General features: G+C 44.2%; 2 protein-coding genes across 2 annotated transcripts; both read left to right on the forward strand.

The window, feature by feature from the left end:
• The first annotated feature begins 4,842 nt into the window (after positions 1–4,842).
• On the forward strand, positions 4,843–56,141 carry LOC147623661 (SEC12-like protein 2). The gene is made up of 10 exons (XM_086820250.1): positions 4,843–5,422; positions 18,865–18,959; positions 19,041–19,185; positions 19,293–19,384; positions 19,475–19,574; positions 19,670–19,742; positions 49,764–49,884; positions 50,116–50,232; positions 50,759–50,826; positions 55,727–56,141. Exons 1-10 carry the CDS (start codon positions 5,156–5,158, stop codon positions 55,861–55,863), a joined length of 1,215 nt encoding a protein of 404 aa, XP_086676376.1. The 5' UTR covers positions 4,843–5,155; the 3' UTR covers positions 55,864–56,141.
• Positions 56,142–60,239: 4,098 nt separating this feature from the next.
• LOC147623662 (F-box/kelch-repeat protein At1g22040-like) lies at positions 60,240–70,983 on the forward strand. The gene is made up of 3 exons (XM_086820785.1): positions 60,240–60,247; positions 60,381–60,417; positions 69,775–70,983. Exons 1-3 carry the CDS (start codon positions 60,240–60,242, stop codon positions 70,864–70,866), a joined length of 1,137 nt encoding a protein of 378 aa, XP_086676911.1. The 3' UTR covers positions 70,867–70,983.
• The last annotated feature ends 1,106 nt before the right edge of the window (positions 70,984–72,089 follow it).

Raw genomic sequence — 72,089 nt, forward strand, 5'->3', positions numbered from 1 at the left:
CATATTCCAACTCGGATACCTAGTTGCTTATATATCTAGGTGAGTTATTTTTCTACCCTAACTTTATTGTGTTTTTGGTAGTTATCATTAGAAAGGCACCAATAATTCAATTTCTTTTCTAATGATGTACTCGGAAGGAGTTATTCCTTGATGTAGTCTCAGGTATATAGAGACAGGTTTTTAGTATGTGAAAGTCTGGATAAGGCCATCTTATTCCTTTTATACTATTCATATTTTCTAGACGGCATATTAGGGAGTTTCAAATTGTTAAGGTATGTATAGGTGGTATCATGGTGGTATGGGACGCTAGTGATCCCTCACATATATTATCTTATGGGATAATTTGGGCTCAAGATTGTTGCTTTGCTTACATCACTTAGTATGTTGACCTCAACATTCAAAGACAATCTTATTTTCTAAATTCACTAGAAGTTATAGTGTGGGCATTCTCTAGATAAACATCTTTTATCTATAGCCTACATGTTTTGATGAGGGTAATCTCATCGGCATTTTCACTTGTTGTCTCTTTCTTTAGAGTTCAAACAAGTTTATCTTGTTGTGTTCGGATAAGGAAATTTGGATTCTTCCTTTGTTGGCATTTCTTTCTCTAGTTCCGTACTTTAGGTGATTTATATAGTTAACCTGATAGGTTTACGGATGGACATATGTAACTCATCGAGACGTTGATGACTCTCTATGTTGATATGGGTAACTCGAGACGTCGATTATTTCATATGCAGATGTGGATATGTCGGGGCGCCGATGAATCCCTGGTTTCTGCTATTATAATGCCATGTTTTCCTACTTTATTCCGAATGGTTTACAACGAGGAAGTTACAATGAAGGCAGTGCAATGGTTCCAATCCTTGGACCCTCGGTAGTACAAAGACGCTTTCAAAGCAGTAAGAGAGGCCTTCATTCTTGGCTTTGCACCCTACGAGCCCAAATGGAGCCCCTCTGGAAAAATATAGGTTTGCAATGCCATAAGATAAGTTTAGTGGAATTCAAAATTATCATATTTTGAGGCCCTATAAAATTAGGAAAAATTAGAAAAAAATCATGATAATTATTTTTCTCAAGAATTTAATATTTTCGAGAGTTATTTAATGTTGAAGTACATTTTCTCGTGCTGACATTAGATAGATGCGGGTTATTCGCATATTATTAATACGATTATACCTCGTATTAATGGATATTTATGTTTCGATTGATTCTAAACGATGTATTCATGATTTTTTACCATTGTTTAGCCATTCTTTTTGGACATGTTTCTTAATTTCTTTTGATGGCTATAATTTACGTTCAAAGTGTGTTTCACCTTTGACACTTTTCCATGATAATTTATTTTGCACTTATTTAAGTGTGGACTGTGCTTAATTTCTTAAGCCTAAGACAAATTCTATCATGGGTTAGTTGATCAGTTTGTTTTGGTGGATTTTTATTGGATGTTTTCCAAGTTTTATATGGACTCATCAGGTTCTGCCTAGATCACTTATGGCTAGGGTTTTTTTTATTGAGTGCTACACACATGTGTTTCACTTTCTTACTTTGGAGTTTTGTTTGAACAACACAATGTTCATATACTCTGGATTGATGAGTTGGCCACCAATTTTAATGCTTCTTTTGGCATGATTAATGTGACCATTAGATGGTATGCATTGATTTTTATGATCAACTATGGTCTTTATGGATTCGAGGAGCTTCTATGCTTTTATCCATGGTTTTATAAGGATCTTTTGATCTTTTGAATAATTACATGTGCTTTGAAGGTAGCATTTGCCTTCGTTTTTTGCACGTAATTTTGGAGTATATTTCATGTACTCTTGTACATATTCCAACTCGGATACCTAGTTGCTTATATATCTAGGTGAGTTATTTTTCTACCCTAACTTTATTGTGTTTTTGGTAGTTATCATTAGAAAGGCACCAATAATTCAATTTCTTTTCTAATGATGTACTCGGAAGGAGTTATTCCTTGATGTAGTCTCAGGTATATAGAGACAGGTTTTTAGTATGTGAAAGTCTGGATAAGGCCATCTTATTCCTTTTATACTATTCATATTTTCTAGACGGCATATTAGGGAGTTGCAAATTGTTAAGGTATGTATAGGTGGTATCATGGTGGTATGGGACGCTAGTGATCCCTCACATATATTATCTTATGGGATAATTTGGGCTCAAGATTGTTGCTTTGCTTACATCACTTAGTATGTTGACCTCAACATTCAAAGACAATCTTATTTTCTAAATTCACTAGAAGTTATAGTGTGGGCATTCTCTAGATAAACATCTTTTATCTATAGCCTACATGTTTTGATGAGGGTAATCTCATCGGCATTTTCACTTGTTGTCTCTTTCTTTAGAGTTCAAACAAGTTTATCTTGTTGTGTTCGGATAAGGAAATTTGGATTCTTCCTTTGTTGGCATTTCTTTCTCTAGTTCCGTACTTTAGGTGATTTATATAGTTAACCTGATAGGTTTACGGATGGACATATGTAACTCATCGAGACGTTGATGACTCTCTATGTTGATATGGGTAACTCGAGACGTCGATTATTTCATATGCAGATGTGGATATGTCGGGGCGCCGATGAATCCCTGGTTTCTGCTATTATAATGCCATGTTTTCCTACTTTATTCCGAATGGTTTACAACGAGGAAGTTACTTTGAATGTGAATTGCTGTGATCATCTGCAGTCGGATGGGTAAACAGAGTGTATGAATCAGATTGTAGAGTATATGCTTCGTGCATATGTCTATAGAAAATCATCATATTGGAAAAAATATCTTCCAATGATGGAATTTGCTTATAACAGTTTTAAATATACGGCTATTGGTTTTAGTCTGTGCATACTTATGTATGGGTATCAACCCAGGGCACCTATTGATGTCGGTCTTAAGGACATCGAGCTTGATGCATCGAGGGATTTCTTGTAAGATATGTAGGAAATGCTGACCGAAGCTCGGGATTCTATCAGGAGTGCTCAAGATAGGGCACGATTTTATGCTGATAGGGGACGCTCATCTCGGTCTTTTGAACCAGGAACGTTGGTTTATTTTAATGTTTCTAAAGATTCTCAGACTTTTTCAATAGAAAAATGCTCGAATTTATCTTTTAGATATTGTGGTCCATTTTCGAGTTATACATCGGATTGGCACGGTTGCATTTGAACTTAAAACTACCTCCACATGTTAGAGTTCATCCAGTCTTTCATATCAATAGATTGAAAGGGAAATTGGGAGGTGCAGATAACACAGCTACTCCTCAAGAACTCGTTGAAGTCGATTATTTATCCTATGTTCCACATGAACCTGATAAGGTTCTTGAATTCAGGGAAAGGAAACTTTCTAGTTGACTAATCCCTGAGGTTAAAATTAGGTGGAAAGATAGGGAAATTGAGGATTTGACTTGGGAGTCGGTTGAGATTGTTCAGTGCAGTTCTCCTTCTTTTCATTACAAGAGTGCAATGTTTTGAGAGAGGGGAAGTATGTTATATGTACATTATGTGTGCTATGTTATATACACATTATGTGTGCATATACTAGGAGGCTAACCCACATTAGGCTTGTGAGCATGGGAGCATGGGAACAAGCTCTAGTGGAGCATGGGTTAGGACTAACCTTAAGGATTAAGGTTAGGGTCAGGCTTCCAAGGGTCACACATGGGTAATGGAAAGTCAAGAGTCACTTGAGGGCCCTCCTATATAATAGGGGCATGGGGCACACTCAAGGGGGCTTGGAGACTTGGAGGCTTATGCTATGGTCTCTTGTGTAGAGGTCCATATCTACTCACCTACCATTTCACACTATAGCTACATGCTATTGGATTGGAGTTATACCTTTTGATGGTATGGGACATCAAGGTAGAGGTATGATGTATTTCATTTATGATTCATGTGTGCATCCCTTGGGCTTGGGGGTGGTTGGGTGGTTGAGTTTATGCCTGATTTATGCATGTTTATGCATAACAATTATCTAGAGAGATCTTAGGGTTTTAACAAATATGTGCAGGTTCTCATCATGCATCTTATTCTTTTGTGGATCATGCTCTTGTTGCCAATATATGCAATGAAGAAGAACCTATTTCCTTTGAGGAAGCACATGAAAATAACCATTGGATGCAGACCATGCAGGATGAGTACGACTCAATCCTTAAAAATGACTAAAGCTAATGGTAGTAATCCCTACAAGACAAGCCTTGTTGCAAAGGGTCATGCTCAGGAGAAGGGTATAGATTATGATGAGACCTTTGCACCCACGTCTCATATTACTACAGTCAGGTGTATTATTACATTGACAATGCATCATGTTTGAAATGTACAGTTGGATATCAATACTACCTTCTTGAATGGTGATTTGCATGAGGAGGCTTATGTATCTCGGCCTTATGGTTTTGTTGAGAAGGAACATGAGTTTAACATGAGCTTCATGCACATTCTTAGGTGATACGAGGATTGGTGGGGTGTTTTTTCATTCCTTGAGGACGAATTGGGGATTTAGCCGATGTCATGATGGGCCACGAGCCATGGTTATCTCACTATGAGATGATGTACCGAATATATACACACACACATATACATATATATAATATGTGTGTGTGCATACATACATACATACACACACACATATAAATATACATGTGTGTGTATATTTATAAATAAATAAATAATAAGTATAAAATATAAATAAATAAATAAATAAGTACACATACACACATATATATGTATATATGCATATACATACATACGCACACATATATATAGCTTGTGTGAGTGTGTATGCACTCTTTGCTCTCTCCCCCCCCACCTCCCCACAAAACACATATGCATGGCTGATGTGTACACACACCTCCATATCATTTATTACGGGATGGGAAGGCTTCTCTCTCTCTCTCTCTCTCTCTCTCTCTCATACTTTCACACACACATACGTGCACTCATATCTCCTCTCTACTCCCACTTCACACATACGCACGTGCATGTACACATTTATTACAACAATTGAACTTTCCACTATATATAGTAAGCTTTTGTAGGCGTAAGTACTAAGAGTCTACCTTCTAAGAGTCTAGAGAGCCTCCACCTTCAACAGTTCTCGTGCAGTGTGTAAGCAAAGGAATTGGAGCTGGAATTGGATCAAGTAAAAGGACAACGCGATGGGCAGCCGGCAGCCCTTGACCTGCGCCAGGAAGTACGATCTGCCGCTCTTCTGCTCCGCCTGGGCAACCACAACCCCTTCCACTACACAGAAAGAGGAGAAAGGCGAAGAAGACACAGAGGGCAAAGAAGGCAAGGCCCATGAGCCTGCTGCCGACACAAGCTTTGTGATCCTGGGAGGTGGAGGCGGGGTCGGTGAAACCGGCATAACTAACAGCCTTGTGCTTGCCCGTTTCGATCACAGCACAGATACCCTCTCTGAAGCTGTAAGTCTGCTAATCATCTTTTATTATGTGTTCTTCAGGATCCATGGCACGCTTTGTGTTCAATGGACCTATGTATTAAATCCAATGCTGCTCAATAATTCATGCCTTGATTTGTGTAGAATTGATCCATGCGTTCTGCTGAATGATCCATGGCGTAGTCTTTGTTAATGACAAGTTTGCTCAATATTTCATGGCATGATTTGTTTTAAGGTTAAGCTTTCTCGGCATCATCTTTGCATCCATAGCATAGCATTGTCACAACTTCAATTTGATCACTGATCTATTTCTATAACGTGTTGGATGTTTTAGTTTTAGGGTGCCCTTGATGGCCTTCATGCAAGAGGCCCGCCATATATGCCATGCAGAAATGCTGTTGATGATCTCCCATCTCTCACACGTGCCTGAGACCAGGCCTCAGACGACAGGTTGGGAGTGGGAACTGTATCAATCTTGCAGTGTGGTAGTAGAAGAGCCTGGCCTTCTCATAGTGGAGGGTGCCTGTCACCCAGACAACAACTCCCTATGTGATGATACTTGGTGAGGATCTCCTGATCATGTAGAGATCAAGAATCCTCTGCCATACCTGTTGCGCTTTGAAGTTTGGGGCAATCCCAAAGGCAATGCCTTTGTGACTGTAGGGGGTGGTTGCACTGCGCCCATTGTGCCAGCCTACCACACTGATAGCCAACCAAGTGCCGACAACAAGGCTGTGGTGGGCTAACTGTGAGAGGAAGAGTGTGATCTTTCTTGGCCGAAAGTTGTCCCACAGCCGCTTCTAGGAAACAGGGTGAGATGCCCTGGGAGGCCAAATGGTCTGCTGCCCTGTTAGGGTGCCGTCTATCTCATGCATTTGAATCTTGTGACCCATCCTTGCTGTGCAATGGAAGAAAGGTGGGGGTGGTTGGGCTTTCCGCGCTGAAGCGGTCTTGTCACTCCCACTTGCTTAACACGGCTCAATGATTGGCTTTCTCAAATCCAAAGCCGCCAAGAGCTGTCGTGGGCCACCTTGGCCGGATGCGGGTCGATGTGCCACTGCTGAGCATGGAAATCAAGAATCCTGATTCCTCACCCGTTGAAGTGAGCCATCATTGAAATCATGTACAGGGGAATGGGTTAGTCGGCCCTGAGGACCAATTGAAAAGATGAGCGCTGGTCCCCCATTTGAACCAAGGACCATTAGGGGGATATCATGGCGAGTGAAGGCTGTAAACCACAAAGGGGGGGTGGGATCTTGAAGGGGGGTTTGCTAGTCAAGTTAGGGGGGATGGCTGAATCGATGTGGAGGGTAATCTAGTCTCTGCCCTAGATCCCCACGAGGGGTTTGTCCTTTGTCTATGGGGGAGCCTCCTAAAGCTAGCCTACTCTCCCAAAGACTGAGCTGGACCTGTGCAGAGGGGTTCTCAAGAAATGTGAGATCGAGCGCCTAGGGGGTGGCCAATGGGCAACCTGAAAAGGGAGTTCCATATCAAGGATTGGGAGAGTCTCTTCTCATCTATAGTTGGGGGAAACTAGGAGAGGGTAGGCTTGAGGTGGCCCCAAGCTTTGATCAAACTGGCTGCAAAGTGGTCCTCGAAAGACCACGGGGGAACGGGCCTCCGTGAAGATTCATTGCACACTGAGGGTCCAAGGGCCATCGAGAGAGGGAATGTTGGCCGAAATCTCTGCAAGAAGGATCCTTCCAAGGCTCCCCGCTTGGCTGAAGGCCTCTTACAACCAGCTTGCCCGATAGATGGATCAGTTATGCCAAGACCGCCCCGTGACGAGGCCTGATAGTTTCAAAAACGTTTCATACAAAAAGAGGGGGTACAGGCCTCAAAATTTGTATACAGGTTTATAATATGTTAAAAATATGTTGCCTTCCGTGCAAAACAATATTAAACATGCATCATTTACACATTAAAACATGTTTACAAGCTAAAACTAAAGAATCTGGGTGACCCAGTTACAGTGGGCACCCAACTGAGCCACTGACCAATTGGCATAAATAAACTGGCAACATCAAGAATCAAGATTTGGATTTCATCATCAATAATGGCAACTACTCCATAATGGCACTCAAAGTGATCACAAAAAGTTTGAATCCTGAGCTTATACAAAAAAAGTAAACTGAAGTCTGAAATACACAAAGTAAAGCATGCTGAAGCTTGATAGATGCAATCATGCATGAATGATGACAAATAGTAAATTAGAGAAGCTTGATAGCCCCAAAGACTAGAGTCCTCAATATGGAGTGTGGGCACTGCCAATTGGGCACTCAATCCTCAACATCCTCGATGTCCTTCAGTAGTCTCCTCGGTAGACTCAATGTCACTCTCTAAGAGCATGAGCAGGTGCCATCAACTCCTCATACAACATGGCATATATGTCGTGCTCCTCGTGAGGAATCTCTGGGATATCTTTTATCTTCTCAATGTCGATTTTATCAACATTGACCTGACGAGGCTCTATCGGATTGCCCGACTGCTCAATTAGGCAGAGATTGCAATGGCAATACACCAACCGCTCCAACTGAGCAGTAGACAACCTGTTCCTCTTCTTTGTATGGAAGAGGGCCCATGTGCTCCAGTTCCTCTCAGCAGGACCTGAACTGCAATCTTGTGAAAGGACTCAAATGGCGAGGCATTTTTGCCATTAAAATTCAGAAACTTTGTAAGTACAGGGTACTAAAGTCTAAGTATAATCATCATTGATCAATGTATCATGTAAATAACAGATTTGTCTTTTAGAGTCGTACTCACCAAGTGAGGGCTACTAATCCCATACTTCTCCCACCATGAGACTGGCTGAAGCTGTGTCTCTCGCATGCATGCAGTCTGTCTACCAAATGCGTGGCTGGCATTCCGATACACTAGCCGCTCATCCTCCAAGCGTGTCATGAGCTCCACGTCTCCTCCTGTCCATTTCTGAATGTAATCTTGCCATCCATCTTCCAACTCTTCATTAATATACTGGGCCTCACTATGCCCCAGAGGGTGCAATATGTGGGCAACCGCGTGGATTGGTCTATGGAACCAATCCCACTGGTCATGCATGCTTGCTTGAATGCTTGCTCTCTTTAGAGAGGCTTTGGGTGCTGCGGGCAAAGGGGTTCGTGTTGCGCGGGAGTGGAACTACCAGCACCCCAAATCCTGCTTGGCTCTATGCATCTTTCTCTGAACCCAACCGTGTTCTCTTTACCCAACCGTGTTCTCTTTGATGCCTCACATGTATCCTCACTAGCCCCAATATCCCCAAAAGTAGGTTTTCCCGGGTAGCATGAAAGAAATGCGTTTCATTCCAATGAAACGTTTCCTTACATTCAGATGGAATGAAATGCGTTTCATTGTAACTATGACACACACACACATATGTACACGCGCGCGCGCACACATTTGTCACACCTATATATACACACACACATATACCTACCTACCTACCTATCTACATACATACATGCATGCATGCATACATACATACATAGAGAGAGAGAGAGAGAGAGAGAGAGAGAGAGAGAGAGAGAGAGAGAGATCTTTTAGAAACCACTAGAATATGATGTTATCCCACAACACATTCCAGGAATTGTCATTTTTTTTGTGGGTCATTTTTGTTGCGGCTAGGAATTGTAGAATGTGGGATTGTAATCATGGGGTTAAGGAGACGAAGAAGATAGGAATTGGGATTAGGAAATAATAGAGATGGGAGAAGCAGAGGTGAAAAGAAAAGAAGAAGAGGAGGAAGAGAAGACTAAGAAAAAGAAGGGGAGGAAGTGGAAGAAGAGAGGAAGGAAAAGAATGGGGGAAGGAAGGAGAGGAAGAGGAAGTAAAGGAGAGGGCCCATGGGCGCTCAAGTATCTATTACAAAAGGATCTACTCAAGGAAAAAAAACTAAAAAAAGGGTTTAAAAAATGTGATTTTTTAAAAACTTCCTTGGCCAAGAGGTTTCAAGGTAAGTCACTTGTAGGTCCAAACCACCCATGTCGTGTGGAACATATTCCAAGTAATACGTCGGTTGATACACCAAAGTCAAAACCTAGGTTGTTGTTGGTAAGTCTCCAAGAAATCTGTGTACTATGAAGATACACCAATTGGCCTATCCTCCCATGACGAAGATAAATATGATGACATGTCCTCCTGTGGTGCCTCCATGACATGAGACACTGAAGATACTCCACCCAATGCAAATGGTAGGTGAGAAGAGTCCTCTTGATGACCCCAAAAATTGAAGCGACCGCCATTGAAGCCAAAGATTCTGCCCACTTAGTGCAAACAGCAATTGTGAAGACTCTTCCTCAGAGACCTGGCCTCTGTTCGTACATGTGGCCTCATGCAATGAAGCACCTTGGGTGTGTGTTCAACCTGAGAAATGAAAAAAGCTGAGATGCGCATACATGCATCTCATCCTCCGGTTCTAAAGAAGTCTCCTCCTTAGATTGCTCCTCCAAGGTCTTTGGACAATCCTTGGCGATGTGCTCGGTGGAGTCACAATAAAAGCATTGTCCAGTAGCCATCTTGGCGCGATGCTCTTCTGGGGTGAGGCAAATCACTGAGGCTCCCCCACTTGCCTTGTCCTTACTATCCTTGGCCTATGACTTGCCACCCTTGTCTTTGACTTTCTGCTGCCCTTGTTGTTGAGTCCCAGACGTGGAACTCTCTTGCATCTTGAGGGTTGTAGTAAGACGAACCGCATCTGAAGGATCACACTGGGCCAATGTGCACGAACGTCTGCGTGCAAAGACCGTTTCAAACCATCCACAAATCGCTCAACTTGCTTCAACTGTTGGAGGGTCCTTGGGACCATGAGCAAAAGCTTCTAGAAACGAGTTAGATAGTCGGTTATTGATTCGCCATGTTTCTGCATGAAGCGCTCCCATTGTTTGTTCAATTCATGCTCATAATCTAGGGGAATAAACTACTTCAAGATGGCCTTGCGGGCAGTCGGCAAGTCACAAAGTGGTGCCTAAGGTGGTTATCCCATCACAAGAGTGCACCCGTCAAAGCCGTACGCACCAAATGGAGCTGAAAAATATCTGAACCACCTAACACTGCCAACATGGTAGCCATCTCGTGGGTCCAACTGGTTATGACTTCACTGTCCATCTTCTCGTTGAACTTGGAAGGCTTCTGAAGCTTCATTAATTGAGCTCGTTCCTCATGAGGCATGGAGGAAAAACTCAGCAAACCAGCAGTCTCCTGACGTCGAGTCGGTGAAGCCGAGTGGGAACTGTGCGGAGAATCCGTGGAGAGTGTAAGTCGGCTGCTATCTGATGTCTGGCTGTGCCTTGCATACTTGTAGGTGTGTCACAGCTGGTGACGCCTAGCAACCCAAATATCTGACTAGGGTGTCCATCGGAAAGACTGGAGTGGGAACCAAGCCAGGTGGGTGCAGATCCAACCCAAAGACCGCACGACTTTTTTTTTTTTTTTTTTTTTCCGAGAAAAGATCCTTTCATTAGTTATGTAAAAACGCCCGTAGGGCTACAAAAGATAGATCTCTCCTGCTCCTAACAGAGAGAAGAGCAGTGAATACATCATGGCAGCCCGGGAGACTCTCCCTAGGTGCTGCAAAATACAAGCATCAGTCTAAAGGACTGAGCGGCTAAATCATACAATGGGGGGGGGGAAGAGCCAAACAGGTGGCCTGTAGTGCCAACGGGGGGATCCCGTGTGTAGGGTGTAGAACGGGCCGCAGCGCCAAGTGGTATGAAAGGCCTGGCGCCGTAAGATCGCCTCATCCGAGTCTCCCCGGATGCGGTCGTACTGTCCTCGCAGGGTGTGGATCAACTCCTGCCAAATCCCCCGAACAGTCTCTGCTGGTGGCTCTAATCTCCCCTCAAAGGCCGTAAAGCACCGGGCCCTCCAGGTGAACCAGATGGTGAGGCTGCTGAGGAGCTCCCATCGTAAATCCCTCTCCTGTGTCCAGCTGGCGGACGAGAAATCCGGTGCCGGAACCAGGCGAGGCTGGCCCCTAATAAATCTGATGGCCTGACTGCCCTGCTCCATCTCATAGCCCATAGCCAGGCCCTGACGAAGTCGACCAAGCAGCGGCACCCCACGTAAACATACCCTCTGGAGAGAGGGGGGCCAGAATACGCAGCATCCGCAGCCAAATCTGCTGTGCCTGAGGGCAGTCCCAAAGGCAATGTCTCTGTGTCTCCATAGGGTGGCCGCATCTGACGCAGGCCGCCGGAAGACCGCTGTAAACAAGCCAAGTGCCAACTGCTGAGCCCCTGTGGGCGACCAGCCACTGAAAAGCCGAGATCCTGCGGGCCTGTCGACTAGCCCAGAGCCGAGCCCAGAAATCCTCCAGGAACTCCTGTGATAGTCCCTGCAATCGCCAATGCCCCGCTGCCGCTGGAGAAACCGTCCTCCTCGCCGTCAAAATATGCCGTCCCAGCCGAACAGTATACTGGAAACATGTGATCTCTGTGGCCTCAAGGGATGCATAAGGATCATGCCACTCGTACTCTCCGGGGTCCCACTGTAGCTGGGCCAAGGGGCGCGCTGCATATGCCCATATGCGCCAATCCGGGAGCACGTCAGCAGGGTCGGGGTCAATATGCCACTTCCGAGAAGCGGCAGCCACTACCCGAATCCTCTGAAAGGTGCACTCTGCAACCAAAGGCGACTCCACCTCCACTCTCTGGAGTCTGCCCTCATCCTGAATCTCATAATAGAGGCATCTGCCATCCTCAGTGCTAGCTCTGACAGCAATCAGGATCTCCAACTGTGTAAAGGCTCCCATCCACCGTGGGGCTACTGGCTCGAGAGGTGTGAACCACTCCTCTGTAAGTGCCTCCTGAATATCATCCCTCATAATCAACCCCCCTCTGAAGTGACTCAGCCTCTCCACCTGGGTCTCCTCTGGTAGACTGCAGAAAGCCTGCCAGTCTCCAAAACTACGAGCTGGGCCTGCCGCTAAAGGTCCCCAGGCTAGATGAGGCCGAGAACCCAGCATATGACCCTGCTCTGTACGAACCGCTGGGCTCCAGATGAGCGGCTGCCTGGCCCGCTCCTCAACACAAGAAGGAGGCCGCTGAGAGAGCCCCGGTCTCAGCAGCTCCCAAGCTCTCAGGATACTCAAAGCAAATCTGTCCTCCCATCCTCTACTGAGGCCTGTCCTCCTCATCTCTATGAAGATCCAGCGAATCTCTGGTGCCCAAGTACCCCCTGCAGGAGGCGCCCGGGCCTGCAGTCGCTGCAAGAGGAGTTCTTTCCAAGGCTCAGCGCCTGGAAGCAACCCCCGAACAATAAGCTTCCCCAATAAGGCTCTACTCTGATCGACTGGATCTATAATGCCCAAACCGCCCTGAGCCAGCGGAAGTGTAATAACTGCCCATGCAACCTTTGCCCGAGCTGGCTGACCGTCCCGCCCAGACCACAGAAAGTTCCTGATCAGCCTCTGTACCTGGCTGATGCAAGAGCTCGAGAAAATCCAACAAGACGTAATGTACCACATAGTCGCTAACAGCACCTGATTTGCCACCACCACCCTCCCAGCCAAGGATAGACGAGCTGTACTCCAATACAATAGCTTCTTCCGAATGCTCAGAAGAAGCGGGGCAATCTGCTGCTCAGGTGACAAATCGAGGCCAATCTGGCATCCCAAATACCGCACTGCTGTGCCGGGAGGAATCCATCTAAAACCGGGGTCCGGACTCCATGCCGGAGTGGGAGCACTACTGATCCAAAAGGCCACTGTCTTGCGCCAATTGATCAATGCTCCCGAAGCTGCACTAAAAACCTGGAGCGACTGCTCTGCCCGAATAAGATTGGCCTCTTGGCCATGCAAAAATAAGCCCGTGTCGTCTGCAAACTCAGCATCAAGCAAATCCTCCCCCCGGACTGGGAGCTGAAGTCCTCTCAAACCAACCTCCTCTGCCGTCAAATACATACTCATAGCCTCCGCAAAGAAGAGAAAAAGGAAAGGGGCGAGAGGACACCCCTGACGGACTGATCTGGTCAGCTCAAAACTCGGCCCCCGACCTCCTGCAATCAGCACCTGGCTGCGAGCTGTGGAATACAAAGCTGCCACCCCTCTGATCCATCCTGGCTCAAAGCCCAGGCGTAGCATAGTGCCCTCTAAGAATCCCCAATCAACTCTATCGTATGCCTTCTCAAAATCGAGAAGCATCACGACCAAGTCCTCGCCAAGAAACCTAGCTCGGGCCGTCGCCTCCCAGAAAGTAAAGATGTTGTCAAGGATACTGCGCTCCTTGACAAATCCTGTCTGAGTAGCATGAATCAACTCCCCCAGGAAGGGCTGGATCCTCAAACTCAAGGCCTTTGCCAAGACCTTGTAGACAGTATTGAGGATCGTAATAGGCCTCCAATGCCGAATATCATCTGATACTCCCTCTCCCTTGGGGATAAGATAGATCAAGCCCTCTGAAAAGCTCTGCGGCATCACCCCAGTGTCCAAAACATGCTGAAAGCCCCTGCGGAGGCCTGGCCCCAAAAGGTCCCAATAGCGCATAAAAAAGGCCGGCGTCAGTCCGTCCTCCCCTGGGCAACTATGTCGCGGCAGGACCCTCAAGGCCTCGGCTAGCTCAATCTCTGACAGAGGCGCACCTAGAACTGTGCGCATATGGTCTGTGACCCTCCTCTGCACATGGGCCCACACAGTCTGTCTGCATACATCTCGATCCTCAGTGGCTGGCTCCGCTGAAAGCAAGTCACTATAAAAAGCAGTGGCAATGGCTCTGATCTCCCCGAGCTCAGTAGCTATCGATCCATCCGGTCTACCAAGCTGGCGAACCCCTGCTCGCGCATGACGGGGTCCAGTGATCTCAAAAAACTCCCCAGTCACTCTATCACCAAGCTGCGTCCACTGAGAGGCCTGACGACGATAGTAAAACTCATGTCTCTGCTCCTCTGCCTCTCTAACCTCCTGGCGTGCCTGGCTCAGCTGGGACGCCACCCACTCACATGCAGGCTGCTGCTCCTGAAGGCGCTGTAGTGAAGCAAGGCTGCGTCTCAGCCGTTGCTCCCGCTCGCGAATCTCTCCCAGTCGTGTCAAAGCTGCAGCGTGTAGAAAAGAGCTAAGATCAATGAGTCCCTGGGCACACTGGCCCGCTGCATCCTGGTCAGAGCACTGACTATCATGCCAGATCCTCTCAATGTCCTCAGCGAGACTGGGGTCTGCAAGTACCCTCTCTGGGATCCTCAACTGCAAGCTGGGCTCCCGTGTCCCCTCCTCCAAAGTCAATATAACTGGCGCATGATCTGAAAATGAGGTGCCAGCAAGAATGCCGACGGAGCCCAAGACCGCACGACTTGTGCTAGTTGAAGCAAGGCAAAAGTCCTCAATGGCTAGCGTGAATCTCTGGAGTTCCCTTCCTGCTCGGAAAGGTATGCTGCTGTGTCATCTGCAAACTCCGAGTTGAGACGCTCCGGGGGACGAAGGCCTTGAAGTTTAGTGCCTTGCGCGGACAAGAAGCTACTCATTGCCTCAACTACGAAGAGGAAGAGGAAAGGGGTGAGAGGGCATCCGTGACAAACCGATCTGGAGATTGGAAACCTCTACCCTCTAGCTCCTTGAATGAGGACTTGCATGTGGGCAGCGGAATAGAATGCACACCTCTAATCCAGTGAGCGGGGAACCCCATTGGAAGCATAGTGCCCTCTAGGAAAGCCCGGTCAATTGTGTCGATAGGATCCAGGAGAAGAACTGCCATGTCCTCTCGGTGAAGACGAGCTGTGGTGGAAGCCTCCCAAAAGGTGAAGAGTTATCGAGGATGCTCCTATCTTGGGTTAAACCAGTCTGGGTGCCATGAATCTAACCAGGGAGGTGGGGCTGCAGGCGGTGACTGATGGCTTTGGCAAGGATTTTGTAGGCACTTCCAAGGAGGGTGATAGGGTGCCATTGACGAATCATCTTGAAGCGATCACCTCCCTCCTTGGGAGCGGCGACTGATGGCTTTGGCAGGAATTTTGTAGGCACTTCCAAGGAGGGTGATGGGGTGCCATTGATGAATCTCCAAACTATCACCTCCCTCCTTCGTAATCAAATGAATAAGACCCTATGACAGCCTCTCTGGCATGTGGCCAGAGGCCGTGATCTCGTTGAAGGCGGCTTGGAAACCATCCTCCATAAGATCCTAGTGAAGAATGGAGAGGGAGACCTGAAGGCCATACTCTATGGGGCACTTCCCACAAGGCAGGGCCCGTAGAACCTCACACAGCTCATCACGCGAGAAGGGAGAGCACAAGAACATCTGCAATCCTGGTGAGAGCACCTCCTGAGTATGCAGCCTCCTGACTCAATGTATCCATCTCTACTCTTCAACCTGCGGATCCCGTCTCTTGGATGGTGGGCGCAAGTATCACGTGCACACCCAGTTGGTGTACAAGTGACATGGCATCGTCTAGGCATTCATAAGCATTAAGAAGGTATTTATGAGCATTAAGCAAAGGCCATCAAGCATTATCCAGGCATTTACAGCATGTCCCCAAGCATGGCATTCAAGCACTAAGGTATTATCATGGCATTCAAGCAATTCAAGCATTAGGCATGCAGTTGTGGGCAGCCGACAGGAGATTCTACAGCACTTAATAGGCAGCCGACAGCATTATCTAAAGCATTTATGTGGTCGTGAAGACATAGAAGGCTGGCCGACTGCAGTATGCTGGCCGACCAGCAGCATAACATCATGTGTAAGCAGCACATCATTCATTCAGTTGAATCATCTCATAGATCTTCATCTTCTCAGTGCTCCCTTCCTAGGGAGCAAAGGGAAGATAGCAGATCAGCATCTTCATTCAGCAGTTCATCATCAGCACATTCAGCAGCATACAGTTCATCTTCCTATCTCCTACATAGAGGAAAGCTGGCATCTAAGGGTGGACCTCAGCATTGGAGAAGGGAACAGTCATTGATCATCAGCATTCAGCGCCTCTCTCTCTTCCCGAGATAGATATTCATCTAGGACAGCATAAATCTATTCATAGATCTTCATTGTAAACGCATTCATTTGATATAGGTGCATTGCATTGCATTGACACCATTGTTTATCTCTTAAGTATCATTAAGTGCAGTTTAGTATAAGCCTAAGTTTGTTTTACAACGATCAATCCCCTGCATGTCACATTGGTATTAGAACTTTACAAGGTAAGCAACCTTAGTTCATGTTCATTCCTTAAGTTATTTAGGTAGCCAACATGTTAGTCGCTTCCGCTCAGTTAAATCCAGTTCTCAAGATCTTGCAGGCTATCCTTAGGGTTTTCCCCTTAGGCATGCATCAGTAACCCGTCCATTGCATTCTTGCACAGCATATAGGGGTTGCATAGGGCTTGCATTAGCATTGTAGTCATCCTAGCAATCAGTCTAAACATCTTGCATTTGTGAGACATCCAGTTGTTGGCCATGAGTTCTCTGGGGAAGAATGACATCCATCATCAAAGGAGTAAATGGAGTTTTGGGCTTCAACTGGCAATTGGGGGTTCACTTCCACAGAAGAAGACAGAAGTTTGTTCCAACATCGCCTCAGGGGGTACAGAGGTTTAGGAACGACGGGGATAATGTGTCAAAAGGTTAGTGGTGACTGAGGTATTTCCAAGTAGATTTAGTAGCATTTGCCATGTAGTTCCCATAGTGGAGAAGTCTTTGGCTCAAAGGATTCAACTTTCGCAGTCCACCTCAGTCTCGGCAGAAGAAGTGGGTCAGTGGTTTCAGTGGAGGGGGATCAACAGAGGAGTCGAAAGGTTGCTAGGTGTACCACCCAGCAACAGTTTAGCAAAGGGGAATGTCACATGCACACCTAGTTGGTGTACAAGTGACATGGCATCATCTAGGCATTCATAAGCATTAAGCAGGCAGTTATGAGCATTAAGAAAAGCATTCTTGAGGCATTTACAGCATGTTCCGAAGCATGGCATTCAAGCATTAGGCATGCAGTTGTGGGCAGCCGGCAAGAGATTCTACAGCACTTAATAGGCAGCCGACAGCATTATCTAAAGCATTTATGTGGTCGTGAAGACATAGAAGGCTGGCCGACCAGCAGCATAACATCATGTGTAAGCAGCACATCATTCATTCAGTTGAATCATCTCATAGATCTTCATCTTCTCATTGTTTCCTTTTTTCCTAGGGAGCAAAGGGAAGACAGCAGATCAGCATCTTTATTCAGCAGTTCATCATCAGCATATTCAGCAGCATACAATTCATCTTCCTACCTCCTACATAGAGGAAAGCTGGCATCTAAGGGTGGACCTCAGCATTGGAGAAGGGAACAGTCATTCATCATTAGCATTCAGCGTCTCTCTCTCTTCCCGAGATAGATATTCATCTAGGACAGCATAGATCTTCATTGTAAACACATTTATTTGATATAGCTGCATTGCATTGCATTGACACCATTGTCTATCTCTTAAGTATCATTAAGTGCAGTTTAGTATAAGCCTAAGGTTGTTTTACGACAATCAATCCCCTGCATGTCACAGCAAGTCATCTCGAAGAACTCCCTAGTAACCCTGACTCTTGCCCGTTTTAGAAAGAGGTGTAAGCATGGCACCTGAACTCCACCCTTCTCTCCTGAATCGTTTGGATCTCTGTGCAAGCTGTCTCCATCTGGGACTTCAATCATGGGTTCTGTGGGATCTGCTCCTAGAGATGCTGAAGGGAAACAAGACTCTTGCGAAGGCTCTGCTCCTGCTCCTGGAACGAGATGAGCCGGTCATGGGCTGCCCTCTGCAGGAAAGAGTTAATCTCTTGAAGGCCAAGGTCGCGGTCTGCTGTGGAGGCTCCCAGGGGTGCAACCAAACTCAGGGAGGTGCCAAGTGTCCTGCCCTCTCACAGTGATAATCAACTCCTCCCTGGTGGAGTACTCTACTCCAGATATAGTGTCCAGCCTTCCTCCCTCTGTCCTCTGGATCCTCTAACATGTTGAAGTCACCACCTAAACTCTGCATGTGGGAGCTCCTGCCACACGTGAGGTAACCTACACGATCTGGCTGCTATAAGACCAACCACTGGCCCATAGACAGTCTTCATTTTGGGGAGAACCAGCTAGCTGTGGGTTCAACTGGAATTTTACCTCTATATATACCATGCAACTGCTGATTTTTTATCATCATTCGGTTGAGGGGGCGTGTCATTGGCAGCACCATCTTTGTGGTCTTAACGACAGTGACCATATGCAATAGTTTTGGGTGGTTCAGGCAGTTGTGTAGTTTTAAATCTTGACAGCTGGTGTGTTTAAAGTCCAATTACAAGCCACTTGAAGCATTAATAATTACTTGTTGGTCTAGGCTGGTGGTTGTGTTCATTTTCGCAGCAAAGAGCAGCCTGCCTAAGGGGTCAGCTAGGGCTGGGTTTTGTGAAAAGCTTATCAAGGGTAAAAAAGGTTTTCTGCCTTCCTAGGGGTCTGGACTGTCATGAAAAACATTAGATGCCAGTTTTAGAAAAAAGGGCACAATACCAGCTTTAGGTTTCTGATCGTAATTTGATCCTAACATATGTGCCTGCAGGTTCATGTACTTTCTACTGACGATGATCCGCCCTATCGAATGGCAGTTCACCCAACAGGGCATGGTATTGCATGCTCTTTCACAAGAAGCTGCAGGTAATGTTGAAGCTCTAAGTCAATAATGGGGCTGCCATCGCTGTGGTGGTGGATAGTTCAATAAGGCCTTTTTTCTGGCAGGCTCTTTGAAATGGTGAGAGAGGGTGGATCCAAACATATGAAGCTGGAACCTGCGAACAAAACCCTGACACAACTGCAAGAAGTTGGGCAACAGAGGTCTTTGGTGTTCAGCGCAGACGGTACTCGTTTTGCAGCAGGCGGCGACGTGAGTTAATTCTACATTTGAAATCTGTGAACGTTTTGTAGTGATTTTTCCCATGGTTTTGGGATGTATTGGAATTTGATATGTTCAGCTGTTTGTGTGGGGTATAGGATGGGCACTTACGGGTCTTTGAGTGGCCAAGCTTAAGTCTTATACTCGATCAACCCGAAGCTCATAAAAGCATCAGAGACATTGACTTCAGGTGTGTGCGGTGTCTTTATGTGGTAATTTTGGATTTTTGTGAACAAATGCATATGTAGATGTCGGTATTGACAGTTAAGAAAAAAAACAGTTTGGATGCTGCTTTTTTGGCATCGACTGGAGGGTCTGGTCCATGTAGGATTTGGGACTTGTCAACATTGGCTACGGTGGCTTCGTTATCACTGGATCAGGCAAGGGCATTTGAATTTTGAAAAGGGGTTTATTTTGGAAGGCTATAAGTTGGTGAAGCTCACAAGTTCAGACTTTTTTGACCTCCTTTGTGCAGGCAGGGGATCTGGGATTTTGTCGATTTTCTAGAGACGGCACGAATCCACTTCTGTTTGTTACTGTAAAGGAAGGTGTGTGCTTAGTTCAATGTGCAATTTCATTCTTCCCAACCCTTTTGCGTTCTTTTGCTTGTAATGGTTATTAGGTTTATGACATAGGAATATCTAGTTATGAAAAGACAGTTTATCAATAGATTGCAACATTTGTTTTTTAGGGATCAAGTATTATATTGCATTATGGTAAGAAATTGAGAAATTACAAGATCAGCATTTAAAGGCTTCCAAGCTTCCAAGTTCCGATGCCTTACTCCAAAAAATAGAGAGTTCAATCAGTATATTATAGATTACTGGGTTCAAACCCCGTACCTGTGTGTTGGCAGGCCAAGGGTGCTACTGCTCGGACTAGAGCCCACTTGCAAAGGCTTCGGATGACTTCTTATGACCCTTCATAAAGAAATTATATAACAACTGATTTCTTGGAAGGCTGCTAGGGGCAGAAAAGGCACCTTCATCCAACACACAACCGTTGCAGCTCCTCAATCAACTTGGCTGGCACACATTGTATTCACCAAAGGCTGGATCCATACCGAGCAATGCTTTGATCTTGATTTTAATGACTATTGATTGGTAGACACGGTTGTGGCCTACGAGGTGGTTGATTGGAAGTGATTGGATATGTCTGGCTGCTTCAGATGGCACTGAAGTCAGGCATGTACATCCATGGGTGTGAGATTTTTTTCAATCACATTTTGATTGACCTTAAAATGATCTTGAGGTCTAAATGTGTTGGCTGAGTGAACCTTGCTCGGATACAATGTAGGAAATGATGGTACAAGGGGAAGAGGAGTGCATTGGGCTATGGAGGCTTGAAGAGATACATAGCTATGGCATTGGACAAAGAGAGAGCGAGAGAGAGAGAAGCGAGAGATGACAAACTAGAGAGAGTGAAGTACATGACTGAATGATGTGATAGTTGCTTAATTGATTCAATGAAGTACAAGTATCTTTATAGGTTACAAATGTTCATCATTGCTTATGTCATAGCACACACAAATATCTAGATATTATTTATACCCCTCCAAGAGGTGGTTCACACACTACCACACTTCCACACTCATAAGAGTGGGTTCACACACAGGTAAGGCCTTGTCAGAATGAACAACGAAAATGAGATTGGGTTCACACACAGGTAAGGCCTTGTCAGAATGAACAGCGGAAATGAGATTGTACACACAGCAGAAAACGCAGAAGTGCTGCACAAGAGATAAGCGCTGGAAACTCTGCTACATACACCTGATAACCGGTATAGAATGTGTGGGGGGGGCAAGTGTGGTATATATATAGGCAAGGGGCAGCAGTCAGCCAGTGCAAAATATGCCGACAGCCCCAACCAAAGGCCCATGGGCTGGTCAGCCAGCCCCAATTTGGCCACCTCCTATAGGCCGACAGGAAAAAAAACAGCCCCCCACGACTGGTAAACTAAGAATAAAATGGACAATGGAGAAAAGTGGAGAAACTCTCACACGGGCGGGAACACCACATCACTGGCCCTCACTCCCTATTGTGTAATATGGTACAGACAGGAGATCACTGCTAACACCCCTCTTAGCGCCTGGATGTGGAACCAAGCTCAGTGAGCTGGAGTGTTGACGGAGCATCTGCTGAGGTAGAAGCTTCGTGAAGAGGTCTGTCACATTGTCCTCTGTCGAATAAAAAACTAGAAGTGTAACTAGCCAAAATCTTCTCGTGAACAAAGTGATATTGTATCTCTATGTGCTTGTTCTGGGCATGGAAGACCGGGTTCCGAGCAATAGCTATACAGCTCTGGTTGTCGCACTGGATGACCTTAGGTTCCTTCTATGGAAACCCAATCTCACTAAGTAACCTCCGCAGCCACACCACCTCGCAAATAGCACCACAAGTAGCCCGATACTCTGCCTCAATGGAAGACAAGGCAATAGTTGGTTGTCTCTTGTTGCTCCAAGAAATCGATCCTGAGCCAAGGGTAAAGCTGTATCTTGAAGTAGATCTCCTCGTGTTTGGATCTCCTCCCCAATCAGAGTCACTCCAACCTTAGAGACTGACTCGGTCCTACGTTCCCCCTCCAGTGTTATAAAAGAGTCCAAGATCCTTCATACCTTGTAGATACTCCAAGATCCGCAAACTTGCGTCCCAATGAGTCTTCAAAGGTGTTTGCATAAATGAGCTCAACAGCCCCTCTGGAAAACTCAAGTCCAATTTGGTTTTCAGCAACCAAATCAATGAACCGACAAGCTTCCGATATAAAGAGGCATCAACTTGCTCACAAGGACCATGTACAGTAAGTTTGGTATTCGGGTCCATCGGAGATGAAATAGGCTTGCAGTTCTCCATCCCAAAGGCCTCCAGCAACTCATGAACATACGACTGCTGAGAAACAAAGAACCCCCTCCGGATCTGCCAAATCTCCAATCATAAAAAGAAATGAAGTAAGCCTAAATCCGTCATCTCTGACAAGGCATCCTTCGTCATAGCTATGTGCTCCACATGACCGCTAGTGAGAATAAGATCATCCACATAGAGGATAATTAATGTGACCATACCGCGTTCCTGAAAGAGATACAAGTTCGGATTTGCTATTGATCTCTAGAAATCCTTTCTCAGAAAGAAAGAATCTATCTTCTGGTCCCAAGCCTTGGGAGCTTGTTTAAGACCAAACAAGGCCTTCCTCAACATGTAAACCATAGCTTTTGATCCCGGAACCTCAAAGCCTGGAGGTTGCTCAACATACACCTCCTCCTGTAAGTCACCGTTTCAGGAACACAGATTTAACATCCATTTGATACACCAGCCATTGCTGAGAAGAGGCAAGGGCAAGAACTGTATGAATCGTGGTCATCCTAGCTGTCGGTGCAAAAGTGTTCTCATAGTTGATGTCTGGCCGCTAAACATAGCTCTTAGCCACAAGTCTGGCCTTGTGCTTATTTACGGACCCATCGGATGTATACTTGGTCTTGTAGACTCACTTGACATGAATGATTGACCGTTTTGACGGCCTCGGAACCAACTCCCAAGTTCCATTCTTCTCTATGGCTTCAAGTTCCACTTGCATGGCTTTCCTCCAAGTCTCCTGTTCCTCCAAGTCTCCTGGGAAAGAGCTTCCTTAACTGAAGTAGGCTCTTTGTCCCGAATGATATGAGACATCAATGCATAGTATACCTATAAAAGCTCCTTTGACTGACTTTTATCACGAATGCAAGAATTGCAATGTCCTTGCTTGCTGCTAAAATCTGGCAAGCCATCCACCATCTAGTCTTGGAAAGCCCGCCGCAACGCGTCCACATTCAAGTGACCAAAACGAAAATGCCACAAATCACCAACCTGAGTACCTGTAAGAGAAGAGAGTGCTGAGAGTCTGTAAATCCCATTCTCCACTCCGCCTTCCCAAACAACCTGGCCTGTTGCTTTGTCCCGAATAGCAACAAAATGCTCATCAAACTCCACCCGCATGCCAGTCTTGTGAACCTTATGCACTGACAAAAGATGAAAGCTAAGAGATGGGACATAAAGAACCCGAGGGGAATGCTTCCCCCCTTTGCTATCGGGAACGATCCCTAACCTGCCCTGATTGTGAATCGCGATAGTGGACTTGTCACCAATAAGGATGTGACCTGTTTGCTCCGAAGATCCTGTAACATCTCTCGGGAAGGAGCCATGTGCTTGGAAGCACCACTGTCTAGAATCGACTCCCAAGTATTCCCAACGGTGAGACCAACCACCTCCCTACTCGAAGAAGATGAAGCTTGGATGTCCATAATCTCTGAGTGCACAAAAGCTGGAATCTTTGCGGCTGCAGTTGAGGAATCTGCACCTTCCTCGGTGCTCTGCTGAGGACATTTCCTCCTGTAGTGACCCTGTCACCACTTCTCTGGCAGACGTCTGAAATGATGTCATGATTGAATACATGTGGAAGGGCTCCATGGAAGGATTGGTATCCTGGTGTGAGTTCCTGGCATGATTTATGAACTCATGGAAGGGTGGTAACTCTGGTGAGTGACTCTGGACTCATGGAAGGGTGGTTACCCTGGTGAGTACTTTTTGGTCCTGTGTGGACGGCGCCTATGAACGGGCTATTTGGATGTACAAGATGTAAGTTGGGAGATTTCATCCACTATGTTTGTGCACCAGCATATGTATGTGAGTTGCACATGCATGGATGACTTGTTTTTGATGCCTGGACATTCTTGGTATTTTGCCTGTGAATGTCCACGGGCACCGGGGACGCCTGGACAGCCCGTGGATACGCGTGTGCACACCTGTTTGGGACTCATATAGTTTCCTTATGTGTTTTGCAGGTGGTAAGTGTGCACACTTAACCCAATTTATTCATTATTTCATGTTACTAAGGTTTATTGGGTGCAGGGTTCACATTCACTTAAAGTGTGGGCAGACACACTTATAATTTTATAAGTGAGTTTACATCAGGGTGGACTATTTTTAATGAACCAAGGCCAAATATGAGAGATGGGCACCCGGGCACTCCCAAAAAGCTCCACGAGTTGCTATTATGGGTGTGGGAGGGCCAAAGTGGGCAAGCCTTGACTTGTAGAGCACTCAACTGGAAATCGTGTGCTGGTAGGCACTGTGTGGACAGGAAAAACAGCAAGTTTACTCATATGCATGAGCTATAGGTGGAATACATGCAAAGTACAAGGGTCCCAAGGCTGGCTGGTTGCTATTTCTCTCTCTATAGGGCAGGTCGACTTCATCTACAGGGGTTGCAGGCTGATCGATTTAGCTCCAGGAGCTTGTGCATGGCTGTTGGGACTGTTTTCGGGCTTCTCTACTGAGAATAGGGCTTGGACGGAGTGAGCAGAGCCTCTATAGGAATTGGCCGACTGTTATAAGGGCCATTATTGGCTGTTTTTACAGGTTTGCAGGAGGTTTCTCGCGACGAAACTTGAGCAAACATGTCCCTAGACAAGTACCAGGCCTGGGGATGTGATCTGGTGGAACTTGTGGGTGGCCAGTGAGCTTTTTTGCAGGTTTGGGAGAGCACTTTGTTAGAGGGTTGGTGACCGCTCTATCAAAGTATAGGAGTGGTTGGTGATCACTCTACCTTGGTTGGTGACCGAGGGTGTTCTACAGGAGCAGTTGGTGATCGCTCAACCTTGGTTGGTGACTGAGGGTGTTGCAACAGGAGTGGTTGGTGACCGCTTGACCTTGGTTGGTGACCGAGGAGCTGCAGGTAATGTGTTTACCTATGTTTCCATAGTTGGATAAATCTGGTGTTGGCTGGATGAGTGTGTACTCTTCGGTCGGCTGCATCTTGTACATATAAATACTTCTGTTGGTAATAAAGAAACCTCGCCGGGGGGGGGGGGGGGGGGGGGGGGGGGGGGGCGGGCCCAACTTCAGTCCCTAGTGCTGTGTCATGTGCAAGTTGGTTTATGTTTGCAAGATGTATATGCTCATGTAATGTTTCACAATGATGGTGATCATGTATATGCCAAGAATGGTTGATGTATGTATGCTGTTTTGGTAGTGAATTGGTTCCGTATACACGTGCCTGTGTGTGACAGACCCTTTTGGCCACAATGGTTATGGTCCGCTCGGCCTTCAAGGCATCATGATCCGAGTCGGGCTTCTTCTCAGAAGACTTCACTTGTGAAGACTACTCTTTGCCCTTGCTGCTGCTGCGGCCTTTTGACCACTGGCTAGTCAAAGCCTCAGAACCTCCACCCTGTGGAGGGTTCAGAAACTGCTCCGCCTGGTCCAAAACCATCGGCACAAGCTCCTTCCAATTAATGGTGCTGAGCCTCCCACTGGTGATCAAAGAAGAATAGAAAGTTGATTACTGAGGGGATAGATGAGACAACAAGGTGATGGCCATGTCCTCTGATGATATCTCCTTCCCAACCTAAAGAACCTTCCATTGAAGAGCCTGGATTTTGTTGATGTGCTCTCGCATTGTCGAAGACTTTGCAAGATTCATCACTCGCATCTGCACTTCCAAGGAAATTCTCTTCATGGGCGATACCTGATTGTACAAAGAGGCCAAGTGTTGCCAAATCCCATGAGCCAACACCATGTGTTTGATATGATTGATCACTTGGGGTGTGCAATTAAGGAAGATGAAAGAATGCACATGGGCATTGACACAATCCCACAATTGTGCTTGGGCCTCCTGCTCTTTCTTAGTTGATATTGAAAGTTCCTCCTCCTCCGACTCTGGCCTTGGAACTCCAACTATGATGAAATCAGCCAAATCATAAGACTCCAAAAAAAACTCCATCATTACCTTCTAGATGCCATAGTTGTTCACGTTGAATTGTCGGTCCACCGGGGATGTCGGGAGGATAGGGATCTTCACATGTTTCTCTGCCATCTCGAGCAAATCTGCCATCTCAGGGGTTCACGTCGTCTTGTGGAGAGAGGGTGGGTGGGAAAAAAAATGAAGAGGCTGCACTTGCTTGCAAGGTGGCTGTCCAGCAATGATGCCCGCCTTCTACCCGCTTCTCCACGTCCCATACGGCCCGAAAACACTCCAATCAGCACCAAACACAGTAGTCCCGAATGCTCTCACCGTCTCCAAAGCTTCAAGCCACTTGGGGCTGTGATACCATGTCGGAATGAACAACGGAAATGAGATTGAACGATGTCACTAGCCTGGAAATTTCCCAGTATGAAAGGGGTCTGGTGGACTCCTGGATGTCTAAATATTTGGAAAGTACAAGCTTTGGGAATGGGGGATTATCCTAGAATACAAAGGACCACACTCCTAAAATTTAGGAAAGTTGCTATTTTTGGCCCGCCGACTCTGATGGAAATTCTGTTCGCGTCATTACATCTGGAATTGAGCAGATACCAAGAGTTGGCAAAGTGCCTATCACAGAATGTCTACCAGTTGGGATATTTTTAGAGGTAAAGATTATGGAAGGACCCATCTCTTAGATTGGGACATGTGGCAAGAAAGTGGACCAAAGTGAGACAAGTGGCCTGACACTTGTTATAAAGTGGATCAAAGTGAGACAAGTGGCCTCACACTTGTCACTTCAGCTATTGTGTGGCTCTCCACTTGTCATTGTAGCCTTCTCTTGCCATTTTAGCTCATGGGAGGCCCAAATCTATAAATTGGAGTCCTCTCTCTTCATTAATAGAGGCTCTCTTGCTGCACACTAGCCTCTACCACCGTTACAGGCTGCCCTAATGATGGTTACTCTCTTTCTCTCTCACTTGAAGGCTGCCCATGAAGAATACCGGCTGTTGGGGACTGTTTTGGAGGCTTCCTTCGCGAAGAAATACTGAAGGCAAGGGTATTTAATCATTTATTATGATTTGCGGATGGAGCAGCAACCGTTGGGGGAGAATTAGCCAAGATGTACTTTTATTCATTGACAACAAGCCATTGTACTTGTTGTACCAGCCTTTGTATCTATTGTACCAGCCATTGTACTGGCTATACTAGTCCTTGTACTTGTACTTATTGTACCACCCATTATACCGATTGTACCAACTTCTGTACCAGCTGTACCAGCCACTGTACCTGCTGTACTAGTCATTGTACATGTTGTACCAGCATTTGTACTTGTTGTACCAGCCGTATCAACCATCGTACCGGTTGTACCAACCAATGTACATGCTGTACCAGTCACTGTACCGGCTGTACCGGCTGAATGGAGAGTTGTACTTGCTGTACCAGCTCTATTGCATAAAGACCCGTGGTTTTTGGGAAAGAATCAGTACCCACACGGAGGTATATGGATTATGTTGTTGGCTCGGCATTTCTATAGCTTATGTTCCGGCTTGGTTGCCTTGTGTTGGGCTGTGTTAAAGCATTTGTATATGGATAATCCAGCATCTCCCGTGGGGAGAGTAAGGCCCTCAAAGCTTGTACATGATATTATTCTCCTTGGGTAATAAAATACTCCAGAGGGGGGGGGGGTCGGCCCATTCCGGCCTCTATGTGGTGTCACGTGTGCAAGCTCCATTTTTAGCATTTGTGGATGTTTTATGGCTTTTATGTTTTATGCAAAGTGATGATGGATATGTATTAAGGTTGTGGCTATGTTTAAATGTTTTAATATGCATCGATGGTATCAACAAGTGTGTCAAAGGCCCTAGTCCCCCGGGCTCCGCCCACCGCCTGCGAGTTTCACCTTACACAGAGCAGAAAACGCGGAAGTGTTGCACATGAGATAAGCGCTAGAAACTCTGCTATATACACCTGATAACCGGTACAGAATGTGTGTTTGGGAGGGGGGGGTGCAAGTGTTGTTTATATATGGGCAAGGGGCAACAGTCGCCCAGTGCAAAACAGGCCAACAGCCCCAACAGAAGGCCCATGGGTTGGTCGGCTAGCCTCAAGTCGGCCGCCTCCTACAGGCCGATAAGAAAAAAACAGTCCCCCACGACTGATAAACTGGGAATAAAATGGACATTGGACAATTTACAACAGCTAAGGAAGGATATTGTCGAAGAATCCTTGCAAGATATGCTGGCACACTTTAATTTCATTCACAATGGAAGAAAGGTCCTCCTTAGAAGGGAGCGACTAATACAATGTAAAGAATTGGGTAACACAGTCAAGATCATTCCTACTCGACAATACCCACTCCAATGTACTCTTCTGACATAATTAATCAAGTCTATCTTGTTAATGACACTCCTACTTGACATTACAAATTTGAATGTACTCTTTTAACATAATTAATCAAGAGCCTTTTGTTTGATGCAGTACTTTCAAAAAACAAGACAATGTATACTATTTTCCAAGACACATTACTTGAGTGAGAATAGAACAGTTGAAGACATTACATTACAAAAAAGTGTATTCTATGCATTCGATGTTACTTTTACATATTTTATATAGTGTATATTTGAAATTTTGTACATGTAAAAACTTGTAGGAAACTTTGGGCTGATTTTATGAAACCTGTTTGAAACTTTTAGGAAACCTGTTTCAAACAACCTCCTAACTACTATGGTCTCCTCAATGATTTTGGCATCTGCCTTTTTGTGAAAGCAGTTTTGTGCATTGTGGTTGTTTTTCCCACAATGTTTGCATGGCTTCTTTTTGAATAGCAGTCCTCCTTTGCATGATTGTTCTACCACAAAGGGAACACTTTATACCTTTAAAGTTCTTCTTTGTGAAGGAGCTGTTCCCCTGCTTCTGTGTTTTTGAGCTTCCGTTCTTCTTCCTTGAAGGAGGTTATGACCCCTTCCAAGGTGAGATTGGGCAGGTTCTTCAATGTGGTGATGGGGTTGCCGCAGTGCTCTTCAGGCATTGACTTTATCAACACTACCAGGGCCACATTTTGCTTTAAGTCCTACAAGCTGGTTCATTAAAGACTTCATTTTGTTCACATGAGCATCAAAGCTCTCATGTGGTTGTATTGTGAGTCCATAGAACTCTTTCCGTAGAGAAACTTTGGAGTTTCTTGCCTGAGCTCCAAAAAGCTTATCCAGCTTCTCATAGGCATCTTTGGAAGTTGACAGGTCTGCCACATAGTGTATTGAGATTATTAGAGAGACCAAGGATTATGAGGCCAAAGCCTCTTTGATCCCTAAGCTTCCATGCCTTTTGTGCTGCATCTTCCTCGGGTAGCTTTTCTTCCCCTTCAATGAAAGACCAAAGTCTCATTAGACTAAACTTCAATTTCGTCTGCCAGGTGTGGAAACTCTCTTCATTGAATTTTTCAATGAACACGTGGGAAACCATTATATGTTATGAAATTGGGAAGGTCTTAACAATGGAATGTATCCAATGTCAGTGTCTAATTCCGTACAAATAATGCTCGAAAAATTAGGGTTTTTTTTTAAAAATTATGGATTTTTGAAAAATGATGCTGAAACCAGCCTTTGTTAGAAACCAAAGTGTGGTAGACTAGCAGTCACCCAATCCAATTGTAGTCCAGCCGATAAAAACAAATAAATAGGAGCTAGAGTGCTCCAACACATGAAAGAGAACGACACCTGTATGTCTGCAAGTCCAATCTGCCAATCCTCTGGACCTCTTAGCATAGAGGTTACACTCAGCTTTGTGTCCCAAGAACACCACACTGTTATCTCCTCTAATATGCTAAGTCAGTGCATCCATGAGGCCTTGAATATGCATCTGACCGAACTATGCACATAGCCACAAACTCAGCCATGAAAACAGTCCACAAACTCTTCCAAATCACTCCACAAACTTGCCCTGTTTCCACCCTTTGAATTGTCAAACCCTTCCTCTCACAAAGGGCTAGATAAACAACTCCGAGACATGCACGAGCCAGTGAAAAGAGAGACTTGATTATACACTACCTGCAGTCCCACCTGCTCGTAAAGAGAGAAAGAAAGAAAGAAAGAAAGAAAGCTGTATTAACGTCTACTAGAGGCCGAACTCGACCTATGAGACAAATCAATGTACAACTGTCAATGTCTTCTGGATGTCCAGAAAAAAAAGGACAAAATGAACATGAAATAAACTATGAAAGTACTGAGCTAGTGGGGGGGTGTGATGGATGGAGCACTATTGCTAGAGGCTCAGTATGCAACCTATATGCGTAGGGTATACAAGAATGCAATGCAGATCTGTCTTACTCCAACCAGTACCATAATGGGGGTGTAATATGTGATACATAGGTGATGGCGAGGCAAAAATACCTCGGAGCATGATCTCCGGGTGTGAGTGTAAGTGGGGATATAGTGCTGATGTCGAGCCCGTATCTCTGTGATCTCCCTCTGATGTAGTATGGGAGTCTGGTAGCCTGGTGCTCTCGGTCTCCGTCTGGCTCGGAGGCTCGCAGCGCGCTGAAGTGTAACCCCCTCCTGTGTCAGGGTAGGCACTGGGATAGATCTCTAAAAGAAATCAGTGAGCTGGAGCTGTCGCCCACCTCTCCCTATGGTATAAGTCCGTAGCAGTGTCTCTCTGTGGCGCTGTGTCTCTAGCAAGAACTGGCCAAATTTGTGCTAGTCTGCGGGCTCCATGATTTGGCAGAGTGAGGGATGTCCACTGTGTGTGGGAGAAGGAAGAAGGGTTAGGTCATGTGTGGGAGACATACACAGAGAGAAGAACAAGGGGGAGAGAGAGAGAGAGTTGTGGGGATAAGTCAACACATCAATAGCATGAGTGTGTGACTCCCCTATCACACATGTATATTGCACTAGTACACATAGTGCACTTAGTACATTAAAAGTACTAAGTGTACTATGTACTATAACTTATTGGGCTTGTACACACTATAAGGGTGGGCATTATGCCTTTACCCCAACAACCTCCCACTTAAAGGCAAAGTGCCCTTAAGTAAAGGAAAAGAAAAATCAGCATGTACATGATAATATACAAGGCCATATCAAGGCTGAAAATGGCCTCATCCAATGCCCATCAAGTGTCTGCAATGAGCAAACCGCTCCGGAGGCAAACTCTTTGTCAACAGATCAGCCGGGTTGTCATCCGTATGAATCTTAACAAGCTGAATTTGCTTGTTCTCTATCACCTCTCTGATGAAGTGATACTTCACATCCACATGCTTCGTCTTTGCATGAAAGACAGGGTTCTTTGCCAACTGGATGGCACTCTGACTGTCACAATGCAACAGTGGAATATCCCCTGTATAACCCAAATCAACCACTAACCGAGATAGCCATAATGCCTCCTTGCAAGCCTCTGTGGCTGCAATATACTCGGCCTTTGTAGTAGATAAGGTTGTGCACTTCTGCATCCTGGATATCCATGACACAGCACCTCCTGTGAATGTAAACACATAACCGGTAGTAGACTTCCGGTTATCTGGATGACCGGCATAATCCGAATCCGTGTAACCATGCACTAATGCATCCTGTTTGCCAAAGCAAATGCACATATCCTGTGTGCCCTTCAGGTATCTCATGACACCTTTCACTGCTTCCCAATGCTTCTTGCCAGGGTTGGCCATGTATCTAGAAACCACTCCCACTGCAAATGCAATGTCCGGCCTAGTAGCAACCATGGCATACATGAGACTGCCACAAGCTGAAGCATACGGAATCTTGGCCATATCAGCCCTGTCTCTATCTGACTGTGGGCTGTCCATAGCACTGAGTTTCACATATGGAGGCAAAGGAGTACTAGTCTTCTTCCCCCCGTCCATATTGAACCTCTGCAAGACTTTGCCAATGTATTCCTTCTGAGACAAATACAACACATGCTGATTTCTGTCCCGAAGTATCCGCATACCCAAAATGTGATTTGCATCACCCAAATCCTTCATATCAAAGGTTTGATGCAGCCTCTGCTTCAAGGCATCCATCTCCTTACGAGATTTCCCGGCAATCAACATATCATCAACATACAAGATGAGGATCAATAGACTGCCATCCAAAGCTTTCTTGGTGTACAAGCAGTGATCTATGTCACTTCTCCCGAATTTCTGGGATTTCATGAATGTATCAAATTTATGATACCATTCTCTTGGTGCCTGTTTGAGCCCATAAAGACTCTTTTTCAGCTTGCATACAAGCTTCTCCTTTCCACTCACTGCATAACCCTCTGGCTGCTGCATATATATCTCCTCATGGAGATCACCGTGAAGAAAAGCAGTCTTCACATCCATCTGAATCAAGTCCAGATCATCATGCGCAACCAAAGCTAACACAGCTCTAAGTGTGGTCATTTTGACCACTGGAGAGAAGATCTACTCAAAAGTCTACACCATATTCCTGCTTGAAGCCCTTAGCCACTAACCTGGCTTTGTATCTTGGCTTTGCATCTGGTGCAACTTTGAGCCTGTAAACCCACTTGCATGGCAAAACCTTCTTGCCTGCAGGCAAATGCACCAACTTCCAAGTTCCATTTTTGTGCAGAGAATCCATCTCTGACTGCATGGCACGCTCCCAAAGAGTCTTGTCTGCCCTCTGTAAAGCCTCCTTATAACATGAGGGCTCCCCACAGTCAGTAAGCATCAAGTAGTCAACCCCTGGAACAAACCTGTCAGGGGCTCTGGAGGGTCTAGTGGACCTCCGTACCCAATGACCATCATTTGCAGGTTGCTGTCCAGCCTGCATATCACCCATTGGTGGCTCCTGTTCCATGCCATAAGGCTGAAATATCATGCCCGGTATCTCCTCTAACTGTGGTATATCCATAGGGATATCTTCTGCCATCTCTGGCTGTCCATTTGGACCATTTTCAGCACCATTTAAGGGCTGGTTTTCCTGCTGTAATGGCTGATTTACAGCCCTTTGTTGTTGTCCATGATGTCCATCATCATCAAAGATGACTCTGCCAGGCTCCTGTTGCCTTGCAGGCTCCTTATACACGCATGTTTCATCAAAAATGACATCATTGCTGCGTATGATCTTTCTATTCATGGGATCCCAAAGTCTATACCCCATTTCACCTCTGTCACCATATCCTAGGAATATGCATTTGTGAGACTTAGGATCAAGTTTGGTGCGCATTTCCCTGCGTATGTGCACGTACGCAACGCAACCAAACACTCTCAAGTGCTTGTATGACGGAGGCTTCCCTGTCCATACTTCTTCTGGCACTTTCCCACCAAGCCTCGTGTTAGGTGACCTGTTTATAAGGTGAACGGCTGTCATAACAGCTTCAGCCCAAAAACCATGAGGTAATGCAGCATGTGACAACATAGAACGGACCTTCTCCTGAATGGTCCTGTTCATCCTCTCTGCTGTCCCGTTTTGTGGAGGATCATAAGGAGTAGAGAGCTCCCTCTTGATGCCTTTAGCATCACAAAAGTCCTAAAACTGTTTGGACATATACTCTCCACCATTGTCGGAACGCAAAGCCTTCAGTGTTTTGCCAGTTTGATTCTCAACAAGAGCAACAAACTTCTCAAACACTGAGAATGTATCACTCTTCAAACGAAGAGGATAAATCCACACCTTGCGTGTGGCATCATCAATAAAAGATACAAAGTATTTTGCCCCTCCCAAAGAAAGCTGAGACATCTCACATACATCTGTATGCACAAGCTCTAACTGAGCATGTTTCTGTCCAAGAGCTTTCTTGTGGGGGCACTGTAGTTGCCTACCATATATACAATGCTCACAAAACTGAAAACTTGAAAACTTTAGAGAAGGCAAGTAACCCAAACGAGACAATTGCTCCATTCCTTTGACACTCATGTGTCCCAACCGGCTATGCCACATAGAGGTTTCCGGCAGCTCGGTTGCATTTACATTAGCATGGTGACAAACACCTGCATGCATGAAATAAAGAGTGTCCACCTTAGAGCCTCTGGCAACAACCAGTGAGCCCTTACTAATTTTCCACTTTCCACGACCAAATGTGGTAACATAATCAGCATCATCAAGCTGTCCAGTAGAAAGCAGGTTCTTTTTGATCTCAGGCACATGCCTGACATCATGGAGCATAAACTGTGAGCCATCTGAAAACACAAGCCTCACATCACCTCTGCCAAGAATTTTGCATGCATGGTTATCACCCAAATAAACCACTCCTTCATTGCCAGCAGTATACCTGACAAACAAGTCTCTGCAACCTGTGACATGAAAGGAGGCACCTGAATCAATGATCCATGAGTGCATACCATGACCACCTGTAAGAAGTGAATGGGCATCAAGTGAAGACGTAAATAGGACCTCATCCTCACTGCCACCTACATGTGACACATTGATTTCTTCAATCTTGACTCCACTTTTGCCCTTTGGCTTTACATCTTTGGCTTCATCTTTCTCTTTGTCTTTGCCTTTTCCCTTTTCCTTTTGATCATTTTTCCATTTGTAGCATTGCTTTTTAATGTGTCCCTTCTTGCCACAATAATGGCATTCCAAATCCTTTTTGGAGCGAGACTTTCTCCTTCCCCTTTCTTGGCTTTTTCCCCTTTGCTGGGATCTCCCACGTGCATTCATTGCATTGGACTTTCCAACAGAGTTGTTTTTCCTGTTCATCTCTTCTTGAAGAAGAGCACCCTCAACATCTGCATATGACAGCATAGCATGCGAATTGCTAGTGGCTGTCCTGAATGTGTCCCAACTCTCTGGCAAAGTGCATAACAGAAAAGTGGCTTTGAACTCATCGTCCATTGCCAACTTTTGATTAATGACCTGGCTGACAATACCATTAAACTCATTTAGATGGGCTGTCATAGACGCCCCTTCCTTCATCTGAAGACCTATGAGTTTCTTCAACCAATACACTTTGCTTGAGGCACTTTGTTGGGCATACAAGTCCTGCAATCTCTGCCACATTCCCCAAGCTGTCTTCTCTTCACGAATGCTGAAAAGTAATGAGTTTGACACAGACAACATGATAGTAGATCTTGCCAGCTCATCCATATCTTCCCACTCTTCAGCAGTAAGAGAAGCGGGCATTACACCCCTTTCTTTGATAGGCTTGTGCTGCTTTTTCTGGAGCAACACATTGTAGCACTGGGTTTGCCAAATATCATAATTATGCGAGCCTTCAAGCTTCTTGATGTGAAGCAATGAAGAGCTCTCACCTGTGGTTGCCATAGCAATATGCAACCTGTCAATGCCTGACTCCCTGCAAAATGTGCAAACACTGCACCAAAAGCACACAAAGTGCTCACAGTTATTCTCCCAAGCTTTATCTCCCACTGCGGAAGCACAAATGCAACTTTTCTCCCACTTTATGTGATGAAATCACCAAAATCTGGTTGCTGCAGATTTTGGACAGCACCTTAAATGTGCTCTGTTGCCCTTCCAAAGTACTGTACAGCAGTACCAAGTGCTCACCAATGATGTACCAAACCTGTACCGGCAAGTACAGCAGCTGAAATTGAACCTTTTGGTCACTCAAAACAGTGTACAGCCATGCCAAAACTTGCACAAAGCTGTGCCAAATTTGTACCAGCAGGTACAGTAGCAATAAATGCTCTCCTGGCTGTCCAAATGAGTGAAAATCAGACTTTTACAGTCCTGTATACTGCATACAACAGTCCCGAACAGAAATTGGGCAAAAGCCCCTTGACTGCAAGCTGATTTCTGAGGATTCAAGGCATAAAAGTCTTGCCTGCTGCTTTGCCAAGCTCAACAAGCATACGAACTTGAAAAGCCCCTTGATTTAAGATCAATTTCTGATCATACATGGTACATTGAAGCACATGAAGGCATCCAGAGTGTTCACGATGCTTACCCCTGGTTACATATACATCAAATACATGAAACCCCCTTGTTTTACAGGCACATTGAGTGCTTGTAAGGCATCAACACATTATCCACAGCATCAAATGCGATTGCTTGCATGCAAATCAACCCAATCGGCACAAAAGCCCCTTGATTTGCACTGCAATTTGCTGCAATTTTGCCCAAATGTGCGATTTTTCACATCATACAGCATGTATGAGTGCTTAATTGCACAATTACATCAAAAGCCCCAAATTTCGACATCCAATTTCCTGCAAATTGATCCTGATTGTGACCAATTTCCTGCAAATTTATCCTGATTGTGACCAATGTCACCCAATTTTGCCAATTTTGCTCAAAAATTGAGCAATTCGACACCTGTATCTGCTCAATTGTTGATTGTACTTGCTCAATTGCAAATCCCAAAAAAAAATTGAGGAAAATACCTTATAATTTTTTGATTTTTTGTTGATTTGCAGGAAATGGGGGTTTGCTGATGCTGCTGCTGCTGCAGAAAGCTATTGCTGCCTATTGCTTTTTATTAGTGCCGTTTGGTCCTTCGCCTGCCCAAACAGGGCCTCTCAGTCGGGATTATGTCGTACAAGCAGTGGTGGACGATTATGACAAAGGGTAGCATGTAGTCGGGCTTGGGCTGGCTTTCTTCGTTTCCAGACGAGGAGGTGCTGCTGCTGCTGCCACAGGAACTGCTGCTACTCTTGCTTTCTGACCTGTGTCAAAGCCGTCTCTGCATCACGCATACATCTCCGTTGCTGTCTCATACGTCTAAAACAGCGACGCCTAATGGTTGCCACCGCCTTCGCCACCTCCACCTAGTAGCGAGTTGAACGCCCAACGCCACGTTGCAGCGTACGGTGACTTCCTTGCGCAGAAGCCTTCGCCGTGTAGTGCTACGTCGCCTACTGTTGACGCCTACTATTCGGCTGTTGTATTACGCATTGTAGCTTCACGCCGATTGGACCAGCGCTGCCTTCGCCGTGTAGAGCTACCACACTCGCCTTATGGACCAGACGGATTTGCCTTCGCCTGGCCAGCGCTACACGGGACGAGTCGCTCACGTAGCCACTTGTGACCAAGCGTCTGCTGTAGGCGATAGCTTGGGGGCTAAGCTGCTGCGCCTGCCTGTGGTGTGCTTCAAAGTTGCCGCCACCTTCGCCTATTCACAAGCAGCTCCGCCATCACTGCCGGTGCTTGCTATCAAGGAGAAGAGGGAAGAGGGAGGGATTACTAAGCTCTGATACCAGTTGTGTGGGAGAAGGAAGAAGGGTTAGGTCATGTGTGGGAGACATACACAGAGAGAAGAACAAGGGAGAGAGAGAGAGAGAGAGTTGTGGGGATAAGTCAACTCATCAATAGCATGAGTGTGTGACTCCCCTATCACACATGTATATTGCACTAGTACACATAGTGCACTTAGTACATTAAAAGTACTAAGTGTACTATGTACTATAACTTATTGGGCTTGTACACACTATAAGGGTGGGCATTATGCCTTTACCCCAACACACTGAAGATGGGGGTGTATCTCTCTCTAATGATACTATATGCTCTGCATCTGCATACATAATGTTCCTCACTCTCAAAGAGAACACCTGTTTAAACTGTACCCAAGTAGATGGTGCTATGCCCTGCACTAGAAGAGTGGACCACCACTGCAATGCATTGCCCTTGAGAAAAGTCACAGCTTTTCTCACTTTCGAGGATTCCGTGTAATTTTCACCATAAAAAGTAGCATCAAACTGTTGTAAAAAGGTAAGTGCCTTGAGCTTGTCTTTGGTCCCACTGAATGTGTCAAATTTTATTGCAGCTCTCCCTTATAATCCTTCGCCTTACCCATAGGCGTTAGATTATCGTAAGGAAGTGGCCTCACAAGATTGCTACCCCTTGCATTCATGCCCATCATAGGGTCAACGTTGCCTGTTTCCACACCTTGCATACCATGCATTCTTGTTGATCCTCCCATGTTTCCAAACATACCACTATGCATACCGGGCTACATGCCACCATACATGTTTCCTTGCATTCGGGGCTGCATGCCCCCATACATATTCCCTTGCATTCCGGACTGCATACCACCATACATTGGAACATGGAACCACCGCCAAAATAGCCCAGATGCATAGATTGCTGCGGAATAGGTGGCTGTTCGAAAAAGGAACTCTGTAGGTTTGCACCATAAGTGTTCTGCATGTTAGTAAACTGTCCAAAAGCAAGATCCTGTGGGAAGGCACCACTATTGCCCTGAGGTGGGTTCCTCCCATGTTTCCAAACATACCACTATGCATACCGGGCTACATGCCACCATACATGTTTCCTTGCATTTCGGGCTGCATGCCCCCATACATATTCCCTTGCATTCCGGACTGCGTACCACCATACATTGGAACACGGAACCATCGCCAAAATAGCCTAGATGCATAGATTGCTGCGGAATAGGTGGCTGTCCGAAAAAGGAACTCTGTGGGTTTGCACCGTAAGTGTTCTGCATGTTCGTAAACTGTCCAAAAGCAAGATCCTGTGGGAAGGCACCACTATTGCCCTGAGGTGGGTTCCTAGAAAGCACTTTCTTCTTCTTCTTCTTAGGCTCAGAAGGGGCTCTCATAAATTCAGCAAACTTCTCACGTTGCGTGAGCTGCATAAACACATCCACTGCCCCTACCAAACGAGCTTTAAACTGGGCATCATCTTCCTCTTTACTTGGCATGTCTTCTGGCTGCGTTACATCCTCATATCGTGCATCTTCTGCAGCATGTTCTCCTGCAAGTACATCCTCAGATTCAGTCCTCTCAGGAGTGGTCTCTTGCTCTTCCTCATCATCATAAACATAGTCATCTTCAGAGTTTGACATCTTGCTGAAATTTTCAGCAATGGCTTTCCTTGAGACAACCACGAGCTCACCCCCTTAAGAAAGTTGATGATGGTCCCGACAACGGAACCTTGAAAGTGGCCTCTGGTAGAAACCAAAGTGCGGTAGACTAGCAGTCACCCAATCCAATTGTAGTCCAGCAATAAAGACAAATAAATAGGAGCTAGAGTGCTCCAACACATGAAAGAGAACGACACCTGTTGGCCCCAAAGCTTGGCGCCCCTTTCGGTATTTCTTTATTCAATTTCAATGGAAAAGTTTTAAATGATTACAACATGGCCATTCATGGCTCGTATGTCTGCAAGTCCAATCTGCGAATCCTCTGGACCTCTTAGCATAGAGGTTACACTCAGCTTTGTGTCCCAAGAACACCACACTGTTATCTCCTCTAATATGCTAAGTCAGTGCATCCATGAGGCCTTGAATATGCATCTGGACCGAACCATGTACATAGCTACAAACTCAGCCATGAAAACAGTCCACAAACTCTTCCAAATCAGTCCACAAACTTGTCTTGTTTCCACCCTCTGACCTGTCAAACCCTTCCTCTCACAAAGGGCCAGATAAACAACTCCGAGACATGCACGAGCCAGTGAAAAGAGAGACTTGATTATACACTACCTGCAGTCCCACCTGCTCATAAAGAGAGAGAGAGAGAGAGACCTGCAATCCTTGTGCGACCTTCGTCCTGAGAGAGAGAGAGAGAGAGAAAGAGAGAGATAAACTGGCGACTGTGCGACCTTCGTCCTTGTGCGACCTTCGTCCTGAGAGAGAGAGAGAGAGAAAGAGAGAGATAAACTGTCGACTGTGCGGCCTACAGTCTGCCCGAATGCATCCAGCTTTCCAAACAAGAGAGGGGACAGAGAGAGGAAGCGGTTCAGCTTCTGTGCTCCACCTACAAGCAGCCCGCCGCCCTGTATTCATTTCTGTGCGCTGCCTGCAAACAGCCCGCCAGCATGCTGTCGCCCCTGCCCCTCTGTCCAGCCCGTGAGCAATCTAGCACACTTTCTCTGCAGCCAGACTGTGGCCAGAGAGAGAGAGAGAGAGAGAGTACAAAGCACCTGCGCCTGTAGCATCAGCCGGTTCCTCCCCTTCTCTAGCTGCTTTTTTTCCAAAGCCAGCCTTCAGGGCTGCCTGCGAGCCCCTCTTCCCCAAAAGGCATGAGAGAGAGAGAGAGAGAGAGAGAGAGAGAGGCGTGTGCTCCAAAAGTAGGGTAGCCCCCCATAAATAGCCTAGGGGCCACTCAAGGTTTTAAAACCTTCCTAGGGGCCACCCAAGGTTATAAAACCTTTTGTACTTTAATTCATTTGTCCCTTTCACACTTGGGGTTGTCCACACATGTTTCCTTTTTGTCCGGCCACCCAAGTATGAACCTTAAAATATTTATCTTGCTCACCGACCACCATGCTCACACTTATGCCACACCCATGTCATAGGGTCATGACAGATGCTATAGAAGGCTATATCAACACTTGAATGCTTGATATATGCCCTCAATTTTGAAAAAAGATGAAAGATTTGGAATTAATGCTTTGATTAAGCAGGATTTGCATAAATTTAAAAAAGTCCCAAGATTTCTTTGATCAATGCTTTGTACCTTACGTCTAAAAGCGTTGCTGGTCAATTTTTGTCGTGGAGGCTCCCCCTTCTTCCTTTTTTTTTGTTGATTCAGATGCCCGACTACTGCGACAGGTGTTGAGTGTTGGGCATTCGGGTACGCGGTTGCTGCAAGTGGTACGTGTTGGGCATGTGAAAGTGGGCAGGATTGGTTGTGTAGTTTTGCAGCAAGCACTCGTGGCGGTGCTAATTGGGTGTAAATGGCAGCAAGGCGGTAGCAGCGGGGCCGACTAGGCGGCTTAAGGCAGCAAGGTGGTAGCACGAAGCAGCAAGGCGAATAGATAGGTAGCGTTGATCAAGGGTTGGCGATGAGCTGGATGCAATTTGCGTCTGTGATGAGTTGGATGCAACTCTATGTTGCATAGTTGGGCCCAGGGGTGGTCCTGCTTTGATACCAAATGATGTTACAAGGGGGAGAGGAGTCCATTGGGCTATGGAGGCTTGAAGAGACATAGCTATGGCATTGGACATAGAGAGAATGAGAGAGAGATATATGACAAACTAGAGAGAGATCGAAGTACATGACTAAATGATGTGATAATTGCTTAATTGACTCAATGAAGTACAAGTACCTTTATAGGTTACAAAGGTTCACCTCTTGACATCATTGCTTATGTCATAACACACACAAATATCTAGATATTATTTGGTTCACACACAAACACACTACCACACTCATAAGAGTGGGTTCACACACAGGTAAGACCTAGCCCTTGAGGGAGATTTGTTGGAAGCAAGGTCATATCTTTGGTTGTCTGGTACGTTCTTGGTCTGGTGGGTGTGTGTATGTGTGAATGCCTTGGTTGTGTGTGTGTTTGTGTGTAAACCACCTCTCAGAGGAGGAAGAACAGTATCCAGATATTATTGTGTGTTTGACATAAGCAATGATGTCATTTAGGGCAAGCTTTGTAACTATAAAGGTGTTGTATTTCATTTCCATTGTACTTTCACACTCTCTCTCCTTCTCTCTTTGTGCAATGCCATAGCTATGGTGAAGCTCTTCAAGCCACCATAGCGTGTCTCCCCATCTCCCTCAATACCATCAAATGGTATTTGAGCGTGGTTCTTGAGAGAGGCCATCAAGATTGCCGGATCTCATTTATAGGTCTAACAACCATTCCGTCCGTAGCCCGAGAAGCATGTGTATCATCAACTCTTCATTAGTGCTTCTAACAGGCATCCTCAGTCCGTTGGGAAGCTTCGTCACATGCGACCCTGCCATGCCCTCTCACTTCAATTGCAGCCCTGACCTTCACCAGAACAAGTGCCGCTCTTTTCTTTTCTCTCGCCTATCGACACATTGGGCAATGCCACTTGTCACGTAACCAAACTGTCAAGTGTCGAAGCTTCCTATTGATAAGGTTTTAATAACCTTGTACTTTATGAAAAGCCACATCCCGGCCAATGAAGTGATAGCTCAATTGGTGACGGTGTTTTTCTAGGACCAATAGGTCCTAAGTTTTAAACCCCTCTTTATGGGCGGATAATAAAGCACCTATGGGCAGTTGGAAAGTCAGTAACTATGGGGCCAAGGGCTAGTCGGGAAAAAAATTAAAATAAAAGCCACGTCTCAACATATCTCACACCTTTGCCCGATTAAGTGCTTGCCCGCGTCATCTTGGAATGCCCCGTTGTCCTGTGGTGCACCTGAAAGCTGCCGCCTGTGGAATTTGTGCATCACCAAGCTAAGCACCTAGCTTAGTTATTTTCTACAACAAGTAAACAAGTGAACACCGATTTGTAGATACACATTAGAAGCAAAATTAGACATCAGCCAATCGACACGTCAAATCAAACTAGCAAAGTAAATTTTGGAACTTTTCAATTTTTTGTGCATATCCTACTTATTCATAGCATTAAACCCTAGTTTTTCAACATTTTTCAAAATTGAGGGCATATATCAAGCATTAGAGTGTTGCTATAGATCCCTATAGCATCATTTCCAAAAAGCCCTAATTTTTGGAAACCCTCATCTTTCCAGGGATGAAGTGAAAAATTCGTACCCATGTTCTATGTAATGATTCCACTGAGCCACCAAATGAGTAGGCCAAGTTGGTACCAAGGGGGGTGTTGATAAATGTGGCGCCACAAAGCACAAGTGTGTGTATCATTGTGTGATAGATTTTTGTGTGTTCTTTCTCTATGTGTGTAAAAGGGCCCTTTAGTCCAAGTTGTATGTTGTGTGTAACTTGATTCCTTGTGTGTCTCTACCCCAAGTGGAACCAAGTTTTTTATGAGAAACTAGAAACTAGAATTATTCGTGACATAGTAAAAAAGCTGGCATGTGAAACTAGTGTTCTAAGATTTATCCTTGACACAGTATGTGGCAATCCCTTGAGGGGGTTTTATTGGCATATCAAGGTCTTGCGTGTATGTTCATTGGTACTCTACATCAAGGACTTATTTTGGTTGTAACCACCTTTGGTCACCTATGATATTGGCCATGTGGAATGTGTATGGCTTGTTTGGTCCTTCTTCCTCGTTGGTTGCTCTACCTAAGGTGCACCACTACAAGCATGTGAAACAAGACTACGGGTCCTGATTTATCCTTGCAATAGAAGGAGAGATAGCTCTTGATGGGGATAACTCATCTCTGAGCAAACGCCTGAAGTGCTGAAAATCATGGTACTCTCCTGATGACATGGCTGCGGTCTCATGAGTAATGGATTGACGACCTTGGTTCCAATCTTGAAGTCTTGGATCGGCCTCATAGTTGTTCCCTTCATTAGGCCCTTGGTTATCCTCTACTCTCGACATGGCTCTGTCACCCCAAGAAAGATTCCTCGAGAGAAATCTTGCTCTGATACCTCTGTAAGCCCAGTGGGGCGTGCTCACAGATTCCACTACGTATCCAAGAGATAGAGATATAGAGAGAGAAGATAGAGAGAGGGAGAAAGAAAAGGGTTTAGGAAGCTTTGCATAGTTCACACACTGAGCGGGGAATAGGCCTCGCCCTCTTCAGGAATTTATTTAGGAACAATCCACGGGCTCTCAAGCCAAGACAATACATCAATGAATAAAAAAGCAAACAAATATGCCGATGTAGAAACCCAAGTCAGAGTCGATGTCGACGTCGAGGCACGAGATCATGATGCCTAGCACACCACGAGGATGACCCACAAGATCTCTCATTGGGCTAGTACCAGATCCAATATCTAGATCCAAGTCCAATGAATCCCCAAGCTTGTAAGCAAGGTACACCAGAGATTCGTGTAGATGACGAGGTGTATGATGTTCAATGCCCAATCCGGAGTAGAAGCAATGCTCAAAAAGGTTGTACTCGGGTGTACGGATAGGATCCAAAACACGTGGCAATAAGACAACTGTCAGCTGTACGGTGCACGTCTCAAATAAGTTGGTCGAAGCTCATAGTTAGTGCTGGTAGTACTGATAGTTAGCGCAACTAGTCAAAGGGGCAGTGCCTCAAATGGAGGTGGTGGCTAGTACAGATGGCGGTGCTGGCCAAACAGACCGCCTACGCTTGCCTCCAGCGCGTGTGTGATGCAAGTTGTATGTTGTGTATAACTTGATTCCTTGTGTGTCTCTACCCCAAGTGGAACCAAGTTTTTTATGAGAAACTAGGAGATGTCAGACACCAACACTCTGACCGAAGGCAGCCCAGTTGCTCTGGCCACCACTGAAGCTGCTGTGGGGCCAGTCTCTAGTATCGAGCCCACCAATGCTCCTAGCCTAGAGAGGAGCGGAAGATACTCCCGGCGGAGTCTAGGGAAGCAAACTGTAACATGGAAAAGGCGATCTCCCTGCTCAGCCGCCCGCTGTTGGGTCAAAGCCATGCTGCCAGGGTCTGAAAAAAGCCCGAGCACCCCTGATGTCAAGGGGACTCATGGCAAGGACCTTGGCCACGCTCTGGGCGGTCTCGAACTCGATCTGGTAATGTCCACGGCCCAGAAGCTGTACGTCCAGGATCTTGCCCACATCTGCAAGAAGGCGGGCCTGGAGAAGATCCCGGATCTCCCCTCTGCTGGGGCGAGTGCTGACTATACGGCAAATGGTGGAATGTGCCTGAAGGCGTTCCACCTCTGCGGCGAGGCTCGCTTCCTCTTCCGGCGAAAGAGAAAGCCTGATGGGGGTGTCCTCTGGGGCGGGCGAGGGGGTTGCGGATGAGTCCCTCTGAGGCGGGGCGGGAGGAACCTCCATCAGAGTCTGAAGCTGTGTTGAAGGCGGAGCGGAGACGGAGAACCTGCACGAACCGAGCTGCACACGAGGGTGGGGGAAGGCGAAAAGTAAAAAGGGAAAAAAAATAATAAAAATTCCCTGGGGGCGGAGAAAAACAGAGAGAAGATGAGGGGGGGGTGCTGAGGCGGCGAAGACGGATCCCAAGGGGGGGGGGAAGCAGCACGAAAAGGGGCGAGAGAGGGGGAACGAGAGATGGCGAGGGGGGGGGGGGGGCGAGGCGCTGAAGAGGAGGGGGGGTGGGCGCAATGGCGGGGAGCTACGGGAGGGGGGGGGGGGCGACGGCGAAAAGCAGTGGAGGGGGGGCGCTTCAGCGCAGGCAAGCCAAGCGAAGGGGGGGGCGGCGCAAACCTGAGGGCAGGCGGAGGAAGGAAAACGCGATGGCGGGTAGGGAGATGGGAGTGCAGCCAGAAGCGCGAGCAGGGGGGGGCGTGGAGCTTCAGCGAGCCGTTCTGATTATCGAACACAATCAACTTGGATGACTTGTCTTGTTTGCCTGGACAATGCTTGAGATTTATGCCTGTGTTGTCCATGGGGCCGGGGACGCATGGGCAACCTGTGGACGTGTATGTGCACACCTGTTTGGGACTGACAGGTGGTCTACATGTGTTTTGCAGGTGGTAAGTATTCCCAAAAACTCAATTTACAGCTTTATGAGTTCACATGTTAATAATTATGGATGCAGGTTCACACTCACTTATAAGTGACCGAACAACTTATAAGTGAGTACACATTGAGCAAGACTTATTTAATACACGTGGCGGCCAAAGACTGGGCACTGGACATTATTTGGAGCCCCTTCATGTAGGCGCCCCTTTCTGGACTAGAAAAGCACCCGTGGGGGCTATTTTCAGCGGGGAAGCCTCTATTATTGACAAAACTCCAGATTGGAGGGGGGCGCATGCTTTTCAGGGGTGCATGAGGGCGGGTCGGCTGGTTTTCAGCCTATTGGCAAGTTTCTACAGCCATCCATCGCAACTGAAGTTCACCGGATGCATGGGAGAAGCTGGCTGACTCCTTCTGCATGTTCTCCACTGCTGGCCAGGGGATTTACAGCTTGAATAAAGGCTGGACAGAGGTTAAAAACAGGGAGGAAGAGCTGGTCGTGGACTGCTAGACAGTTTTCCTTCCGACTGGAGTTTTGCAGGCCTGTGCACAACTGCTGGTCGCTTTCTTCTATGGCTACTGAGGGCTGGTCGACTGCTGAAAACAGCCTTTGAGGGCTGGTCGACTTGCTCTATGAGCCAAACAGGAGGAAGATGATGATGTTGAGTTGTCCCGGGCTGATGTGGGAGTGCTATGGGCTGTCCATAGTTGTCCTGCGTGTGCTTGATGCCGGGAATGCTCACTTGTGCTGAAATTGTCAGCAAATTCAGATATTGTGATGTTTTTCTTGTTTTCATATTGTATTGGAAGAAACATATGCAACCCAGTGGTGAACCGTGGGCACCCACAAAGTTGTATTGGGAGCAAACTCCTTTTTGGTAATCTAACCATAAAAAAGGGGGGGGGGGTCAGCCCATCTTTTGGCCCCTAGTGTGGTGTATTGTGCAGCTTTGTCATCTTGTTTTATCTGGCATGCATATGTGTATTTTCAGATTTCATGATTGATTAGATTTTCCGTGTTCAGTTGTCCCTTCCGTTTACAGCATCACCACCAGACAGGTGGTAGTGGCACCGCTGGTGGCGATGCTGAACAAAAGGCACAGGCAGCAGCGCTGTCCACAAGCTGGCGGCTAGTAGGTGGTGCAGACAACTAGGTGTGCAGATAGGTGGCTGACGGTGCTACCCAGCAGCTGGCGATGATGATGAAGGTACTGCGGTAATAAGCTTCGAGCTCCCATGATGATCTCCTTGTCTTGTTCATGATGATCTTTGCCTTGATGTTGATGAAGAACTTCACACACCCTTTAAACATGGTGATCATCTTGGAGAGGTTCATGCTACTTTTATACTTGTGGAGAGCCTTGCTTTTTGGCAAAAAGCTATGCTTTTGCTTTTCCCTTTTTTTTATAAACTTTGCTTTTGTCTTTTTCACTTTATACAATAAATATTATTCAAATATGGCTAGCTTTTCCCAAATTCCTTGTGCTTTGCTTTTCTGGCTTTAGGGTCTTGCTTTTTGGCCCTAGAGTTGCTTTTTAAAAAGCGGCTTTTTGCTTTTTGGTCTGGCTCAGTCTCCTCTTGCTAGTGGTGCTCTTGGTTCACGGTCAACACATTTTTTTTGTCTTTGCTTTTTGACCAAAACTGGCGCTTTCCCATGTGCAAACTTTATGGTCCCTATCCCCATGCCTTCTTCCACTAATCCTGTGTCTAGGCAAAGGTTCCATCATGTGAATAGAGCTAGGAGGGCCAGATAGTTACAAATACCATCACTCAGGAGGACTTGTCCCCTTTGAACATTGTTTATCAGAGGTTGAAGTGGATTTCGTGGAAGCTTGAAGGACACCAGCTGCATCTTTTGCTTCTGTATCTCATAGAGTTTTTTTCTTGAGTATGCTTCATAGAGGGTGTCCTTAGGATGCTTCCAAGGAGGGTGTCCGTAGGGAGGACCAAGCATCCAAACCTGATAGGGAGTTGGTGGATATTGGTGTGAGCATGCGTAGCCGAGGAAGTAGAGCAGGTTTCAGCAAGAAATCTCTTAATGAGTGCTTATACAAGCAAATTTTCATGAGTGGAGAGAGCTTCATCTGAAGGTGCTAGATCCTTGGTAAGTTCTTTATTAGGACTAAGGAGGGGTGTAATTGGAAGTTTCGTTGTGAAACGTGAATGGGAGAGATAATTAGGGTTAGAGTTCATGTGGGAGACATACACAGAGAAACAAGGGGGAGAGAGAGAGAGAGAGAGTTGTGGGGATAAGTCAACTCATGGGAATGAGTGTGTGACTCCCCTATCACACATGTATATTGCACTAGTACACATAGTGCACTTAGTACATTAAAAGTACTAAGTGTACTATGTACTATAACTTATGGGCTTGTACACACTATAAGGGTGAGCATAGTGCCTTTACCTCAACAACCTCCCACTTAAAGGCAAAGTGCCCTTAAATGAAGGAAAAGAAAAATCAGCATGTACATGATAATATACAAGGCCATATCAAGGCTGAAACTGGCCTCATCCAATGCCCATCAAGTGTCTGCAATGAGCAAACCGCTCCGGAGGCAAACTCTTTGTCAACAGATCAGCCGGGTTGTCATCCGTATGAATCTTAACAAGCTGAATTTGCTTGTACTCTATCACCTCTCTGATGAAGTGATACTTCACATCCACATGCTTCGTCTTTGCATGAAAGAGAGGGTTCTTTGCCAACTGGATGGCACTCTGACTGTCACAATGCAACAATGGAATATCCCCTGTATAACCCAAATCAACCACTAACCGAGATAGCCATAATGCCTCCTTGCAAGCCTCTGTGGCTGCAATATACTCGGCCTCTGTAGTAGATAAGGCTGTGCACTTCTGCATCCTGGATATCCATGACACAGCACCTCCTGTGAATGTAAACACATAACCGGTAGTAGACTTCCGGTTATCTGGATGACCGGCATAATCCGAATCCTTGTAACCATGCACTAATGCATCCTGTTTGCCAAAGCATATGCACATATCCTGTGTGCCCTTCAGGTATCTCATGACACCTTTCACTGCTTCCCAATGCTTCTTGCCAGGGTTGGCCATGTATCTAGAAACCACTCCCACTGCAAATGCAATGTCCGGCCTAGTAGCAACCATGGCATACATGAGACTGCCACAAGCTGAAGCATACGGAATCTTGGCCATATCAGCCCTGCCACTATCTGACTGTGGGAGACATACACAGAGAAACAAGGGAGAGAGAGAGAGAGAGAGTTGTGGGGATAAGTCAACTCATGGGAATGAGTGTGTGACTCCCCTATCACACATGTATATTGCACTAGTACACATAGTGCACTTAGTACATTAAAAGTACTAAGTGTACTATGTACTATAACTTATGGGCTTGTACACACTATAAGGGTGGGCACAGTGCCTTTACCCCAACAAAACGTTTGTAGGTTCTTGTGTTGACAAGACGAGGGTGCAATGCCAGAACATGACACATGGGTACATCAAAGTTCTGAGGTGTCGGGGTCAGTGCCGACTTGAGTTTCTCTTCTTTTGTGTAGTACCCATTTGGAAGCTACATAGCTCAGGACAGGTGTGGTCTTAGTGGCGGATAGTGTAACACACCTAGAGAGTACGAACACAATTAGTGGAGCCTAGACTGCAACTTGTTTTAGAAACAGGCTGCCCATGGGCTCATAGGGATACCAGACAGGTCAAAGCAGTGTATGGACCCTGGACAGCTAAACTTGGGTGTGAGACAAGTCCGGACAGGTGGTGGACAGGTCAAGCAGCAGGTAGGCAAATTCGGGCATGTTGGGCAGCCGGCCGGCTGGCCAACCAGCAAGATGATGGCTAATGGGCCTGTAGATAGCCCCCTCGCCCCAAAAAAGACGTTATTAATTATCCTTCCTCCTCCTCTAGCAGTCAAGCAGCCCTACAGCTGCGAAGCAGGTTTGAAGGCAAGAAGCAGCAGATACATGCAACATTTTTAAGGAACCTCAATGTTTTCATCAACTTGGGCATTATCAGTGTTTGCTCAGCTTCTGGATAGATTTTTATTGATATTTAGACACAATCTTTTGTATTTGGACTCTTTAGTGGCAGGATATTGGGAATGCTTGTGTTTGTGTGTTTTAAGTGTTTTGCTGCCATAATGACTGTGTTGAACCTCACATTTAGCCCAATAGTCTTACAGGAGCATATATGGCAGTAAGGAATGTGGACTGAGTAATGTTTGTTGCATTGCAATCACTAGGGCCTTTAAAGACACCTAATATATACACTGTGAGCGTCAATTATTTGAATCAGAATTGTGGTAGTTAGAAAAAGCTTAGGTAGCTAATTTTTGCAGTAACTGATTAAGATGCATATAAAAGAAGAACAATGCTAGATTAGAACCATACTTGTAGAGTGTTTGAGGAGAGGCATTGCAGAAGTCTCAAGGCTTTTTGGACCAAACAAGTATGATCAGCTGTTCTAAAGCTATTCTAGACCTTGAATTTCAAAAGAGATTGAGGAACTAAGGATTTAGCCAGCCTTTTATGTGATCCAGTCAAAGAAAAGATTCGATTTTGAGGACCCTTGGTAAATGGGCATGGCTAAGGAATTGAGTTTTATGTAGCTTTCAAAGCAAAATGCTGATTATTGCAGTCTGCATTATGCTGAAGACCTTTTTTTTGGCTGAAGTGGCAAAATTGTAATGTTTATAGTTTCGTGCCTATTTTTTTGTCAAGCAGGGGAAAAGGGTTGCATTGCCGTTTGGAACACGAACACTTGGAGGAAAGTTGGAATCAAGAAATTTCAAGAGAGCCCAATATCAGCATTTGCAGTGTCTTACGACGGAAAATATCTGGCCATGTAATTCTCATTTCTTTGAACTGTGGTCTTGTTGGCTTAAGGACCTTGGGCTGTTTACTACCAGTTGGATTGAAATTTCGTGCAAGATTTGGGCATATAGGCTAATTGCTGAGCATGCTTATTGAGAGTAAACTGAATGCGTGCACAAATGGTTGCTCTTGCGCGTGGGCACACTCATGCACACATATTTGCAATGTCACGATTTTATATTTGCCTCTTATGTATCGGCAGTGGGAGCTCTGAAGGTGATGTCTCCATCATATCGGTTGGAAAAATGACAGTCCATCAACGAGTGAAGAGAGCTCACATGATTTTCGTTACATCTATGGAATTTTCTCGAGATTGCAGGTTGACGTTAGTTTGGGTGCTTTTTTTATATGATTCACAAGTTGCAAACTTCTCAGTATACATACATACATGTGTGTATATATATTTTGTACACACACACACACACACATGTATATATATTTATGTATATATATGGGTGTGTCTCTCTCTCTACACACACACACATGTACATACTTATGTATGTACGCTTGTATTTATACACAGACATACTATATGTGTACAATATATATATATATATATATATATATATATATATATATATATATAGAGAGAGAGAGAGAGAGAGAGAGAGAGAGACGCGCACACACACACAAATAGATAAATAAATAACTATATATATATGATATGTATGTGTGTGCATGTGTAGGTAGGTAGGTTCGTATATATGTGTATACACACACACACATATATGTATGTACACACACACACACACACACACATATATATATACATTCTAAAATTTTCATTTTATTATGTTTATTTGTTGTTGAGGCATTTCTTGTTTTGATTTGTTGATGTACTGCAGAGCCTTGCTTTCTGTATCTGCTGATTCAAGTGCAAGGGTCACAGCCATTGAGGAGGTAAAACAGGAAGGTAAGCATGCCATTTTGTTTTTGCAATAAGTTGGGTGATTTTATTATGTATGGTGTTTCAGTGTTTCTTTGTCTGTGAGAAGGGGGATGTGCATGTGTGTGTGTGTGTGTGTGGAGCTTCGTCTATTGATGGATACTCTTTCAGATTTTGGGTTGGCAGCTGGTTTAAAAATTAATTTTCAGAAATCAAAACTCTTACCTCTCAAGCGTTGTGTCTGGCATGCTATCCTGTGGCCCGGCCAGATTATTTATCCGGAAAGCATAGTAAGACATTTGGGCTATCCCATTGGCTGGAAAATCAGAAATAAGCAACAAATATCTTGGGTGCTAAACAAAATTAAGGACAAATTAGAATATTGGAAGATCTCCACTTGGCCATTACATGTACGGCTTCGAATTGTTCAGTCCATTGTTCTGGCTTACGTCCAATTCTACCTTCCTCTCTTACATTGGTCATCTCGAGATCTTTCTTCTTTTATGTCTCAAGCCATGGAGATTTTTTGGAAAACTAAGCTTCATAAAAAAGCTTTAAGGTTGCTCAAAATGGACCTGCTTTGCTCGCCAAAAATGCATGGTGGTTTGAATATTATAAACATCAAATTTCATGTGCTGGCAAGAAAGATCACTATGCTCAAAACCTTTTTTCAACAAGAGCAGCCTTGGTCTATCATGTTGGCAATTTTGTGTGGTCGGAAGCGCACAAATGCTTATGGTCGTTGGTTGGTTGATCCATCGGAAGTAGTACTTGGCAAATTTCAAGGTAAAATCCCTGGTTGTCCATTTTCTAGTTCCTTGATTCAGGATTGGAAGAAAGTGCTCTCTCGCATTAAATGGTCTCCCCATCTTGCTTCTATAGCTTCCTCGCTTCGAATGGAAAGCATACATTGGAGTGCTGTTTTTTACTCTCCCCTTGCTGTACAACAACCAATCAGAGCTTACAATCTTATGAAGTTGGGCATCCGGTTCATTGACGACGTAGTAGATACTAGAGGGCAAATTCTTTCTTTTCCAGCAGCATGCCAACAATACAATCTTGGGATGCATCATAGATCTATATGGAAAGCTATTGCAGATCTCTTACACCCTTTCATTCCGATTCCAACATTGGATGTAAGAGACAGGCTTCAAGATTGGCATCTTCAGTCTTCAAGTTCAAGATTATCCTCTCAACCTTTGCATCTATTGACTTCTATACAGGCTTATCGATTGATATTACCTCCTCCATGGATTGCTCAGCATGCTAATTCTCTTTGGCATCTGGATAAGTCTTTAGCTTGGTGGAAAGCAAAACTGACATTGATATGGAAGTTGAAAATGCCATTGAAACAGAGACTCTTTCTCTAGAGATGCATTGTCGGTATTTTTCCAGTGGGAGTGAAATTGGCTCAAAGAAGGATTGCCTCTCCTCTTTGTCCAAGATGTCATCATACTACTGAGAGTGTTCCGCATTTATTGTGGTCTTGTTCATATTCCAGAGACCTTCTGGACAAGATCTCCTATTTTTTATCTCTGAGATTTCCTGCACACAGGTTCTACAAGTTTTTCTGGATGTTTGGCACGTTATCAGCTTCTTTGTCACAGTATTCTCTTTTCTTCCATTGGATCAGATACTGGGCCTTATGGACCCTCTGGCTACAGCGAAATCATGCATATCTGAATTCACCCCTTCAGCACCCTTATGAGTTCTTCCGAGCCTCGTTGCGGCAGTCCTTATATGATGCCGTGCATGAGGAAGATTTGGATGTTTCTTGTGTTCAGCTTTTCTTTTACTGTTTCTGATGGATAGGGCATAGGCTCTTTTCTTGAGCATTGCCCTGATCTTGCATAGAACTTTTTTACTGCTGTTTTTAAGTTCTAGGGTTCAGACATCCTCTTGATGTCAAACCCTTTTGTACATTTATGATATAATGCAATTTCAACTGGTTTTACAAAAAAAAAAAATTGTGTGTGTGTGTGTGTGTGTGAGAGAGAGAGAGAGAGAGAGAGAGTAATATTAATTTCTACAAAAGACCCCAAGGATCTATGAGAGCATAAGTGAGACAATCATAGCAGGGATATACTGAGCTATGGAAAAAATAACTGAAAGAAAAGGGAAAACGATTATCACTAGTGTATAGAGATGTGATATGAGCATGTGACACTCTATGCGAGAAACTAACTGTGATCAACTAATAATGTTGCCCTCCTTAGCCAATATGGACCTGATGGCCGAGATAGTATCTGGCCTCTGTGATGGAAGCATATCAGGGCGTCGAAGAACCTCCTGGATTCTCATGTGTCACATGCTCCCATGCACTGAGGTGTTATGTGACACATTGGTTCATCATCAGTGCTACATCATGACTTTGCCAAAGACAGTTTTCCCTACACCACATGCTCCTCAGCTGGTTACTGATGGACTCTCAGCCTCAAAATAAGTGGTATGATGAGGAATGCAAAGCCACAACGCTCCGCATCATATGCGAGAGAGAACATGGATTGATCTCAGCACGTGAGATGCAAAAAAACTTCCATCAACTCACTCACAGAAAGAAGCGTGCGTTTCTTGCTAGAGGAGAACAAGAGTTATACCAGCCCTTCTTGAGCAAGGATAACTCAGATGCGTGGCACATTCTCAAACCCATTGCACACCCTAGCCTCTAGGAGACCTATGCAAGACAGCTTTATGATGTAGCAGATCAGCCCATACCCACATAACACACATCTCACGACCAACATCATCTTTCCTCCTCAATGCCACCAATGTCACTTGAACACTAAAAAAGTTGCATAATGGGAGAGCAAAAGATCATGAAGCTCTACACGTGGAACACTTTGCCCATGGGTAACATGTGCTTGTGTAAGGTCTCCATAGACCTAACCAAGGATTATCTAACATAGCATTACCAAGGATTTGGGTTAGACTCACGTACCTAAGAAACCCTAACATGGGTTTCGTAGACCTGATGTCATACGCATCGCGTGACCGCGATGGTGGATTGTGGCTAGCCACTCACCACCCAACCTTAGGTTCAGTGCCTCGATCCAACTGCTTACTGTCAATATAATCCAACTCTCTAAGAGTTGGAAGGTTCACTATAATTCAACTCCAATCCAAGAGGTTGAAATATCAGTTCTAATTGCACTCTTATCCAAGAGTCGAGGTAGGACATTCGGCACGGAGTGCAACAAGTTCTACTAGAACAACTATAGCACATATCCAGAGCACAACTCAAATATCATGCCAAATGGCAGGTGTCTTCCCACCACCTCCTCAAAGTCCAAGGTGGCAGAGCTGATATGCAAAGTATGCACCACAAGACAGGTGGAAGATGAGGCACACTACATGCTTAGATGCCCGGTCTACTATGAGATACGGGGGAGATTCCACTACCTCTTCTGCGAGGAGTTTGGTCCACTCACACAGATGATGCAGTTTGATGATCAAAGATGCTTGGGCATGTACTTACTGGAGCTTAGACGTCATAGGGATGCACTACTGAGACACCATACCAAGAGGCAGACCCGACATGATAATTCCCAGAGGGCCTTACAAATTTCTTCAATCGTCATGCATCCACATCAGAGCCCACTGCCCACATTAGCCGTCTGGTCCTCTGCCCTAGAGGGGTCCTCAATAATAGAGCTCGATCCATTTTGCGAGCCACACGTCCACAACCAAAGCACCATGACCCATCCACCGGAGGGATGATGTAGCATGCAGCAGGTATGATCGTGTGATGGATGAAAGTTGGGATGTGATTGTGGATATTGGGAGGGAGAGGTCAAGGTTCGAAATATGGCGGGAGAGGTGATCCTCATAAATTCTGTCTGGATCATGGTGAAAATGGATACGAGTGAAAGTAGAAACTGGGGGAACTGGTTGGGGAGGTAGAGCAGGGCACGAGACAGTGAATGAGAGGTAAGTGTGGTCGGCTCTTATAGGTGTGGGGGAGGGTGAAATCTGGGATATGTGGTATGAGAGCAAGAGACCCCATAAGGTAATCCATTGTGCTAGAACCTCCACTATGTGGTTAGCAAGCAAGGCTGTCCGACATAGGCCAATGGGACATCCCATTGTATAAAAATTCAGCTCATGTATGGTCCCATCTCTCAGAAGTCTCTCATATGGTGTAACAAGTGCTGTATCCTGAGTGGCCTGTTGCAAACCCATCTCATCAAGATCAATCTTGGACAACATGATGGCATCATTCTGGAATCATACATCTTGGATCTGTTCCCTCGCTGTTTGTGCATTAGAATCACCCAAATCTCCATGTTGGGCCTGTTGGGAGAACTTCGCTATGTCTGCAAATAATGGTGTATATGGGGACTCCTTTTGGTGTCAAGGCACATGCAAAAGATGATTTATCAGGTGGGAAGTATCATACTGCAATGTAAATCAACCTCAAGCGAGGCCTGGCTAAAAGAAACCACATAAACTGTCCTCCGTTTAATCACCGTGAGCATCCTGCACATATGAAGCCAAAAACCACAAAACAAACCCCCCCGGACCCCCCCCCCCCTCCCCTTTCTTCCCGTTGGTGCTTGTTTGCCCTCTACAGGCTCGACTCCCAAGCATATCCAGACACCTTGGGAAGCCCTCACTCAGGGCTTTGGTGAGTCTGTGTGTAAAAGATGCTCTCTCTACTTGTAAACGTCTCTGCAAAACCTCCCGGGTCAGACCATAGAGTTCCATTGCATACAGATGCATGCCATTTCGCTTTTGGAGCAAGTTGGGTAGTTTTCTGATGTATGGTGTTCCCATGTTTCTTTGTCTGCAAGAAGGGGGTGTGTGTGTGTGTGCGCGCGCGCGCGTGAGAGAGACACACACACACACACACACACACAGAGAGAGAGAGAGAGAGAGAGAGAGAGAGAGAGAGAGAGAGACTGATTCAACTTTTTTGTGTCATGAACAGCCGGGCGAGTGCCCATGCTTATCTTCATATTTTTTGTGATCCTGCTTGTTCTGTACATGGCCAAAGGTGTGCTGTGGGATGGACAACAGGAGATCTTAAGAACCATGATATCTCAATCCAATTCCACAGATAAATGATGGAAAAGAATGTGGATTGTTACAATTGCATGTGTTGCCAGTGTGCCTGTCTGTGCTGTGAGTAATACTGGCATACAACTACATAGTTTGGTGAGACCACTCGCACATTTTGTATTGGAGAGACCTTTGGCATGCCATTTTCTTGAGTCTGCTTACATTTGGGACATGATGTACCGATTAGATAAGATAAGGTGGATAACGGTGCTTGTTATTTTATTGCTCTGTTGCACCTCCTTGAAGAGGCTCATGCTAGAAATAAAGTTGCCCAAGGCACCAAATGACGAGGTTTGAAGTTTTTAACGTCAAGGTTTAGCTGAGAGTGCATGAGTGCATGTTCTTTCACATGCTTTCACATGTTCAGCTTGTGGTGGCACATTATTTTAAAAAGTACAGCAGAAATATATGTGACATCTCATCACAATTTTGGAGTGGATTCCATATGAAGTTTAATTCAATTTGTACGAATCAACCAGCATGGTGATAAGATATGTACTAAATATACTCTCTCTCTCTCTCTCTCTCTCTCTCCCCACAAACAAAGGAATAGTCGGTTTCACGTCCAAACTAGGACGAGGTAGCCGTTGAGCACATTAGGCTCAACATACCTTGCCTTTTTTTGTGTGCATATTCAGCACAGGAATGAATGCAAGGACATTTGAGTATATCCTTTTTTTCATGCAGAAAGTCTCATGGGTTGTATTTGGCCTCAAAACACACGTGTGCATGCACACGTGTGTATACTCAAGTTCTGCAAACGTAGGCCAATGGTAAACCTTCACTTCGTGTTAATTCTCTTATCCAACAGAAACCTACAGTGATGTTAATTTTCTCTTATCCAACAGCAACCCACAGTGATGTTTCGTTCAACCCTCTTATCAAGGGTACACCTCCTTTTGCAACCTTCAAATGTGAGGTTTGTACAATAATAATAAATCATCAATGGCTCCACACATATACACAACCATACACATCATACATGTGAGAATATATATGGCAAATCATATAAAATAGCCATTGAGAAACTAGCTATGACATGGCATGTATGATATTTATCAGTAAGTAATTAAACATCTTTCTACATACGAAAATAATGTGATTGCAAATTTTCTTTGTTACATATAGTTTAAGAATATTTGGGACATGTAATTAGTATTTTTAGATATTAAGTATCATGTGCATGTGCTTTCCCACTATATCCAACAATCAATGAAATGCAAGGATAGTAAGTAGAGGATAAAATTACAAAGAGAAGTAATGAGACAAGTTGCAAATATCCTTTTGCATAAGGGTGTCTTGTCACTATGACACTTTGTAGTGTTTTTGTTATAAACAATAATCATGCTTACACAAACAATAAATGCTAATTAAAATATATCTACACCAAATCCAATATTTTCAAAAACAAACCTTCATCCTTGGTTTCCTTGATGATTAAATTTTTAATACCTATACTTACACAAACAATAAATTTTAAGAACTCTACTAGTTTAAAAATTATCAAAAATAAAAAAAATCCACTCTTGGATCGCTTGTTGATGATTGATCCTAAGAGCTTGATTGAACAATTATGTAGCATTCCTCACAATGTCTTGCATAAGGCAAGACCAAAAAAATATGGGAGAGCATAAATGATATGTAGGAAGATGAAGAGCGTGACGACATTATTCCATAGAGAATTGGCTACAAAAAGTAGTAGCCCAAAGGAGAGCTAACAAAATGAGTCTAAAAACTACAAAGTATCAATTGTAGCTCAATGTACTTGGAAAGGACTAAAGGTTGTTGAAATTTGAGCTATTTGAGAGCACAAAGTGCTACTTGTAATTTATTGAAATGTTCTTGTTTTTTGTACTCTCAAGTTCATGTTTGATATATTGTGCATTGGGCATAGCACATTGTGCTACTTGTGAATTTCTTGAAGTGTTTCCCTTATGTGTAGTCTTTAAAGAAAATGCTTACTTTATGTAACATAAAGTAAGTGGAATCTTAAGTATGATCTTGTAAAGATTTTTTTTTGATTTTAAGATATCTTGTGGGTTTTTTTCCTTATTTCAATGGAAAACGATAGTGTTATGTCTTGGGTTTTGACTCTAAGAATATTATTATATAGAATCCCTCTTGTACACCATAATGGCATGGATTCTTGTTAAGATCACTAGAGCGTTTTAAGGATATGGTAAGAAGGCTCAATGGAAACTTTTTCCACATTTAGAGGTGCCATAAAAGTTAATAGAGGTGACCATTTACTCTCTCAGTACATATTGTATTAAAGCTTAGGAAAGGTGCTATTTTACTTGATGGTTATTATATCCCTTCTAGAAGAGTAATTTATGAAGATAATGATCACTAAGATCTTGAGATAAGCATGAGATCTTTCACTATAAATCCTAAGGTTATTACATCACAACCAATAGAAAACAAGAAAGCATGAGCAAATTGTTGTGTGAGCTATTGTAGTAAGCACACAAAGAAGTGGGTTAAATCTTTAATGGAATGCTATAGGCATACTATAATGCCTGTAGTGTTATGTCACTATGAATTTTCACTCCATTGTTTATAACATTTCATAATTCGATTTTGATGGTGGAATTTCTTACTCTTTTGTTTATATTTCTAGGCTTTCCAAGTAAAATATCCTAATTTTAACACCACCAATAATAAGCTTTGACCTTTTTGTCTATTTATTCCTTCAAATTAGTGTCTATCTTGATAACGGGGCCTCATATCAATATTGTGACGGTTGGCTATTCCATCAACTCTCCTCAGTCTGACTAGAACAAACCTTATCTAAGGAAAAGTGAATGATTCCTACAAGCATTCTTTCCTTCATAATTCTCACAAGTCAAATTGAGCACCGAGGCTGAACAAGGTGTCTCGACTTCTCAATTATGAAGGCAATTCCTCTATCTTTGTTCATGACTACTGATCTTAGACTACTCATTTCCAGTTTCTTATTTTAAAATATAATATGGTCTTGTTTGAAAAGTACCCACAAACTTGGGTCCACCGTGCCACCCACTTTCCAATGTTTGATCCATTTGGTACTTAGAACAGATCTAGAGGCCTAGCCTAATCCCATGGGTCTAGCCTTTTGACTGACCACTAGACCTATGACCTTAAACACCCACTTTTTTACTCATCATCAACACATATGTTAACCCCATTGTGTAGCCTCTTTGCGCTCCTAGGTGTTCGCACGCCAATGAAGGACGTTGAGGAGGCTTGGTCCCCAAATGCTTGTCTCTCACACAAGCTCTCGGGGTTGAGATTGAAGAGAGAGTAGGGGTAGAGAAACTACACTACCTAACACCCTAATGAATGGAATGAACAAGAAATGTGCAACACAACTATATAAATCCCTTGACATAACCTTCTCTCCCATGAATAATCCCAATGATAAGATTAAGGGTTCTCACACATAGAATGCTCTCACCATCCCACATGCAAAGAACCCAAGAGAAGACCATAGCACTCTCCCCATCCTCCTCCAAGTAAGATGCAAGCCCTTGAGCACACAAACCTCGCTCTTGCAACATAACTTCACACCTTCTCACTAACTACATGACAAGAAGAAGGGCCAAGGAATATTCCACCCTTGCAACACACTCTCACACACACAAGAACTAACAAGAGAGCAATAGAAGCAAGCTCTCTCTCTCTCTCTCTCACACACACACACACACACACACACACAAGAACTAACAAGAGGGAAAGGGGAACAAGAGGAGACTTTGCACAAGAGCAAGCTCACACTCTCACTCAAGGACAAGACACAAGAGTGGATTCGAACTCTAGGGTAGAGGGTATGAGCTCTCCCTCACCCATTCTCTTATTATATAGCAAAAACAAGGCTATCCATATGCCACATGGAAATCATAGGAGAGACACAAAATACAACCAATGAGGTGTGGGGACAAGCCCATCATCCCCATTACCTAAGGCAAATACCTTAGTCTATGTGCACCAAATAAATCATACAATGTGTGCAATGTGTGCATGTACACCTAGAATGGTCAATGAAGCTCAATGTCGGCCTAGTTGTTAACCCAAGGGGTTAACATTCCCCCATCTCTGATGCACGTCTGGTCCCGTCGGATGTGGGAAAGGATGCCTAAGGCGGAAGTACAAGGGGGGGAAGTACAAAAAGGCATAGAATAATGTATCATAATAGGCCTAAGAAGATGAAAATATGTGTCGATGAAGCCCATGTTCATGAAGGTGGTATAGAAAGCTCCCCCACCTATAATGTGAAGCATATGTCGATGAAGAGAAGTGAGAAGCTCTTCCACCTCTAATGTGTAGCCCATCCACTAGGATCCCAAATGAAGATGGGAAACTCAATGGGTTTCCATAAGTGTATGCCTGGATCCAAACATATGATGCTAAGGTGGGTGTCCTAGCAAACTGCAATGTAAAAGGGTAAGTTGATGAAGCATATGTCGATAGAAAGGGTATGGTCCAAGGATCGCCCAATGTGGATCTTGGATCACAAATAAAAGTGGCTAGAGATGGTGTTCTAGCAAAGGCCATAGATGTATAAGTAGCATGAACCATAAGGTCTGATGATGATGCATGTGGAGCTGATGACTCCAGATAAGGCATAGAATCAGAATGTGTACCATGAGGACACTCCTTGATGAATGTATTATGAAGTGGGGAGAAATCCTCCTAATAAGAAGAGCAAGCCAAAGGATGGGAAATAGTCGGTGTCGAGGCCAGCACATGCACTGGCTCAAGATGATGTGAAGTGGCTATCAATGATGAGGATAAATGTAGCTTAGCCCACTGATGAGAGATAATCTGGATACCTGATGAGTCAAAGCACATGCTACCTCACTGGAGGGTACAAGATGTGTGTCATGGTGTAACACCTCTATGTTAAGCTCTGGATAGAGAAAATTGATGTGATCCTAGAGTAGTAAGAGGTACAAGGGAAGGCCATGATGGGCCATATACAATAAAGAACCTCTATACACCATATCATGATGTGTGGACCATGTGTCCCCAAAGATCACACCACCAAGATCCTCCCATGCCACCCTCAACAAGAATGGAACTGAATCCCAAATATCCTCATAATATCGAAGGATTTGCATGAAATTGGTGATGCAAGTGGGGTCATGGGGGATGGGTAGCTGATAAAGCAGTGACACCAATGAATCCATACTAGATTAGAAGAAAGAATGGAGTAGAAAATGTAGACGTGTAATTAATGTACACGTGACACGTTTTGTGCTTATGTGCACACAAAAGGGAGTGTACACAATGCAAGAGTGTGTGGTCTACGAATATCTCCATGGAGTGTAGATAAAAAGATGGGTGATCAAATCTCCATGAAAAAAATGTGAGAATGCTATGTGCAAAAAATTAGCTCCCAAAGGTGCAAAGTGGAGCACAAAAACATGTTCCTCTCGTTAAAAAAATCACACCGCATAAAGTTGACGAGGGGTGATAGATGGTTTTTTTATAATTACAAAAAAAGGTTAAAGGGTTAGAAAGGTGTTATTTATTTTGCATAGTTTGATATAAGTTAGTAAAAGTTAGAGGGTGTGTGCATGTGTGTAAGGAAGTGGGTATAATTGTGTGTGTGTTTAGTGTGTGAGTTAGTAGGATAGGGGGTATAGAGGTGTGGGATGTCAGAAAAAGGGTAGGGGGGAGAAGGGAAGAAAGAGAGGGTTAGGTGGAATAGTGAGTGGAGGGAAGGTGATCTCACCATCCCATATGCAAAGAACCCAAGAGAAGACCATAGCACTCTCCCCATCCTCCTCCAAGCAAGATGCAAACCCTCGAGCACACAAACCTTCCTCTTGCAATACAACCTCACACCTTCTTACTAGCTACATGGCAAGAAGAAGGGCCAAGGGATCTTTCACCCTTGTAACACACACTCTCTCACACATAAGAACTAACACGAGGGAAAGGGGAACAAGAGGAGACTTTGCACAAGAGCAAGCTCACACTCTCACTCAAGGATAAGACACGAGTGGATTCCAACTATAGGGTAGAGGGAATGAGCTCTCCTTCACCCATGCTCTTATTATATAGCAAAAACAAGGCTATCCATATGCCACATGGCAAGCATAGGAGTCACACAAAATACAACCAATGAGGTGTGGACAAGCCCATCATCCCCATTACCTAAGGCAAATACCTTAGGCTATGTGCACCAAATAAATAATACAATGTGTGCAATGTGTAGCACAAATAAATCATACAATGTGTGCAATGTGCATGTACACCTAAAGTGGTCAATGAATCTCAATGTCGGACTAGGTGTTAACACCCATTTTGAGGTTAACCTAGCATCTCTCTATTACATGAGAGAGAGAGAGAGAGAGAGAGAGAGAGAGAGAGCACAATAAGTGTCATGAAACGGCACTATAACATGTTGTAATTATGAGAATTGCTAGTAATGCCACAAAACTATGTATCTTGTAATCATGTGGTTCATCTTTAAGTTTTAGGCACCTAGGTGTGAATAAGGGCCAATTGTATAAACAACAACATTCTCATAATGCAAGACACAATCCTCCTTATGCCAATTGATTCTAGTCTTATCTCCTTACTCTCTTGTGTCTATGGTGTGAAAGTGAGAGTTGAGAGGAGAGAGAGCTTCATTCTTGGTACATGTTAAACATGTCTTCAGATACTTTCAAAATTAATGCATTGCCCAGGTAGTTAAACATATCTTTTAGATACTTGCAAGGCACTAAAGATCTTGGATTTTTTTCTACTAATGGGGCTTAATTAGAACTAGAAGCATTTAGTGATTCATATTGGGCAGGTGATTATTCTACATGGTAGTGTCCACATTTAGAAACTATTTCTTTCTTGGCAATTCGTGTATATCTTGGCTAAGCAAGATACAACCAACTATGGAAACCTCATCCTGAATATAGATCAGCATTCGTTGTGACCCTTGAATATGTATGGTTGAGAAGACTGATGGAGGATCTTTCTGTTCCTTTAGACACCCCTACTCCTATTCTCACTATAGTCAGAGTGCAATGGCAATATAAGAATCATGTATTTCATGCTAGGACTAAGCACATTGAAGTGCATTACCACTATGATAGAGACTCTATGCAAGTGAGATCAATTTGATCTATTGTAGTACACATAATGATGTGGTAGATCTTTTCACTAAAGCCTTGTCACTCACGAAAATTTTGAGGCCTTCCACAAAGCTTTGGGCCTCTTTCCTTTTAGATATTGGTATGCAATCTCTGTAAACCTTGCATTTGTACTATAGGGAGGTTCGTTAGATGTTTGGTAGTACTTCATCATGAAGTCATGAACTTTTTCCATGGGCACTTTTGTCTCATTGGGTTTTTGCCCATGGCCACAAGCACCTTAGGGTTGGCTAATATATAAGTAATCTCATTTACAGTTTAGGGTTGCTTGCTCATTTGTATTTTCTCATTGCACTTGTAGAGATTTTTCATCTCTCTCCTTTGAGCTTGACACTATTGTGTTATTGTCTTTGAGCATTGTTTGTGTGAGTGGCTCTCTGTTATTCTACGAGATTTAACACACTTATGGTAGCACTCATCAAACATGTGGTGTACATAGACCTGTAGAGATGGTCGTGAAGCCTCTTGCTCTTAAGACTGATCATGAATTGATCGATGAGTGATAGATCATCTAGTCTTTTGTGGGTGCTACATCTTATATGGAGATACTTAGTTATAGTAGCAATGTAATCCTACATGATTTCTCCCTCCTCTTACTTGAGGTTATATATATGTGTAATGGGGCTCCATCTAGCTATATTGGGTGATAATTTACAATGAAAGCATGTCTTAAGACCTCATAGCTAGCCTTTTCAAGTGGGTTTAATGATCTAAACCACTGGCCTACTTTACCTTCAATGAAATTTCTAAATGAACAAATCTTAGTGGGGTCATCAATCCATCACATAGCCTTGTAAATTTGATCAAGTTTCTCTAGGTACTGACTGGGATGTCCAATTCCATCAGATTTGGTTATCATCTTTGATATGTGGATTGCCCCAACACTAAGCCTCTAGGTGCTATGTTCATCTAACCCCCCTTCCCATTTCAAACACCGTACTTAGCCTATCTTCTGCATATTCATGTGGTAGTGGAACATAAGGAGGTGGGTGTTCAAAACCCTTTGTTTCAAGATACAAGATCGCTTGTCATATAAGGTTAGGTTGTGCAGTTTCTAATGGAACCTATGGTCGCCCTAGCTTTGAGGCTTGCAGGCTTGCTCTGTAGGGGCTGATGATGACATGTTATGAGATTCCTCTCATGGACCCCTTTGTGTTGAGGTAGTCCCAGACATTAGTCCTTTATCCTTACCCATGTTCCCTATTCCTCATCCAAATGAAGAAGAACTGGAACTTAGTTTTTTGGGGTAAAGGTGCTTTAATAATAATGAGCTCATGTGGAGAGAAAGACTCTTACTTCTTGTGCTCTTTGCGCTTGAGGAACACTTGTCCCTGGTGGTACAACAAAAGAAGCAAGTCTCGATACCATAATTGCAGTTTTCTTGAGCTATTTATTAGCCATGGGCAACGTGGGATAAACCCAGCTCCGGATCGTTCGACACCAAATGTTTGCAACACTAGAAAACATGGTTCCTAGTCATGCTCTCGCTCCTTCACTAGAGCTGCACCCAAACATAGGGTGGTTGAATGCCTTTTTTCATAAAATTTAAGGCGTTGTTTATACGACTAGTTGGTGAATCTAGAGCTCAGAGGACTGTGGTGGCTCTTGTTTCCAAGTGTTCCACTATTCCTCTGCTTACGTCTATATTTTGTTTTCTCATTTCTTCCCAAAGCTTCTTGCTCTCAATCTAAAGGAATCTAGCCTTCTTTACAAGGGAGCACTCTCCTAAGTGCTTGTTGTTTGCTAGGATCAAAGGCTTGGTAGGTTTAAGGAAGTGTGGTTTGATGCACTAAAGTCCAACAATTAGTTTAGATCAGGTTTACATCAAAGGTCCTTAGTGCTTCTTATGCAAGTCTAAAAATGGTTCCAGACTCATTTTTTTAAACTGCTAGGCTCACATCTATAGGTTCACATTTACACGCTCACATGGTTCATACCTCTAGACTCACTTATGTACACTTATGTTTACAGGCTTATGTACATAGGCTTACATGTCCAAGTTCACATCTCTAGACTCATGTATGCAATCTTACATCTATATATGTGAGCCTACAGATTCACGTCTATAGGCTCACATATTTGGTTCATATATGTAAGTTCACATGTTTAGGTTCACGCCTCTAGACACATGTATATAGGATCCCATATCCGATTCACGTATGTAAGTTCACGTGTTTAGGTGCATGCCTCTAGACTTGTATCTCTAGCTCACGTCTTTTTTATATGAATTCGGCTCACATACTATAATGTTTAATCCTATATGCAACAAGTAGAAATGGCTAATCAAATGCAAATGACTCTCAACAATTGTCATTAGTGAGCTACCTTTAATCGGATTCTTGATGTAATTGAGAGGAATGTTAGTGATGTATTCTTTCTTGATGGTTGGAGGATTTGGAAAGACGTTTCTCTACAATTGCTTACTTTGTTGAGTACGTGGAGCTGGCCATGTTGCTCTTATGTGTGCTTCATTTGGTGTATAGCTACCTTTCTATTAGCCTATGGGCGTACAACTCACTCTCAATTCAAGAGATCATTAGACCTAAATGCCTCTAGCACTTGCAATATAAAGGTCAATAGCCAACTTGTAGAGGTATTGAAATTGGCTAGATTGATAATTTGGGATGAGGCACCGATGACACATCAATATGCCTTCGAACCATTAGATAGAGCGCTACAAGATATAATGTCTAATGACAAGCTCTTTGGTGGAAAGGTCATGCTTTTTGAAGGGGATTTTAAACAAATTTTACCAGTTGTTCCAAAGGGAGGAAGAGAGGATATTGTTAATTCAACATTATGCCATTCAAAAATCTGGAGAGAGATCAAAGTGTTAAAGCTTATGTAGAACATGCGTGTTCTTCAAAACACAAGTGACTCGATAGAGCAAGAATTTGCATGATGGATCCTAGACATTGGTAATGGGATTGTACATAGCAAAATAGAAGAAGGTGTTGTGTCAATCCCTCCTAGAATTCTTCTTCAAATAGGGTCTATGCAACAATTCATTGAACAGGTGTACACGGGGTTTTGAGAACTGAAGACTATGCAAGTTTTTTTAAAGAGCGTGCTATCCTTGCACCTCAAAATGTTGAGGTTGATGCTATTAATGACATTGCTCTAAGTGTAATTACTATAAAGAACAAGGAATACTTGAGTGTAGATTCTGTGTCCGGAGCTTGTGAGGCAAACTTTTTGTATGCAACAGAATATCTTAATAGCTTGAATCTAGGCAGCGATTAACCTGGTCATCGATCGGCTTTGAAGAAAAATGCTCCTATTATTTTATTGAGAAATTTGGATCCAAGAAAAGGATTGTGAAATGGGATGAGATTAATATGTAAGCACTTCCATTCTAAGGTTATATAAGTAGGAGTAATTGCATGTACACATATTGGGGACATGGTTTTCATCCCTAGAATAACTTCCATGCCAAGTACTTTGCAGATTCCTTTTGATATGAGACGAAGGCAATTTTTAGTAAAGCTTGCATTTTCCATGACCATCAATAAATCACAAGGACAAACACTATCAGATCTAGGGTTATACTTGTATTCAGCCCCATGGGAAATTATATGTGGCTTTCTCATGAGTGAGATCATCACATGCAGTGAAAGTATTTATTTTGAACACTGCATCTAAAAGTGAGATGAGTACTTTCGGCATTGTTTGCACCACGAATGTGGTGTTCAAGGAGGTCTTGCAATTGGCTTTGAGATGAATGTGGAGGTAATTTGGCAAGTTTTTTTTTTTGTTGCTTTAATGAAAGGTAAATTTTTAGGTCATTTACTTAACTATTTGTGTGATTCAAAATAATTTTAGTATTTTCTTTATGCTTACATTTCTTTTAGATTTTTGGCTCTACATAGACATTGATACATGTGTGCTTCATATAGGATTAGAATGAGGAGTTGTTTTGTGTTGACTCCTTTTATGTTTCTCGCTGACTCCTGTACTCAAGTGGAAGATACATAATTGTAAAAGTACTAAGGGTGTTGCTTATGTGTCTTTAATAACAACACTAAAGTCCTTTTACCTAAGAAATTATGCAGATCCCTTTCTATGGGAGAACTCCTTTCCCTGCTCAATTATTAGTTGAGCTCTTAGACATGTCAAACTTTGGGAGTTAATACTCTAACCTTTTTTGTTGATTATTCTTTATGAAGGAGATAGTGTTCTTCGGTACATATATGAGTATAAGGGATAGTGTTAGTGTTTTAGCTTGATGGGGTTATAGGGCTTTCGGAGTCTATTTTGTATTGATGTGTTCCTTTTGGCTACTAAAAGCTTATTATGGGGGGCATGGTTGTATTGAGAACTATTTATATAGCTTTCTTGAGGTCAATCTGTACTCCTGTTGAAGAAGATACATCATCTATTGACTAAGGTTAGTTGAACATCGCGATTGTATGATTGTAGAGATCTTTATCTTTAATTTGAAAATCCAAAGTTCTTATGGGTTGTATATATTAACTACGTATAGGTCAAGTTCAGAGTGTAGGCAGTCTATTTTGTTGGCTATTTATGTGATGTAGATTAAGTTTAAGAAATTTTATGTGTTTGCAATTCTTTATATTTTAGCCTCTGCATACACATAGACACTTATGTACTTTAAATTGGATTAGGATAACAGGATCCTTTACAGTTGTCACACTGACTCTGCTGCTCAAGTTGAAGGTACACAAATGTGCATGCGCTTAGCATTTAGCTTATGTGTTTTTAATAATAACACTAAAGTTATTTACCTAAGAAAATATGTAGATCCCTTTCGATGGAGAGCTTCTGTTTGTGCTCAGTTATTGGTTGACATCCTTGAGATGGCAAGTCTGTGTGGGTCGTTTGGTTCTTGCATAAGTGAGTATAAGGGATCTTCTTTTTATAACAAGTTCATTCCTGATGTTGATATATTTATATTAAAACTCTCTGTACGTGATCTATTCTTCGATGGAGAATACATTTCACTTGGGTTTTGTAAGGTAGATCTTCATAGGGTTGCAGCCTAAATTGCATCACTATGTCTTTATTAGGCTATCGAGACCCTGCTGATTGGCAAGCTATTGGGCATGGTAATGATGACTATGTGTATAGCTTTTTGAGGCCTACCCATACACCTATCCATGAAAGTATGTCATCTATTGACCAGGGTATGTTAAATATTATGATTGTATGATTATGAAGCTCTTTTATCTCAAAAATTCAAAGTTTTTAATGGGTTTCTATGTATTACCTATATACAGGTCAATTGGAGAATAGAGCTGGCAGTATTGAGTATAGACGTTATCGCAAATTGCACAGGACATCACGTAGGTGTCGCCTTTTTGACAAAAGAGGCTCTATGTTTATAGTACACCACGATTTTGTGGCACCATCTGATTTTACTTAGATATATTATATCTTCCATTTTAGGGTCGTTGTATATGAGTTTTTTATAGTAGTCCTTATATAGGTTATGATGAGATATTTTGGTGACTACTGTATAGCTTATAGGGTCATTGGATATGAGTTTTTTAGTGGTCCTTATATAGGTTACGATGACCTTCATATGTGAAATGTTTTGGTTACCACATTTCAGTATAGTCTATTATATTCATGAGATTTTTTGGTGATCACTATGGCTTATAGAGACTTTTGTATGTAAAGCATTGTGGGCACCACATTTTAGTATAGTTTTCAAATGTATTGCTTTTTGGGTATAACATTCATGATTCTAATTATTGTTTTGGTCATTTATAATTTTTTCAGTTGAGAGAGAGAGAGAGAGAGAGAGAGAGAGAGAGAGAGAGAGAGAGTGTATGTAGGAGATGATGAAATCTACGAGAGAGATTGGATTACTTATTGAATTTGAGTGGATTTGTGCCTATGTCCAACCTATCATCTTGGGATGAACCCAACAAGTTAGTAGTTTTGCTACACTATAATGAAGACACTGCATAATTTGTTTACGACTTGGTGATGTAAGTCAAGTTGCGATCATTGATGTTATGATACCTATTATTCTTCGTGTCCCAAAGTGTAAGCTTTGGCAAGACATTGGCATGGGATGGTAAGGTTGTTATGAGATTGTTGAGAAGATGGTAGGTAGATGTGTGGCCCAATATAAAAAGGAAGAATAGGTGATGTAAGTCAAGTTGCGATCATTGATGTTATGATACCTATTATTCGTGTCCCAAAGTGTAAGCTTTGGCAAGACATCGGCATGGGATGGTAAGGTTGTTATGAGATTGTTGAGAAGATGGTAGGTAGATGCGTGGCCCAATATAAAAAGGAAGAATATTCACATTCCAATTCGTGGATGATGGACGAGCTCTATTTGAGCATTTGAGTGAAATTGTTCTCAACTCCTATCGGTCGAAGACGGGTCAGGCTACTCGTGTAGAGAAAAAGAGGCATCTCCACATGAGCTCTCAATGGATGTGGCAATAAATACTTATGTATAAAAGAGAGAGAGAGAGAGAGAGAGAGAGAGAGAGAGTTTTACGTAGTCGTAGCAACATTATGTGTGTATAAGAGAGAGAGAGAGAGAGAGAGATTTAGATTCACCTTGCTCACCTTCTTCGTGTTGACCAAAGGAACTCTTCACACGCAGTTGTAAGAGCAGCACCATCGCCCATTCATAGCAGCAACAACAACAGATTTGCGGTGAGTCCGGTTCTCTTCATTGGGATCCTTTTTCATTCTTAGAGAAATGGGCGAGATGGGCTTTTGCTCTTGCAGGGGGAGATCCAAGCTCAGCTGCAGAGTCACTTGCAACAAGCTAAATAATTTAACATGCGGCCAGCAGCAAGAAGACCTTTCCATCATTCCTGGCCTTCCCAACGAGCTTGCCATGTGTTGCCTTGCTAGACTTCCACGTGGCTGCCGCCCATTGGCTCGGAGAGTGTCGCGCTCATGGCGTGAGGCCCTCCAACCCTCCACCATTGATGGCATCAGACATCGACAAGGTATCACAGAAACTAGGGTTTTCACATGTCTTGCCTACATTGACGATCAAATGAAACTCTCTACCTGGTTCATGCTAGACCCTCTCTTGTTTTCTTGCAAGCCCATACCTCCTCCCACCATCTGCCCTGATGATGAAGCCATGGAGGCATTCAGTGGTGCCATAATAGCAGATGGTAGAGAGGTGCTCTATGCTGGCTGTGAAGGCTCTGATGTGTTGGGCTTTGATCTCAGTTGCCGGCAGTGGAAGCCTCTCCCCTTTTCCATGAATATCAAGCGCAGTGGATTTGCCAGCAGCCGGCTGGATGGTTTCCTCTATGTGGCGGGGGGGTTTGATGACACCTTCGAGCCCTTGAAGAGTGCAAAAAGGATGAAGGTGGGGACAGGAGAGTGGGAGGACATAAAGGACATGAATAGTGTGCGTGCGCACTGTGCAGGAGTTGTCTTCCAGGGATGGTTGTGTGTGATTGGAGGGTGCCATAAAGGAGGGCATAATGATTTGGAAGTGCACAATTCAGCAGAGATATGGGATCCCTCCACACAGGAGTGGACATTGGTGCACGAGATGTGGCCGTTGGATGTCTTCAGTAAGATGGAGTCGCCCATGGTTGCGGTAGTGTCAGATCGACTATATGCCCTGAGAGCACATAAATGGGAACTGATGTGGTATGACAACACCAACAAGCTTTGGAAATCACTAGGCCGTCTTCCCACAAAATTGTGTAATCCAAATTTTCCCTATGTATATGGAGTGGCACAGATCACTGGGTTACTAGGAGTGGGCAAGGAACTGTGGGTGACGGTGCATTGTGCAAATGATATCTTCATGCTAGCCACAATTCCCTCTATTGAGCATCAGTTCATCTGGAGGCGTCTTCCGTTTTCTTTCAACGATTTTACATCCATCGTGGCCAGTGTTTCTGTCACTGTGTAAATGTGCCGTGCTCTCTAGCAGGTGGTATAAGTCTTCTTGTTTAAATATATTGTCAGCCTACAGCTGCTTAGGTTTGTAATTGTGACATTTATGAATTGTACATGTTATTGAACAAAACTTGAAGATGTAGCACTTTTCTTTTGGTTAAACACACACACACACTTTTCTTTTGGTAAATCGTGGGCTTTAAATGGATAGTCACATGTGTGTAAGGAGCATCCATGTATCTTTTGTTTTGGTTCTAGATGTAAGCAGCAGGTCATGTGCTTGCAAAGGTTTGGAAATGAAAAGTAGAACAGCAAGAAGGAAAACGGGGAAAACATGCACTTTAAGTTAAGGATTTGAGCAAGAATTGCATCAATTAGGAGCTACCATCATCACCTAAAGATCATTAGGTTTGGTGTGTCTTCAGTTTACTCTTGGGGGTACTGCTGATGATGTCACCTAGCCTGGTCCTCACCCCCCCTCCCGCGCCCCTCTTCCTTTTTTTCTAAGTCAAGCCAGGGGTGTGGAAGTAGGAGGGGCACCAAGTGCTATTTATATGACACACCATCCACATGGCAACTTTTATGTGGGATAAATGGGCAGTGTCTACCAACCAAGCGTCCCCTCTACTCATGCCGGAGAATGTATTACTCATAGTTGTCAAAATTCGCTGTTGGCAAGATCCCAATCCTGTTCTCAGGTCTTAGCATGACGTCTTAGCATGGGAGGAGCCATTGTCAACCCTATTGAGACGGTTGCATCACAACATGCCAGCCTAGCCTTTCCGACCCTATTGATGGCAACGTTGGAAAGCGTTGATTGGCAAGTTGGGAAAGGCCACATTGCCTTGCCTAGTTGTCAATAAAAATAATGTGTCAAGTTTAGATGTGTCATTCCTGCTGTGTTGCCCCTTAGCCAATTCTTTCTCCTGTTGTCATCTTGCACATTCATCAACTTGATCCTACTCACACATGTGAGCCACTAGATAATTCCCCCATTCCCAAAGGTTGTACGTTGCATCCTTTTGGGTGTCATGGTGCCTATCAAAGCCCATCCACATATCCCAAATGGGAAATGTCTAAAAGGGTGACATCCCCCCAAGCTTCTTAAAAGTTGTCCTTAACTTTGTAAGGTTTAGGCCATCATGCAATACTTAATATTTCAATTGCAGGCTTGGGCTTCCACTTCCACTGGAGGAACCCATGGTCATCGAGAGGCACTTTGTTCGTGAAGAGATC

This window comes from Cibotium barometz, chromosome 26 (assembly GCF_041138505.1).
Source record: "Cibotium barometz isolate CiBa-2024 chromosome 26, ASM4113850v1, whole genome shotgun sequence".
Taxonomy (NCBI): Eukaryota; Viridiplantae; Streptophyta; class Polypodiopsida; order Cyatheales; family Cibotiaceae; genus Cibotium; species Cibotium barometz.

Coding starts and splice junctions, on each gene's coding strand:
- LOC147623661 (XM_086820250.1), top strand. CDS start 5,156: ATGGGCAGCCGGCAGCCCTTGACCTGCGCCAGGAAGTACGATCTGCCG. Junction 19,385..19,474: donor ATCAGAGACATTGACTTCAG/GTGTGTGCGGTG, acceptor GAAAAAAAACAG/TTTGGATGCTGCTTTTTTGG. Junction 50,233..50,758: donor GAATTTTCTCGAGATTGCAG/GTTGACGTTAGT, acceptor GATGTACTGCAG/AGCCTTGCTTTCTGTATCTG.
- LOC147623662 (XM_086820785.1), top strand. Junction 60,418..69,774: donor TAAGTAGCATGAACCATAAG/GTCTGATGATGA, acceptor TGCGGCCAGCAG/CAAGAAGACCTTTCCATCAT.